The sequence below is a fragment of the Aethalodelphis obliquidens genome, unplaced genomic scaffold (genome assembly GCF_003676395.1).
Source record: "Aethalodelphis obliquidens isolate GAN/ISIS:26980383/991018 unplaced genomic scaffold, ASM367639v1 scaffold18, whole genome shotgun sequence".
Lineage (NCBI taxonomy): Eukaryota > Metazoa > Chordata > Mammalia > Artiodactyla > Delphinidae > Aethalodelphis > Aethalodelphis obliquidens.
Window position 1 is genome coordinate 27,611,829 of NW_020837962.1, and position 60,948 is coordinate 27,672,776.

The window sequence follows — 60,948 nt, forward strand, 5'->3', positions numbered from 1 at the left end:
ATTTACCATATAGGAGTATTTTAATTTTAATTTGAAAACCTCAAAACCAAAACCTCTTTAAGACCAAAGAAATGAGTACCTAATGCTAGAATTTCAGGCATTACAATAGGTTAAACACCTTGTTTAACATCCCTAAGTTGTATAATATAAGTCATTGCTCTTTTTGTGGAGGAACAAAAACAGTCCTACTGTCAGCACAGTATTGGGGTGATCATGAGTGAGGCTCATCTCCAGGAACCTCAGTCACCTTCCACGTCTTACCAACTCTACTCTGGCTCATGCCTACCTCCTGGGGCTGACAGTCACTTGCTGCCTGAATGCTGGAACCTTCCTCATGGCCACCCCAAAGCAGCCAGGCAGGCCATCCAGAGTTCTGACTCCTCCAGACACTTGAGGATTTCAATGAAACATTGCACCTCAGGGCTTGGGTTACAGCATCCCAAGAAGCAGCTGAAAGGGCCAAATGACGCCACTTGGCAGTGCAGGGCATTGAATCCCATTTTATGAGAACTTTGGCCAGTGGGAAAGAGGAGATGCATGAAGCCTAGCCAATAGATTCCCTCTTTTTCCTCCCTCTGATGGACTGGTCTGGTGCATGGATTCTCTTTTCTGTTATCCAGGATATCCCGTGACAGGTGGATATATCTGTTGATGACCATGGCTCTGTACCTCCTGGTGTCTCACTTTCCTTCTTTCCCTCACTATTACTGCTCCAGACTTTTACACACCCCACACATTAAGCATCATTGTTGTCAATCTGGCCTCAGGCTCTGTTTTCCAGAGGATCTGGGCTGAAACAGTTGTCACTGATATCCCCATTTTACAGATAGGGAGAATATGACTGAAACTCAGAGAAGATGAGTGATTTTGAAGTCACATAAATAACAAGTGGCAGGCCAAATCCAGCCCAAATTCTAGGTCTGTAACATATTACCTCTGCACCTAAGACAAAAAAGTTGTCTTGCTAAGGCAATAAACTGACAAGGACAGGGCTAGTATAATGTCCTGAAGCCTAGCCATTACTTCAGAAAGCACAATAAAATACAATGGTCAAACCTAGAAATGGAAATGCTATTTATTAATTCATTCAGAAATCCCATAAAATCCACTAATATATTTCAGGAAGAAAAAAATAGGCTGTTATTAGGCAAAGCTCCAAAACCAAACACAAGAATCTGTACTGTTCTTAGCCAAAGGACTTTAATCTTGTTACACTCTCTTCCTCACTCTCAATTTTCTCTGTGCCAAATATTCCATTACCAAAATTAAATTGGCGATATTTAACTACAGCATAGAAGCATATAACATTTTTCCATGAATGTGCACAAAATAAGGATTCAGAAATATCATGTTCTACTGGTTATAAACTGCATGTTTCTAATTTACTAATTTTGCTATTTGTATTTATATAATCATTTTAATAGGTAATACATTCACATGGGACAAAAAAGATATTCAGTTTAAAATCTCCATCTTACCCCATTCCCAGCTATCCAGCTTCCCTAAGACACTGTAGTGTATCCTTCTGGGAGGAAGGAGTTAAATCAGCTGGCTGAGATCTACTCGTTCCTTTACAGAGAATATGCCCCCAAGGGAGAGGCATCTGGACCTCTAGGTAAATAGACTTACTGATGTCTGTTAGGAGGCAGAGGCACTGTTTCTAAAAGGTCCCTGAGGTGCGGTCCTGGCTAAGGGTAACCTATAGTAAATAGAACCCAGTATCATTGACTTGGGCATCCTGGGAGAATGTCAGGTAGGCTATACCTGGGTATAAAATGAAGATGCTTCCTAATTAAATGCTCCCACTGTGGCAGGTGATCCTGTGGACCTCATATAGAGAGTGCAGCTCTAGCTGATGTGGGGTGGAAGGGGAGGGCCTCCATAACTTCACAGACCTCTCTGTGCTTCATCTGAGCATTTTGGTTGTGTAGGCCCTTGCCACATTTAATAAAGCTCAGGACTGGGAAATATCTCTCTGATTCATGGGAATCTATGTGTTATTTCAACTTCTAAAGAACTGTTCTGCACATACATACTTCTATTCTTTTTCTAACACTTTTTACACCCCTAGTGGTATATTATACATACTGTTCTGTAGCGTGATTTTTTTCTGTTAATTTGAAAATCTAAAAAAAAAAATCAAAGCTAGAAAAAGGGGCAGGGGAGAGGGGATCAGTTTTAATACCATCCAAAATATTTGTTTATTGTATAGTTTTTACATTTTCTGCATTAAGCAAGTTTGCGGGGGGGTGGAAATGGAGTAGATACAAATTGCATTGACACAGAAGTACTTTCATACATTGTGGGATGTGGAAACAGGTACTTTCATCCGTTGCTTATGGAAGCATAAAATTGAGATAATCTCTTTGAAGGACCATTGGGCCATGGCTGTCAAAGGTACAAATGCATGTTTCCTTAAGTCAGCTATTCTACTTCTAGGAAACTCTTCTATAGATAGACTTGCACATAAGCAATTCATTGTGTGTAAAAGATTATTCGTTGCAACACTGTTAAGGAGAGAAATAAACTAAATGTCATCAACAGAAAATGGATTAAATTATACATAAATACTGAAGCTGTAAAAAAATGAGGAAGCTCGGGCTTCCCTGGTGGCGCAGTGGTTGAGAGTCCGCCTGCCGATGCAGGGAACACAGGTTCGTGTCCGGTCCGGGAAGATCCCACATGCCACGGAGCGGCTAGGCCCTTGAGCCATGGCCGCTGAGCCTGCGCGTCCGGAGCAACGGGAGAGGCCACAACAGTGAGAGGCCCGCGTATCGCAAAAAAAAAAAAAAAAAAAAAATGAGGAAGCTCTTTATATACCTACATAGCGTTATCTATAACTAGACTAGTTATAGCTACACACTACAACACTTTTACATTCGCCCCTGGGAAATTGTTGGTGTATATATTTCAAGATTTTTGTATGTGCATGAACATACTTGTGAATTTTTCCAATATGATATTATACTACTTGTGCTATTTTATAACCTACCTAATTTATTGATTTTTCCAATATGATCAACATTATCTTATGTTAAACAAACTGCAAGAATATGAAATTTTCCAATACTTTAGGTAAAGTAACACATACATGTAGAAAAGCACACAAAACACAAATCTATAGCTCAATGAATTATCATAAAATGAAAAAACCCACTTCACAACACCGTGGCAATCTCTACATCCTCTCTCCTGACTTGTTTATGAATTCATAATCAGTCCTTTTTGGAATAAAATCCCATTTTAACAAATGGAAGGGTTTACATATACTACAAATTTTGTATTTTAAGTATTGCAAAATAGTTTCCATCTGCAATATAGGGCCAGTGATAACTTCACTTTCTGATAACAAGTTAACGGAAACTTATTTCACAGTGTCCTTCTTACTAAAACAGCAACTGCTCATTTACAAATCTGACCTTGTGAAGGGTCTATAATGTGATATGTGTGATGTGAAACTATTCATATAAACTCACTTGGCTAAACATGATGAAGATGTCTAATGAATTAAGGCCACAAATCATTTCTGAGTCTCTTTTCTATGGTTGGCACTGGGCTATATGCCACACTTACCAATTTTAGTATCTAGTACACTTTCGTCAAGGACTTATGTAAGTCACCTTAAAGATGGTGATTTGAAAAAAAATGATTAAGAAAGACATTTAAATACTAAATGATGCTTTAAAAAACTAGTAAATTTTGTGAAAATTGTGTTTCTTGGACACCTAGTATTCCATAGAAAACTGACAGATATACCATTGGAAGAAAAGAAACAAAACAGGAAAGTTTTTTCTTAGAAAATCTTACAAATATAAGTGAAAATTACCACATATGTACATATAATTGCTCTTGTTAGTGCGTGGCTTTCACAAATGGTGGGGTCTCTCAGTGTGTGTCAGGAAGCCCCCAGACCCCACAGTTTATCAGTGACTTTCCAGTTTTCTCCTTTTTTGCTGTTGTGAAGTTGGCCTTGTCTCCTCCAGTCTCACTTTCTCTCAACCTTGAGTGAATCTGTAAATTTAGGGGCCCCTGTTGAAGAGAGGAACAGGAGGTCAAGATATAAGAAAGCTCTCCCTCAGAATGAAAGTTTGCTTTAATATAAGAATATCAGTTAATATAATACAACACATGAATCTTTTGAAGGAAGAAAACTCTATGATATTTTTGAAAAGTGCACAAAATGTATTTGATAAAATTCAACCTCTGTTCTTAAAAAAATTTCTTAGCAAACTAGGGACCAACAGGAGTTATTTCATCTGATAGTGTCTACAAGTTTGTGTGACAAACTACCAAAACATAATGGCTTAAAAAACACATATTTATTATTTCATTGTTTCTGTGGGCCACGAGCCCAGGCAGACATACTAGAGCTCTCTGGTCACGGTCTCCCATATCTGAAATCAACATGTTGACCCCAGTGTTCTCATCAGGATAGCAGGGCCCCTTTCCAAGCTCATTCAGGTAATTGATAGAATTCAGTTTCTTATAGTTGTGGAACTGAGGCTCTCAGCTGCTCGAGGCCAGACCTCTCCACAGCCAGCTCACAATATGGGGGCCTCCTTCGCCAAGGCCAGAGGGAGAGTGTCGTTCCTTAGGAAGGGCTAAGAGTTTTAAGCCCTTAGCCCTTAGTAGCTTAAAGCCCTTAGTAAGGGCTTTAAGAGCTTTCAAATGATTGGAGAATTTAATGACATCTGCAGAATCCCTTCACCTATGCCATATAGCTTGACCTAATCATGGGGAGATATCTCATTATATTTACAGGTCCTGCCCACACACAAGAGGAGGGGCTTATACAGGGTATGTACACCAGAGGCCACCTTAAAATTTTTTCTGCCACAAAACTTCAGACAATTTTTTTCCAGAACTGAGTTTAACAATTAAGTGTATACTAAATCTATATTTAAAATCGTTTGCAGCCATATGTCCCAGAAACAAGTCTTAGAGAGGAAAATATAAGAGAGACCAATTAAAATAGCACTTTAAAATAGAGTAATTAAGGACTTTCCTGGTAGCCAAGTGGTTAGGACTCCTGGCTTCCACTGCAGGGGGCACGGATTCAATCCTTGGTGGGGGAAATAAGATCCTGCCTGCCACGTGGTGCAGCCAAAAAAAAAAAAAAAAAGTAATTAGTAGTATACATGACAAAAAAACTGTGTTATCTCTATGGAGAAAATCATAAAACTTTAGTCAAAATCATTAAATAAGATGTATTTAGTGCTATACATCACTGATAGATTAGAAAATTCCATATTGTTAAAATGTTAGTTCTTGTAAATTGATTTATATATCCAGTATAATCACAATTTAAAAAATCTCAGCAGTTTTAGTTCGTTTGTTTTTATGATTGGTCCAAATCAAATGATTCTAAAATATATATGGAAAAATAGAGAAATAAGACTATCCAAGTAAATTATGAAAAGCATAGACAAAGGCATACACTTTTCTCTACCAGATATCAAGATATGTTATAAGATACACTAATCAAAACAGTATGGGATTAATGCAGCAACATGGATGGACCTAGAGATTATCATAATAAGTGAAGTCCGACAGTGAAAGACAAATATCATATGATAGCACTTAGATATGGAATCTTAAAAAGATGATACAAATGAACTCATTTACAAAACAGAAACAGATTCACAGGCATAGAAAACAAACTTACAGTTACCAAACGGGAAAGGATGGGGGAGGGATAAATTGGGAATTTGGGTTTAACAGATACACAGTAGTATATACAAAATAGATAAACAAGGACCTACTGTATAGCTCAGGTAACTATATTCAATATCTTGTAATAACCAATAATGGAAAAAAATCTGAAAAAGAATACATATATCTATGTATGTATAACTGAATCACTTTGCTGTATACCTGAAACATTGTAAATCAACTATACTTCAAAAAAAACATTCAATGATGTGTGTGTGTGTGTGTGTCTGTGTGTGTGTGCATTCACAGCAACAGATGCAAACAGTAACTCAACACCAGGTACATCTTTATGTAAGGACTCACTTGAAAACATACGTGTTCTTTGGTTATGTTTAAATTTTTTTTTTTTTTAAGAAATTTAGTAAGTGCCCAAAAGCATGGAATTGAATCAAGGGTAGTATTTTAAGTTCATAAATTTGCAAAACACATACACACACTTATATCCATATATTTTAAAAGTATTTTAAAGTTTTTAAACCCCTATCTTTAGTATTTAAAACAATAAAGGGTAAGCAATTGTATTGAGTGGTAGTAGAGTATTATCAGTGTTTGCAGTGGGACGCTGGAGTCATCTTGCGCCAGCTTGTAAGAGCCAACTGGCAAATTTTCAGAAATGCTTCTAGCTGGTGGATATCAAGTTGGTAGTTTGAAATCAGTCATGTGGGAGTACTTAGCACACAAAAATTGACAAACTCAACAAGTCTGGGCTTCTCAGCCTCAGGGATGTGGGTTGTTGATCATTTACCAGCAAGTCACTGGCAGTTGGGCAAAATGGTGTTATGTAGAATCTATCCTACTATGTTTATAATTTTTAAGTGTTATGTTTATGCTTTAATAGTAAATTGTACTACTGATTTATGTGAAATATGGACTTTTAGTTACATTTTAGTCATATTTTCTCTTGTAAGACAAGCAAAATTGTTTTCTCAGCTTCTATCAGGAACATATAAGTTACTGCCTAGTGATTATCCCAAAGTATTTTATTAGGTAAAATGAGAAATGTTCAATTCTTGGCCTGTACTGTCTAATATTTTAATGCTTATCTGTGTCTAATTTTGGATTTCAAATATGATGACAAAGTGAGAGGGGCTTGAAATATGGACAAAAATTATACTTAGGAATATAAACTTAAGTTTATTAAATGGTGAACTGTTGTTCTTTACTTTCACTGAAATGTAAATAAGACAAAAGGAAAATTTTTTTTAATGCATGATTTAAGTACCTTGGGAAATATTTGGTTCAAATATCAAGAAATATTTACTAAAATGAGATTTGTAAAATGAATTCTTGTATAGATAACAAGAACTGATGATTTAGTTAATATGTTTTATTGCCTTGGAGCAGAGCAATAAACTCAATGGACATCTTTGTTCCTTCCCAGTTTCTTCTCTACGATAAAAGTAAATCTTGACTAACTGTGTTAAGTACACGAATACAGTTAGCCTGATTTCCCAACCTTCAAATGCCAAGACAACAGATATTTGTTCATAATAAACATGGTTTAGATTTTTTTTTAAGGCTGAGAGTTAAATTTGGGGGTTCTTATCAGGGCATCTTCTCCATCTGGAATTTTCTCTGCTTCTTTTCTTTGTCTGTTCTATTCCTATCAGAGGAGCTCTAAAGCTCAATATCTTCTGTGGCATATTCTCAACCTTCCTATTCTGAAATGCTCTAGACCATTGAATACTTAGTGTTTTCTGAACATTATTTAACTTTTATTATGCCTCCTCATTAAGAAAGGAGACTCATGCCTCTCTTGATCTCACAGAATCTAGCATAAGGCCTGCACATAATATATGCTCCATAAAATTTGCTGAATGAAATGAAGAAACTGCCTGGTATACTCCAATATCCAGGGCCTGGTGATTATTAGAGATTACCAATCATTACACATAATATTTATACTTGGATTCCTTGATGGTTTTGTTGTTCCCCTTCATGTACAATTTGCCAGATTTGTAGCACACAATTGCTTTGAATAAAATTTGTGCCTCTCTCTTTTCCAGTTCCCATTTAATCCTACTTTAAAATTGACACTAACTTGCCAGGTTCCCAAATATCATGTAATCAGACAATATAATCAGAAAATGAGGGGGCAAGTAGTTACAGAAAGGGAGCTATTGTAATTAGAGTCCAGTGAAGACTTTATAATATTGGGGTGGCTGGTCCTAATCGCAGTTGACTGGACTCCAAGGGGAATCACAGGGAATTATCAAATAAACTGTATTTGCAACTATAAAATGTCCTTTTTCTGATCTGCAGTACGCAGGCACAGGTTTTCATATTCGTCTGGCATTTGGATTTCTTCTTCTGTGGGTATTTATTTTCTTTTCTATTTTCCTTATTGGGCGGTATATCTTTCTCTTAATTATTTGTAGAACTTCTTGAATTTAAACCTTTGTGTGTTGTGTGTATTTCAGGTCATTTTGCTCAGTTTGGCTTTACTTAAAAATTGTTTTTATTGGGTGGCAAATTTACCAGAATCCTTTTATGGCCTCAGTGTTTCTTGTGTTACTTAGGAAGGCTTTGCCCATCAGATGATTATAAAAGTATTCCCCCAAAAGCTTTCCAAGAACACTTGTTATCGTATACTTTTTCACTAGTGGATCTGAAAAATATTTTGATATGTAGATTGAGGTAGAGATATTTTTTTCCTCAATGAGGAGGAAATTGTCCTAACACTACTATGCATCAGTCCAATTGCTCCCACCTATTTGAAATGCCGTTTTTGGACATTATTAGTATGCATCAATATTCATTTCCCATGGATGACCACCCTTCCTATAAGTGATGCAGTCTTATGATTAGTTCTGGCCAGTGGACCATGAGCTGAATTGGGATGTGCTACTTCTGGCCTAAGGAAGCCAAAAGCTCCTTGCGGTGTTTTACTTTTCCCTTTCCCTGCTATGATCATGGGGAAGGTCTCGTGTTGAGGTGGCAGAGCCATAAGACTGAAGCAGCATGTATTACGTAGACCCTGCCTAGTGTTCAGCTTCCCCAGAGTCTCTTAGGCCAAAGAGGATTTTGCATGACAGAGAAAGGAACTTTATGAGTCAAGCCTCTGAAATTTGGGGGGTTGTTTGTCACTGCAATCTAAGTCTACTTTATCCTGTCAACTACACCACCTTTAACATATATAAATATCCATATACATATAGTTTTGTTTATTGAGTCTTTACTCTGATCCATTTTTCTATTTGCTTCTTCTTATACCAATACCTCCCTGTTTTATTGTAACTTTATAGCAGATTTAATACCTGAGAGAGCAACACCTACATCATTGGTCTTTTTCAAAATACTATTGTCTAGACTTAAGCATTAACTTTTTAAGATAGATTTTTAGAATTCTAAATGAAAGAAGTTGGTTGGATTTTGAATCCTATTGCATTAGATTTACAGATTAATTTGGGGAAATTGACATCTCCACAAAGTCCTCTAGCTTTTTTCATATGTCTTGCATGTTTCTTTCTTTCTTTGGGTAGTTTTTGTTGCTCTTGAATGTGATGTTTGTCTATATTACATTTTAAAATTAATTCTTACTGGTATATAGGAAGAGAATTGACCTGTGTATATATCTCTTGTATGCAGCTTTTCCTGAGCTCACTTATTAGTTTTGAAAAAAAATTAGTTGATTCTCTTTCCCTAGCAGGTGGTCCTGGGGTTGCTGTTTGCTGTTTCTTAGAGGCTTATCACGGCTCCTTTTGGATTCATTTCTAGTCACTAGCCTGGAACAATTCAGTTTATTTCAATCATTTATGGTTTCTTCTACCATCTGTTCTAGGAAGTGTCCTATTTAATAATTCTCCCTCCACCTCTTGTTCCTGTAAGGCATTTAGCAAATCTGTTTGTGTAATTAAATTCCTGTACTATTATTACTTTATGGACTAATTTTACAGCATTGTGTAGCTTATTTAATGTTTCTCCATCCTCAATAGGAAAATCAGTGCATATTACTTCTATAACTTATTACTATGGAGTTTGTAATCTGAATACAATCTCCTTATCTCCTTTTCTTAGTAATATTAAGTCCCACATTGCCAATTTTATCAAGGTCTTTGCTTGTTACTATGTTTTTAAAGTTTCTACCATTGGAATATTTGTTGTTATCTTGCTTCCTTTTCCTACTAGAAGCCATGTGTTTTTGTGTAACCATAGCTGCCCACAGTGCCACCACTGGAAACTGCTCTAGGGACAAAAGTTCTTTCTCCCAGTGCCAAGTACCAATCTTCTATAAACTGTGATTCCATGCTTTAAATATGAAAAGGATTGAGCCCTGACCTAATTATCTAGGCATTATATTTATCTCATTTATATCTCAATATATATTTATATTTATCTCATTTAATCTTTATAGCCACCTTATGCAGTAGGTTCTATTATTACCTGCATTTAAAAAGAAAAGTTGGTGTTAACTGGTTTTAGCCCCAAGTCACATAGGTAGAAAGTGTCAGGCCAATGCCCTAGCCTAGTCTGTGCCACCCCACCACACACTTGCCCACACGTGCTTGCTATACTTCTTCCTAGTGACCCTAGTCTGAAGGCCAAGAAATGCAATCCTTGAACACTCATTTTGTGTTAGAAGTAAGGAAGAGCTTCAGCAATGATACTCTCCTTTCCTAACTTTTCATTTTGCGAATTTTCCAGCCTACACAAAAATAGAGAGAATAGCAAAAATGAACTTAGCTTCAGCACTGATTGATGTTGTGCTACTTTTGTTTCATTCATTTTCCTTCCACCGCCCCCAAATTTTATTTTTGGAGTAAAGAGAATTTTAGACATCATATTATTTCACCCATAAATATTTCACTATCTGTAACCAATAAAGGCTTCTAAAATATAATCATAACACCATTATCACACCCAACAAAATTAACACTAATTCCTTAATATCAGATCCTATTTTAAGAATTTGTTTTACCAATCATATATCATATACAAAAGCTACACTGAAAAGAATGATAGAATTTCTGTGTATGCCATTTCTTCCTAAAAACAAAATAAAATATTTCCAACTGAGTTTATAGGACTGATCTGTATAAAATAACTGACTTTTGGTAACATTTATTGCAAGGCCACTTTCCAAGTTTACAGTGGTTTGTAAATTTGGGTCTTACAGATAAGGGCTGGCTCCACACAGAATTGAGCAACAACTAATTAACACCTAATTCAGGTATGATCATCTCTGCTGGCAAAATTCATCTTTGTCACCTGTAAGTACTGATTGGAGATTGATCTCATGTGCCCTGCAATACTCTTAGTTGCATAGCTGTCTTTGTTGATTTGATTTCTGCCCAGGACAGAAATCACACTTTTTCATGATATATTGACCACACTACCCAGTTTTATGCTTTTCACATCTAATGAATTCTTGTAAAGCAACACTTTGAAACAGCATACCCGACCTCTGATTTTAATTCAGTCTTACATACTAAGGGTGTAGTGATCTCAAGGTACAGATGCATCGAATGGGTATCTGGAAAGAGATGTGGAAATCATTTAAGGCCATTCTCATTTTAGATCTAACAAAAGTGTAGCCAAGAGAAGCGAGAAGTCATTTAATCGCAACTGGCACTATTCTTATTGACTCATTTTATCTGTTAGTACCCATGTTTTAAACGTTTTTTTGTGAAATTAACATTATTTTTGTAAAAAATAGAATTGCATGGTCTAGTTTCATTATCTCCAATTAGGCAGTGCTACTTCATTATACACAGGCAAAGAGTACTTAAAATTTCCTCTCCCATTCAGTAAGAGATGCCCAACATGTCCTTTTGTTTTTCCATTCAGCAGTTTACTTGTAGTCCATTGCTGTTATTTTTGCTACCATTGAATCGGTGATGCATTTTTTTATTACTGGAGACGTTTCTCTTTAGAAAAAGCCACACGCACCAACCGCCATTCCCCCCCCCCCCCCCCCCCCCCGCACCCCTTACTGGAGCCCAGGCACACGCCGGGCAGGTTCTCAGTTAAGCAACAACGGCTCATCTGTTTATTTTCAACGCAGCGGTCAGGAGGGGGAGGGCGGCCGTTGCCAAGGCAACCGACGCCCCGGGCAACAGCGAGTCGAGGCGGGAGGGGGCGTGGCCTCCGCGGCCCGGGCCGATAAGAGGCGGTGACTGCCATCCCATTCTCGAGCTGGGCTGGTCGGCGCGGTAGGGCGGAGGTGGGGCGGCCCGGTTTTTGCTCGCACTACTTGGGAAGGCCCGGCCCGTAGGCCGGCCGTACCCTCTGCCCCAGACCCTGCCGAGGTGCCTCGCTCCGCGTCCAGACATGGAGGGCGGTCGCCGTGGCTCGCTGCTCACGGCGCTCCTGGTCGCCTGGGTCGCGGCGGCGGCAGCTGCGGAGGCGGAGGCCGGCCCGGAGCAGGCCGTGCTGCCGCAGGAGCGGAGCCTGGTGCGGCCCATGACAGCCTCCAACTGGACGCTGGTGTTGGAGGGCGAGTGGATGCTGAAATTGTGAGTGTTCCCGCCCGCCCCGCTCGCCACACGGCCTTCGCGGCTGCCGCCCTCTCCCACTACCGCAGTGCCTACTGGGCTAGACCTCGGGCCGGGACCCGCCCAGCCAGCGACCTGCAGAGCTGGGCCAGGCCCCCGACGCTGCGCATGCGCGCCCGGCCCTCCGCGTTGAGGGCTGCGGGTGTAGCGCATCCTCTCCTGCCTGACTAGTTACCTATTTTGAGAGGAAGTGTTTTAGGGATGGGGTGGATGAGCGGTTTACCAAGGGGAGGAAGGGGAACAGAGAAATCTGCAAGAAAGTCTCTAGCTTTTGATAAAAGTGTATGTAGAGGGGAAAGGGCTGTCATTCAGTGACGCTTCTGTACGGAACAAATAACGTAGCACTGACTAGGCAAGGTACTTGTTGAATGAATAATTGCAGCATGGTGAAGGGCAGACCAGTCTGTACAAAGTATCTCAGTCTTCATTTTGAAGACCCGATGTCCTTGTGAAAGATAAACGGAAAGGTGGGTGCCTTTGAAGCTTTAAAACAAGTTTGCAAATAAATGTTGATATTTGCTATAGTTTTTAGAGGTAGAGATTTCTGGGTAGGTATCATAACTTAATTGTGCTAGTGTCTTAAAGAAAAGGATATTAATAAATTGCCCCTTTTGAACAATAAAAGGTACATATTGGATAGTGCCTTGGCTTGAGGAGAGGTGGGAAAATGCAGTTTTGAGTTAGGAGCAGGGAAGATTTATTCATTATAGTTTAAAATTTAGGAAGGAAGTAACCATTCGAAAGACGGCTTGAAATAGGCAGTGGGCAGATGTCTCAATAGGCTAGAGAGACCATCGTGGGGGGCTTGTAAGGAAAATGGAGAATGGCTGAAGAAATAATCACCGAGACCACATCTCCTTAGCCTGTGGTTTTCAGATGATACACATACTTGATTGCTAACATCTCTTAACTAATTTTACGTTGAGGACACAGACTTTCACAGAATTGAAATTTTCCTTCATTTGTCTTAAGACTAAATTTTGATTCTTTGAATTTAGATTGCAAACAGATTATTCTATAGACTGAAAACCTCAGGCCCAAAAGTTGTAAGTCACTTAGTAGATGACATTGTTCAAAGAACATAATGCACAGTACTGTTTCAAACAAGTATTTACCTTTTGGTCACAAAGCAGGGGATATTTTAGACTTCAAAGTAAAATGCCTTTGGTATCATAATAAATCAATGAAATTATTAAAGAGATCTGTAGACATGAAGCACTGATTAAAATTAACCAATTAACTACTTTGAATAGAGTTGAGGTCATTTTCTATTTAAGAGAGAAAATTTTAAAGTAAGCATGACAGGACTGTCATGTTTGTAATAATTGCAAGAGTTTTAGAGAGATTGTTTTATCAGCTAGTAGTACAGAAAGTTGTTTTTTAAGTAGGTGCTTGTACAATGGAGGTTTTCTAGATGTCAGTTTTCTGATTAAAACTGAGTTTGTGTATGTGCATGATGAAGGTCAAAGCAGAAAAGACTTGTTATTTTTAATGGCCTCAACTCCTTTATAGTTCCTTTTGGAGTAGCTATGTTCTTATTTTTCTTTTTTTAAGTAAAAACTAAGAACACTAAAGCTCAGGTAAGTGTAAGCCAAGTTAAGATTATAAACAAGCAACAGCCAACAACTCTTATGGCTATGTTGATGGTTCAAATTTTACTTCATAAGTGTACAAGCTGAGGTGTAGTAATCAATTGTTGTAAGCTTGCTATGTGTCCATTGTATGGAGTTATGTTTGGGCTCTGGTTCAGGATGATACTTGTAACCGAAAGTAAGCTGTGTAGACACTTGAGATCTTCTTAGAAGTTCTCTTTTCATCGAGTACACTTCAGAATAGGTTGATATGAATGAAGTACAGCTAGAAAGGAAAGAACCATTACCTCCAAATTCCAGAAGCTAAGTGCTCGTCCTGAAGAAAATTGTGGCTGTTTATTTGTGATATTCCTCATCCCTTTGACAAAATCCAACACTTAAAAAAAATAAAATTTATATCTTCAGTACCACTATAAGCCTACTATAAATTTCTAGAAATTCTTTCAAACATCCAGTAAGTTATCAGATTTTTTTTTCTGGTGTCTATAAGAGAAAAACAAAATGTGTTAATACTTGCTCCCATGTTAGTACTTTGTTCAGATGAACTGGTCATAATAAATGGAGATTTTTAGGGATCCACAGGTGATGATATATTTAACTTCTCAAAAGAAGCAAGTTAGGAGGCTTTCTGATAATAAAATTGTAACATTACTTTGAATGACAGTTCTTTACTTGTTCATTTGTTTATATGCTCCCTCTCCTCTGGGGACTTTTTCTTTTTGATCCCACTTCGTACAAAGTTCCTATAATACAATTCCTGGTTAGATTGGTATCAATAATTTATTTTGAACCAACACTTGCTTGGTTCCCATCATATCAGTGCTTGAGAATACTACTTTTGTTCTTTTGAAACACAAAAATATACAATATAATGCTGTTCTGGTGGCTTTTTTACCCCAAGTCTATAAGTAGATATCTACAAAGCTTAATTTTGACCCACATACTTTAAACTGATATCTAGAGGAAAAATGTGTCTTTGGGTTAAAATATCTAAAATATTTATCTCTAAGGCATAGAAATCTTTATAAAGCAATACTTTTTCTGACTTTGTTCTTGGGATGATCATGTTTCAAAATTGAAACTAGTCATCTGGTGATGGAGAAAAGCCTCATGTATTTCCCTAGGATCTCTTGGTTTTAGTGTTGTTTTTCTAGTATCCTTCTTATACTTGGAGAGAACATCATTGCCTTAACTTGCCCATATCAAATAGTTATAATTTCTTGCAGTTTCATCGATAGTGGTGATTTATTGATTGAATGTATAAGAGATAGTCATTAAATGCTTGTTATGTGTCAGGTTCAGGGTTGGGGACTTGGGAGGATGAAGGTGAATAAATTACATTTCTTGATCTCAAGGGACTGGCATGTCTGCTGGGCTGTGAAGGAAATAAGTAGCATAGGTAGCGTTTGTTTATTTAGCAAATGTTTGTTGAATGCTTCCTCTCTCTTGAGCATTCCTCAGTGGTTCTCACCAGGGTACTATTACCATTTTGAGTTGGACAGTTCTTTGATATGTGGGGATGGCTCACACATTGCAGAACCTTTGGCATCCCTGGCCCCTGCCCATAACATTCTAGTAGTCATGTGACATCAAAAATATTTAAACCTCCATCCCCTATACACACTTCCAAATGCCTCTGACTGGAAACCACTGCCTTAGGTACTTTTATGGGTAATTTAAAAGCATGCAAAAGAGGAGCTTATAGGCTAACATAGAAGTATTTGATTTCACATTGTTTCCACAAAGGGTAATCATCCACATCTTCTCCATCGTCATCATCATCACAGTAAATAGTTACATTGCTAACATCAGTGTAAGCAATTCAGAATGCCCTCTTTCAGAATTTGAGCATCCCAGAAATCTGGTGCAGGATCATTATTCTCATTATCATTAACTAAAGGAGACGAAAACTTGGGAGGTTAAAGCTTTAACCCATATCCTTAGTAAGTGGTGGGCAAAGCCAGAACTAGAATGCTGGCCTGAGCTTTGCAATCCCCAGTGCAAGCTGAGGAGAGTAATTGTACAGTGGGGGAGCCTGGAGGAAGGCACAGAGCCTGGCTGACTCATGCTTATGCTTTCAGCTGGCCTGCACCCTGACCCATATAAGAGGAGGCCTTTTCCCTATGGGATTCAGAGGTCCACCCATGACTTAGCATCTCTGTAATTTCTGCAAACTAAGAATATCGCTTTGAGTTCATTCCTGACACTCCTTACCATTCATACAGGTGCCCCGCCTTCTCTGTACCCAAACCACCCAGGAAAATTCTTTCTTATTTGTATCTAGCATGACCTTATCACAACTTATAATCAATTTATATGTTTTTGTACTTGGTTTTTGTCTTACTCCTCCTCTAGATGATAAGCTTTTAAGTAGAGGAACAAAGTTTTTCCTCCTCCTGTTTACAGAACCTTAATAACTCAAGTTCTAGGTGTTCAATAAATACTTTTTGACTCAGTGAATGAATGAATAATAGACTTTAATTGTTCTTTAATAACGAGCTAGTATATCACTGAAGGAAACAGCTGTATATATTTTCTTAGGTACTAAGGATAATCACTATCACCTCCCCTTTGTTCATTGATGTAATAAATAGTTACTGTGACCTAGAATGTGCCAGGCTCTGTTCTAGGTACAAGCAATGCACCAGTCACTGCCTTCATGGAGTGTTCATTCTAGTGAAATTTCTCTAGCAGGTGTCATGGTAGATCCTAAATGACTATCTTTTAGATACAAAAGAATACTAATAGTTTAAAAAGTTGCAACAACAGTGGACCAGTTCCCACTTCTGAGACTCAGGGCTGCTTTATCTCCGTCACCAAAAGAACACACTAGGTTAATGGATGACCTTGGTACATTCCAGCACAATAAACTCTGATTAAATCTTAGCAATAATGGCATTAACAGTGCCACAGACCAGTGGGTAACAGCGACAAAGAAAATGGAGTATCTAAAATTACCTCAGTGGCATTTGTATATTTTGAGGGTCAGTTTCACCAAAATCTCTATTTATATAATAGTCTGTCTAGAGATTAGGGACTAGGATTTTTTAAAATGATGAAATTTGCATGATTTAATCATTACTGATATAGCAAATATGTTGTATGCAGAAACAGTTGTATGCAGAAACTGTTCTAGGGAAACAAAGCAAAGAGGATCAGAAGTTAATTAAACTGTACCTCAAACTTTCTTCCTTTCTTTTGGTAATGTCTTTCTTATTCCTACTGTCTGTCTCTCTGTCTTTCTCTGTTGGATCTTATTTTCCTTGGACATTTTTATCACACAAATACCTCCATCTGTGTTCCTGCTCTGTGTGGTCTGAGGTGACTGTCAGCAAGTCTCTCTGAATCTGCCTTGTTGCCTTACAACAGTGAGGCCATAAGGTTCAGATGAGCTAACGCATCATAAAAATGTCTCTGAAACCAGGCGTATATTACAAATGTCATTTACATTAATGATTTTCTTAATATGTGCCTGCTTTACATGTGTCATCTAATCTTTCAATAACCTTCTAAGGTAGCTGCTGTTATTATCCCATTTTATAGTTGAGAAAGCTGAGGCATGGAGGGATTATTAACTTGCTCAAAGACACATGGTTAATTTGTAATTGGTCTCTCTGATGCCTCTGGCAGAACTCTTATCCAATATATTGAAATGCCTGTTGAAATGTACTTAATAATAAAATGTTCCTTTTTTCCCTAGAGTTTACCAACTGCTTGCCCCAGTCTCATCTGCCATTTGGATATTTAGAAAATAGGTAGAAAACAACTATTTTCTCAGATGAAGAATATAATTTTCTTTAAAGTTTGTTCACTTATGTATTCTGCAAACAGTTATTGAGCACTTACTGTATACCAGGATGTACTCTGCCTTGGAAGTGTAGGTATACAGTGTTTATAGAAAAATCCACATTCAAAGATGTCATGTCAGCAGATTGTTCTTGGACCATGTTCTCTGGTCCATGTCTCCTGGACCTCAGGGGATTGGACAGTGAGCTATAATGGGAAGATTAATGACCTTTTAGAATGATCTTGGAATTGGCTATACTAGTCTTTTTTTTTTTTTTTTTTTTTTTTGCGGCACGCGGGCCTCTCCCTGTTGTGGCCTCTCCCATTGCGGAGCACAGGCTCCGGACGTGCAGGCTCAGCGGCCATGGCTCACGGGCCCAGCCGCTCCATGGCATGTGGGATCTTCCCGGACCGGGGCATGAACCTGTGTCCCCTGCATCGGCAGGCAGACTCTCAACCACTGCACCACCAGGGAACCCCTATACTAGTCTTTTTTAAAGATAGAGCTAGAGAGGGCCAGCCTTCTACCTCTTCTCTTTGCTTCCATCATATTCTTCCCTGATCCATTATCCACAGAACTGCTGGGTGCATTTTACAAAATGTGAATCTGATCAGAATTCTCTTACCTCTTTAGGGCTAACCATGGAGCTTCAAATAGAGTGCTAACTCTTTATACAACTTTAGTTAAATGCTCAGTACTCTGCACCTTCACACACATTGTTCTCTCTGCTTAGATTAGAACATTCCTTGATCCCTCTCTGACTGTTACTCCTCCTTTAGATCTTAGCACAGTTGCTTCTTTCTCTTTGGGCCCTTCTGAGATCACCCAGCGCCTGAGTGTCTCTATACCATCTTTTCTATACTCACATTTGCCACCTGGTTTGTAATTACCTCTTTGGACTGTATACTCCCTAAGGAGAGGAGGCACATCTGTCTTGTTCACAGCTATAGCCTCAGCTTCTTGGTTGGTGCTCAGTTCATGTTTATTGAATGAAAAAAATTAATGTAAAAAGCAGAGTTCTGATTGAAGACACAGGTTCTTCTAATTCTTAAGTGTCAGGTAGAGTTGGTTTAGCCTATAGCTTCTGCTTTCTTTCTCGAAATGGTTCAGAACTGCCACAGATCTTTGGAAATGACACACATTCTTGAGGACCCACTAGCAGATCTTGTGGTCTTTGCTCATCAGATTTGTAGCTTTGATGGATTTGAAACTGGTTTGGCTAGTTTAGGAGCACCCTTATGAAAATTGTTCTCCTTTAGTAGCACTTTCAAAACAATGTTCACCCTCAAATATCAAAAACTATCTGGAAAGTGATAAAATTTGGGTTGATTGTAGCAATAACATTGAAATAAAATACTTTAAGTATTATAGTAATTTGTGAAAAATCTTAAAACTTTGGCTAATTTTTTCCCAGGGGATTGATATTCCTCCTGGAATATATATATAAATATTATATACTTATAATATATAAATAATATAATAATATTATTATATAATATGTATTTATAATATATAAATAATATAATATATAAATAATATATAAATATAAATATTATATATTCATAATATTTATATTAAATTCTAGGAGGGAAATGTGCTTCTGTTTTTCTTTGTCTAATGACTTTGGGAAAACTTGCTTTTGTGTCTCCCTTTAGTTAAGAATTTATTTTGTCAATTTAAATACTCTATTTCTCTATTTTATTTTACAGATATTTTTCATGTATGTATATTGATTAGCTATTATTCTTTTATAGTTATGCCCCTTGGTGTCCATCCTGTCAGCAGACTGATTCAGAATGGGAGACTTTTGCAAAGAATGGTGAAATACTTCAGATCAGTGTGGGGAAGGTAGATGTCATTCAAGAACCAGGTACTGTAAATGTTGAACATTAAATGCAAAAGTTAGTTGCTTTTAATTTTAATTTTTTCAAGCATTCAGAAAAGTTGGAAGACCAGAATATTGATTACCCATGAACTGACCACCTAAAATCAAGATAATATTTTAGCATATCTGCCATCTGTCTGTGTTTGTATTTACACATACATATGTATATATATTTATATTTTTATTATTTTTTTGCTAAGTCATTTGAAAATAAGTTGCAGACATCATGAGACTTCACTCTTCAATACTTCAGCGTATTAAAATCTCCCTAATTATTTCCCACATGACTTTTTATAGTTTTTTAAACCAGGATCCAATCATGGTTCACCAATTACATTTGGTTGTTATGTGTTCTTAGTCTCTGTCAATCTAGAATAGTCCTCCATTCTTTCTATGCCATTGATATTCTGAAGAGAACAGGCCAAGGATTTGCCTAGATGTTTCCTTATGGTGACATTTAACTTGTTCTTATATTTTCTGTGAACTTGAACTTCAGTGTAAATGCATAATTTGGATTAGACATTTATGGAAAGGTGATGCTGTGACTTTATATTGTATCCCGTCGTAAGACATGTACTGTCACTATTAGTGATGTTGAATTTGAGCATTTGGTTAAGGTGATGACACTAAACATCTCAGTTGTAAAGAAAAGACCCCACTTTGTAGCTGGAAAGTAATCTGTGGGGTGATACTTTAGGCTTTTAAGATCTGTAATGATCTTACCTGAATCAAATATTTTATTAAGAGCTACAGAATGGTAAATTTCTAATTCTGTCACCATCTACATTTATTAGTTGTTAATGATATAATTTTTCAAAAGAGGGAGATAAAGGAGACTTTAATTCTGAAAAGATACACACAGTAAATTTGTATTTATAGTTTAAAAATAACTTTATGTAACTTTGTGTATTATATATAAATTGAGAAAAGTTGGGTTTTTATGATTTAAATCTCAAATTTGACTATTTTAAAACTTTATAAGTAATTGTTTTCCTATCTATACTTAATTTCTACCTATTGCATCCTTTCACAAGGGGGAAAAAGATGGTAGGTGTGGAAATGTAGCTATTCCTTCTCTGTAATAACTGAGTTCAATAAACACAAAATAATGAATTACCACTTACTGGGACAACAAAATGAATGGTGTCCGTTAAGATCTATGTGTTGACAAACCCATGGAGAGAGATTTCTGCTACAAGCCATGAGTCCTCAAGCCTCAATCTTTTTAAGCGTTTAAAACAAAACCACTTCTGCTTCTCTGCTATTTAGAGATGGACAGTTACAGTTATTAGTTCATGATTTGGGCTATTAGTTTTCCTGCTTGGAGGTCAAATCATTGCAATGACATATCTGTGGTAAACTTGTTTTTGTGTTTTTAATAGTTTGAGTCCTTGTTAATTTGTGGGCACCAGACACATTTTATGATGAGTTTCTTAGACATGCAGCCGGCCTATTCCCATTTCAGCCTTTTGGCATACCTGCTGTGAATTCACAGCATGATTTGAATTAAACGAATTAAACAGTTAGCTTTGTGATGGATTCACAGATCTAAAGTCTAACTGAATACTGTCTTTCCTCCTAAAATGTAGACTTATAAACTGTTTTTCCATTGTGAATGGATGAAATGCTTTTTCGATAATGAAGTAAGAGAAATTGATTATGACAAAATATATTAAAAGCAAATTTATCATTGACTCATAGTATTTATATAAGTGTAAAACCTCTTCAAAGAAGAAGAAAAAAAGTCTTTGGTCTGATGTCCTATGAAACTAGTGAAGAAACAAAGTTCAAAAAACAAAATGTGGTTGTTTTGTGTCTTAGTATTTTTAAAGTAGAGGCTCTAGAATTCTTTTAAATGGTAACAACTGAAAACCTGTAACTGATAAGTAAAAATTAGGAGCCAGAATTCTACACACGTGACTGAGTGGCCTAGAGAATATTTCACTTTAGATTATTTTATGTTTATAAAACTATTTTATGTTTATAATTTTACTTTAAATTACAAACCTAATGCTTTCAAATAATATTTTAATAGCATTTAGAAATAATATGTTCATGCAACCAATTTTTGAGTTGATACCATGCACCAGACCCTGTTCTGGATAGCAGTGATACAGACGAATGATGCAGGTAAATAATGGTGCAGGTGAATAAGGAAGAAAAGACCTGGCTCCTCATTGAACTTACATTCTAGTGAAGGGGATAAACAATCACAAAAGAAAACTGGGAAATAATGTCTGGTGGTAGTAAGGGCTATGATGAAAAAGAAAGCAGGGTAAAAATGTAGAAAATGGTGGGAGCCACTATTTTAATAGGATGTCCAGGGAAGGGCTGTTTGACTGTAGGTCTTGACAAATTAAGGAAATGAATTTCAACAAGGTTTAGGGGAGGAGCATTCCAGGCAGAGCAAACAGCATGTGCAGGTAGGAGTAATTGGCTTATTTGAGAAACAATATGGTAGCCAGTGGGGTCCTTGAGACAAATGGGACTGGAGAAGGAGCTAGGGACCAGACCATTTAGGCTGTTGTTGGCCATGGCAAGGAGTTTAGGTTTTATACCAAGTATGATAGAAAGGAAGCTACTGGAAGGTTTTGAGCACGGGAGTGACATGATTTGATTCATGTTTTATAAGTATTCATTTGGCTATGTGAAAAATTGTCTGTAGGAGGTCGGAAGTGTAAGCAAGAAGAGAAGTTCAGAGGTTAATGCAATAGCCCAGAGTGGAGAGGATGGTGGCTTGCACTAGTAGCAGCAGTGGTAAGTGACTGGATTGGAGATACGGCATTTGGGTGGAATATCCTAAAGGATTTCCCAGTAGATTGGTTGTAGCACTTGGTGAGAGGAAAGAAGGAGGATCAGGTTTGGGACAGGGTTTAATTTGGAGATGTTTCATAGAAATCCAAATAGAGGTGAGCTAGAGATAGACATTTAAGGATCATCAGTGTAGATGGTATTTGAAGCAAAGGGACGAATTGAGATTACCTAGGGAGTGTGTGCAGAGAAGTGTTCTGTGGATTGAGAACCTGGGGCATTACAACATTTAGAAGAAAAGAAGTTCCAGCAGCAGAAAAGGAGAAGCCAGTGAAGCAGGAAGGAGATGGAGAAGTATGGGGTCCTGAAAGCTGAATGAAGAGAACATGCCTTATGTGGCAAACCTCTGGGGCAGCTTGTCCCTATTCTTGGAAGCTATTTAAGTATTTACTTCATTTTTACAAAATCTTACCTCCTGAATGAGTGGGAAGCCGTCAAAATGATATTATTTTCCCCAGGGCTGAGCTCTTTACTAGATATTTCTGTATACAGATTGATATTTGGGTACAGATCTGCATTACTGTATCTTTCATCAGGGCTGCTGTGCACAGGAGTGCTAGTTAGGGATAATTTCATTTCTTTTTTAAAAAGAAGGGAAAGCAAGAATTTTTGAGGTGTTAATGCATACTCTTCAGTTATGCCTGTAACTCTTCCATTGGTATATCTAATAAGAGATTTTTTAGGTATTTGAAATAGAAAATAAGATTTCAGGATTATAAAGACACTGCATTTTTACAGCTGAGATGTAGAAGTCAAGGAGAGCACAGGCCTTAGATTAGATTGCATTATATTGCCTGTTTAATACTGCATAGGCCAGATGATGTTTCAGTTGAGTTGACTTTAGAAAATTAAATTTAATGAGTATATACTTGAACCTTCTGTTCCATGCGGATGAGCTTAGTTGTCCAGGACAGGAAAAGAGCAGCTGCTCAGAACACCCATGGCTGTTGCACTAGATGAGAGGTAAACCAGACCCTTACCATGGTCAAGAATAAGTGCTGTCTTTAAAGCCACTAATTTATTATAGAAGACAATTTAGTTTACTGTACTTTAGTTAGTGTTGATATTTTAATTTTATAATTGTAAAACTTAGTCTTTTGTATTCTATTTTTACTGACAACTTTATTTCAATTTCAAAGGTAAGATTAGTTTTACTTTTTTTTAAAATTGTTTTCCTTCTACTTCTCTCTTTGGTGATAATAACTAACTGTGGAATATTACGCCGCCATAAAAAGGAATGAAATTGGGTCATTTGTAGAGACGTGGATGTACCTAGAGAGTGTTATACAGAGTGAAGTAAGTCAGAAAGAGAAAAGCGAGTATCGTATAGTAACTCATACATGTGGAATCTAGAAAAATGGTATAGATGATCTTATTTGCAAGGCAGAAATAGAGACACAGACGTAGAGAACAAATGTATGGATACCAAGGGGGAAAGGGGTGGGGAGGGAGGAATTGGGAGACTGGGATTGACACATATGTGTTATTGATACTATGTATAAAATAGACAACTGCTGGGAACGTACTGTAAAGCACAGGGAACTCTGCCTAATGCCTGGTGGTAACCTAAATGGGAGGGAAGTATGAAAGGGAGGGGATATCTGTATGTGTATGGCTGATTCATTTTGTTCTGCAATGTAGGCTAACACAACATTGTAAAGCAACCATACTCTAATAAAAATTAATAAAAAAAACTAACATTTAGTAGCATTTACTTCAGCCTGTAATTGTGTTAAGCACTTACATACATTTTAGCTTCATTACAATCCTAGGAAGAACAAACTATTTATATATTATTACTCATAAAACTGAGGCTCAGAGAGGTTAAGTAACATGCCTAAAATAACACAGCTAATAAATGATAGAACAAAAGCTAGTAGCTGTCCCCATTTTCTTAATATTAAATTTAAATAATTTCTGTTGTGCTTTTGCATATGAAATTAGTTCCCTGCCATAAATTTTATTTCTCTAATCTTTAATTCTTCTTTTTCTTTTGCTATATGTGTTTAAGATAAGCTTGCTAATAAGAAATTAAAATTTTTTCTGCATTTTGGATTAATGTCATTTTATGCTGCAGTGCAATCTTCATTTTAAAGTGGAAGTTACCCTTAAAGTATAAAAGGTACCGTAGAAATTTTGGGATGTCTCCTTAAGTATTTGAGGTGTGCTTGTTTCTTCCATACTTTCTGAAGTTTGTGTCAGTGAACCATTATGCAAACCTTGAAATGAGCTGCTGCCCTGTTATAATTCTTTAAGATCTATACTTGTTTTTAAATCATAAAGCCACAACCTCACATGGTGCTTCTGTGTTCCAAGGTGGTCATGGTTTAACTTTTCAGGTGATGAAGGTCTCCCTTAACATTTCATAGTATCAGTATTAAAAATTAGAAGACATTCATATCAAAAACTATAAATTTCTTATACCCTTTAATGTAGCCATTTGGGGAACAAGTGTGCTGTTGTACCGTCTAGCCTGAATGAGAAAGATGCAGAAATCTCAGAGACCATCCATTACTGTGTTTCTTTTTTATTTTCGCATTGATTTTCATGGGTGCATTTATTTATAAAATTTTAAGTTATGTTATCCAAAATAAGGCACAATTTCCAAAGCACTTAAGACTAAACTAGTGTTTGTTACATCCTCTTATTTTATTCTAACTTTGAATCAGAGATTTAAATAAAGAAATTAATAACATTTATTAAGTACTTATATGTCAGACCCTGTTTTCTATGTGCTATATAAATATAAAATCACTTAATACTACAATACTGCAAGGTAGAAATTGTGATGCCCATTTATAATAAGAAAACTGAAGCCCAGAGAGTTTAAATTAACTGTCTCATATTAAAAACTATTAAGAGGCAGAAGTGGAGTTTAACCCCAGGTAAGCTGGCTCATGAATCTGGAAATTCATATTGTATAATTTAATGTGTTTTATGAACTATTTTTTTTATACAGCAGGTTTTTATTAGTTATCTATTTTATACATATTAGTGTATATATGTCAATCCTGATCTCCCAATTCATCCCACCACCACCCCCGCCCCGCAGTTTCCCTCTTTGGTGTCCATACATTTGTTCTCTACATCTGTGTCTCTATTTCTGCCTTGCAAATGGTTCATCTGTACCATTTTTCTAGATTCCACATATATGCGTTAATATATGATATTTTTCTCTTTCTGACTTACTTCTCTCTGTATGACAGTCTCTAGGTCCATCCATGTCTCTACAAATGACCCATTTCGTTCCTTTTTATAGCTGAGTAATATTCCATTGTATATATGTACCACATCTTCTTTGTCCATTCGTCTGTCAATGGGCATTTAGGTTGCTTCCATGACCTGGCTATTGTAAATAGTGCTGCAGTGAACACTGGGGTACATGTGTCTTTTTGAATTATGGTTTTCTCTGTGTATATGCCCAGTAGTGAGATTGCTGGGTCATATGGTAATTCTATTTTTCGTTTTTTAAGGAACCTCCATACTGTTCTCCATAGTGGCTGTATCAATTTACATTCCCACCAACAGTGCAAGAGGGTTCCCTTCTCTCCACATCCTCTCCAGCATTTGTTGTTTGTAGATTTTCTGATGATTCCCATTCTAACTGGTGTGAGGTGTTACCTCATTGTAGTTTTGATTTGCATTTCTCTAATAATTAATGATGTTGAGCAGCTTTTCATGTGCCTCTTGGCCATCTGTATGTCTTCTTTGGAGAAATGCCTATTTAGGTCTCCTGCCCATTTTTGGATTGGGTTGTTTGTTTTTTTAATATTGAGCTGCATGAGCTGCTTGTATGTTTTGGAGATTAATCCTTTGTCCGTTGACTCGTTTGCAAATATTTTCTCCCATTCTGAGGGTTGTCTTTTCGTTTTATGAACTACTTTTAAGATTTTGTATAAGTTAATGTTTTATAAACTACTTTTAAGATTTATTTTTGGGCTTCCCTGGTGGCACAGTGGTTGAGAGTCCACCTGCCGATGCAGGGGACATGGGTTCATGCCCCGGTCTGGGAGGGTTCGTGCCCCGGGTTCGTGCCCCGGTCTGGGAGGATCCCACATGCTGCGGAGCGGTTAGGCCCGTGAGCCATGGCCGCTGAGCCTGCGCGTCCAGAGCGTGTGCTCCTCAACGGGAGAGGCCACAACAGTGAGAGGCCCGCGTACCACAAAAAAAAAAAAAAAAAAAAAAAGATGTATTTATTTTTTATTTATTGCCATGGCCAATGATGACCAAGATCACATGAAGGATTTTAAGGAACAAGTTAAAAATACTGCTTTCAGTGATACCTAACATATATTAGAAATCCTATTTATTCTGATAAAAATAAAATCTAAATAGAAACTTGAGGTAGCGATGGGATGCTGTTTGTTCATTCTCCTTTAAAAGGCCATATAAACAAAGCATAATTCCTTAATACTGTAACTCCTTAGATAAAATTTTTGAATGGTCATAAGAATCTCTAGCTAGGAGAGAAATGAGGTGAAACTGTTTGCAGTAATTATTTTAAGCTTAAAGCATATAATAGTTTAGGATTACCAATGCTTTTTCCCCTAGTAATTTAGCATTGGAAATTTATTAAAAAATACCCTTGTTCCCCTGCTGGGCTGTATTTCCAAACAATGTTAGAGGTGAACATGCTTGTTAAATCCTCAGTGGACTTCTCAGGTCACATGTGTTTTTGCAACTGCCAGTACAACCTTTTTTTCCCCCCCCAGATGTACAAAGATAAGTGTATGTAGTAAATGTTTCTTTTTGTAAATTGATTTTTATTACCTTCAGAATACTATCTTTTCTTTTAAGTGCCATAGGGATGTTTTAGAGTCTACTTGGTTTGATATCAGAAAAAAAAAAGTAATTGTTTTTTGGGAAGACTCATCATTAATTAATAATTATTATACTGAATATAGGTTTAACTTATAGAATGGGTATAAGCAAATTTCCCGTGTTATTAAAAGTAAAGCTTCAGTGTTTCAAATTGCAGGTGAGACAGGAGAGATGTAAAATTTGAGCCACTTTATTTGAATAGCTATTTGATTTTGTCCAGATTGTTCTTCAATGGGAAAAGCAGAAGTTTTGAGAAAGGTGAAAATAATGTCTCATTTTTCCATGCTGGCCAGAGATAGCCTTCAGCTTTGCTTCTCTTTGCCAGAACCAGGCTTACTCACTTTTGGTGCCCACATAAACATTATTTATTTGTAAACATTTAAAGAGCATTATGCTCATTACTCCTATATCATTCAGGTTTTTGTTGCATGCCCCTTAATATCATCAATCTCTGTTTGTAGTCATGGTTGTGATTATTTTGATTAAGTTTTTCCCTCTGCCACTAGACTGTACGCATTTTTTGTTTATCTATATCTTGAATAGTTATCACAGTGCCCAGAACAAAGAAGGTGCTTAGTAAATATTTGCTGAGTGACTAAGGGTTTTCTTTATCTTTGTCTTCACGGTGTACCTGGCATAACAATTGATATGTAGTTAGTGTTTAGTAAAGGTTTGCCAAGACAAATTGAAAAAAATCTATTTAATGTATATAGAATCCCTTGACAGTACTTGCAAATATTATAAATGTGCAAAGATTATACATAACTTATTTTGTATTCCTTATTATTTTTTAAATGTATGACTGATGTAATAATACCTATTATTATTTATTGAGTCCTTTACTATGTGCTACACACTTGATATAATGATCCAATATAACTTCAGAACAATTCAGTTAGGCTTTTATATCCCCATTTTATAGATGAGGTAGCCAAGACTCAGAAAGGTTAAGTAATTTATCTAAGGACACAAAGCTAGTAAATGGAGAATTTAGTTGTTTAACCCAGATTGCATGTCTCTAAAACCTATCCTTTCAGCCACCATATAATTCTAAGTATTACACAAGCCAGAAAACTCTAGTTTAACACATCAAAGATAAGCAAGTTGTATGTCATGACTAGAAAGTATTAGGTAAATAAAAATGGGTAAAAATTTATTTTTAAAAAATAGTAAATGTGATTCAGTAATGGGAAAGATTTTGCTAATGTGGTTGTAAGAACAAGCTCAAGGCTGTTTGTTCTTGCACCTTAAGTTAGATGCTTGGTTTAGTCTGAGTTTGACTTGTAACTTTTTTTGTCTATGCTTCTTGTAGGTTTGAGTGGCCGCTTCTTTGTCACTACCCTCCCAGCATTTTTTCAGTAAGTTCAAATAATTTTCTGGTTTTACAAAGATTAGAAATCAGTAGATGTGTACCAGTATTCTAAGTTGTTTTCCATAACCGTCACTCATGCAGCTTAGCATTTGAAGGGAGAAAGACTGGTCTGCACTGAATGATAGTGATTAGAAGAGAGGAATGCTCAGGGTGCTACAGAGAAAGGAACCTAATTTCAGGTAGCAAATAGGTGAGGAGGTCAAAGAAGATTTTTCTGATGATGTAAAAGATGGGATGATTCTTAATAGATAGGAAGGAATAGGTTAAGCAGGCAAGGTAGAGAAGGCCTTTCCAGATAGAGGATGTATCATGGAAAAGCCCAGGAGAAAAGGAGATAACCTTCAGAGAACTGTAACTAGTTCTCTGTGGCTGGCCCATAGGGTACAGCTGGATCATCCTGGGTGATGGGGCCAGAGAGGCTTAGGTAGTGAGAGGGGGGAAGGAGAAAGGGATGGATTCCGGAGATACTTAGGAGATGGGATCATTGGAAGTGGTGATTGATTAGCCATAAGGAGGAAGGAGCCTGTGATGACTTACCAATGGGCCATTCTTAACTAGTGAAAGCCTTTGAGGAGCCGTTAAAATAAGGTGAAGTTTGGAAGATAGAGGCCAGAATAGAGAAGATAATGTGAAGGGTTTATGCTAATTCCAAATGGGGAAGTTTAGGTGATAGCTTGATTTCAGGATCTAAAGCTGTTAAGAAAGATCTAGGCTAGAGATACATACTGGGGTTTAGATAACAGTAGAAATATAGACAATGAGAAATAGATACATTGGGAAGAGAAGCAGGTCAAGGATAGAACCTGAGTTGACCACCATTAGGACATCTGCAAAGGGAAACAGGGAGTGTGGAAATGAGAAGGGATGGACAGAGTAGTAGGAAGAAGTCCAGAGAGCTCATGTCATAAAAGCCAAGGGAAGGGAGGCTCAGCAGTGGACAGTGCCAATGACCCACCCAGGAAAAATGGTAGAAAAGTGCTCCATGGATATGGCACTTAAGAGTCATTGGAGACCTCTAATATGAGCAGTTTCCATGGAGTCATGGATGCAGGACCCCCGACTGCAGGAGTGTTGAATGAGTAATGTAAGAGGAGAAAATGGCAAGTGTAGACTCCTCCTCTAGGAAGCTTGACTGGCAAGAAAGCGAGAGGGAGGGAAGACGAAAGGCGTATGTGAGACTAAGAGACATTTTGTTAATTTTCAGGGGAGGGACTTGGATGACATAGATTTGGAAATTTGGATACAATTTTTTAAAACTTGATAACAATTGCTGTTTTGCTGCTATAAGAGAAAAATCGGAATAATTGGTTGCAAAAATAATAAAAAGTAACTTGGCAGATTAGACAGTGCCAAGGACTTTGCTTATAGTCACAAATTGTGCAGTAATAAAATAGAATATTTAATACTTTCTGTTTTGGAATTCCTCATTTGTACTAGATAAGTATTTATGCGTGCTTTCTGACTTATACCTAACTATAACATTTCTTTTTCTTCATTTGAGCCAAGTTAAAATTCAGAGTGGAGTTCACATGTAAAACCAATAGTTATTTTGATTTTCATTGTCTGTAATACTTGATATTTTAATGGATTTATTTTCTATTTGTTTTTATAATTTACAGTGCAAAGGATGGGATATTCCGCCGTTACCGTGGCCCAGGAATCTATGAAGACCTGCAGAACTATATCTTAGAGAAGAAGTGGCAATCAGTTGAGCCTCTGACTGGCTGGAAATCCCCGGCTTCTCTAACGTAACTTGTTTTTTAATGACAAGGTGTTATTAATAGAACAGAAGGTCTCAAGTTAACAACCCATAGAACTTGACAGTCTACATTTTTCTTCATATTCACTTCTGGTTACCCAGACTACACATGCCTATGCTTGGCCCATGTTGTGTTTCTGGTTTTGTGACCCACATATGTTTCAGCTGGTTGTTAGGATACTGGGAATTAAGTACCCAGATTCAGGTGGGTTACAGAAATCCTCTCCTCTAACTTCTGCACCATGTCACCTGTTTTCTCTTTACAAAATATGGTGAACACCATTTACCATCCTTCCTTCCGTATAAATTATTCATAAGATAGAGGAGCAACTGTTTCTTGAATTATAGTTCATGAAGGAATTGCTCATGTATCCGTGTGGAAAATAAGACTGATGGTGTCTTTGGCTGCCTAGCAGAATACTGCTGGGGTAACTTTTGGCCATAATGGCAAACTGTATAATGCTTGGTGAGACAGATAAGGCCAAGCCATAATAACTTTTTCACAGTTTTAATTTTGAGTGAATTGTCATATTTGTAATTAATTTTATATTAGTATATATAAGTGTAAGGAATGTCCCTGCTGAAATAGGGTCAAATCATGCCATATTTCAGGAATAAGTAATCTGGTAGCATTTATAGGAAATACATGGCTTATTCTAAAAGCAGCTCATCTCTGGCATTTCATTCTGCAAATATGTGAGCACTGATTTTATGCAGGTACTGTTCCAAGTGCTAGATGTGCAGCAGTGAACAAGACAGATGTGACCCCTCTGCTCTCCTCGGGTGACTTAAAGTAAGACAGATTAAGAAAAAAACTAGGGATGTAAAGAATCATAGTCTAGATAAGGACTGTTCAGAAAAAAACAAAAAATAAACCTTTACTAAGTCAGGGACTAATTGTGGGAGTGTGGCCCTGCATTAGACATTAGATGGGGGCTAGGAGAGGTTGCTCTGAGGGGAGGACTGCAAGTGAGATCTAAAGACAGCATGGCCCAGCCAGGTGATGAGCAGGGGAGGAACGTTCCCAGGAACGGGCATAGCATCCGCACAGGCCCCAAATCGGAAAGAGCTCCGTGTGTTGAGGAGCAGAAAGGTGGCCAGTGAAAGGGTGGGAGAGGAGTGTAAACTGAGAAAGCGAGGAGGGCAGGAAGCAGATCATGCAGGCCTGTGGCCAGTGAGGAGCTGGGATGTTAGCAGCGCACGCGGTGAGCAGAGAGTGGAAAAGGCCATGTGGAGAGGCGAGACAGGTAGAGTCTAGCCCAGGGATGGTGTCAGTGCAGATCAGGGTGGTGGCAGTGGGGATGGAGAGAATGGGTGGATCTAAAATATGTTTTAAACATCTGCCCCACATGCTGGAAGCCATCTCGCGCCGGTGGCAGCGTGCCTGCCACTCCACGTCCCACCACGCCGAGCCCCTGCAGGGGTCATCATGAGACAAGCTTGCCAAAATGGCCACAGCCAGTTAAGGAGACTGAGGGAAATTTTGATTCACTGGACCTTGCAGACCTTGCTAAAAAGTAGCCATGGTGGCGCAAGGTGTTTGGGTAGGAATCTGGGCCTTCAGCCGAGAAGTATAGCGTGGCAACCCAGCTGTTAATTGGAGGTGTCACTGGATGGTGTATGGGTTTCATATTCCAGAAGGTTAGAAAGTGGGCTGGAAAAGGGACTGATCCACAGGATTTTTGAGACTTTATGAGTTCTGAGAATGTAGAAAACTTGGAATTAATTCTTAAACTTGCAGGTGATCCTTTGAAAAATGTATGTTTTTCAGACCTTCCTTTTAAAATGTTTGCCTTGGACCGGGGCACGAACCCGTGTCCCCTGCATCGGCAGGTGGACTCTCAACCACTGTGCCACCAGTGAAGCCCAAAATGTTTGCCTTTTAACTTATCTTGGGAATGATGTATTGAATTTGGAAATTGTAGCTACCAGTAGATGTGTGGCATTTTTAGGAATTCATCCATTTCCATTTTTTTCCTTATTATATTCTGGTAGTATTTTAAGGCAACATGTTATTTTGCTTGTAACAAGTATGAATCATACACAAATCATAATGGTATGAGCCACTTTGGTCTATATTTTTGTACAAGAACTCAATTTTTTTTTTCACTTTTTATTATGGAAACTTTCAAACATACATAAAAGTACAGAAAATAGTACAATAACCCCCATGTACCCTTTACCCACCTATAATGATCATCAAATTATAGCTTTTTTTAATCAATTGTTTTGAAAGAGATACCAAATGTGTCATTCTGTTAAAGGTAAGAACTCGTTTTGAAAATCATAAATACAATACCCTATTATTATACCCATCTGACCCCACCCAGACCAATGGAATGGGGGCTGCAAAACCTAACTGAAGTGCCTTGTGCCCCTTTGGGCTGCAGGTAGTGGGAGTGGTCTCTCTAGTGGGATGGGGGTGGCCTTTATCCCCCTGTGATTATTGGTGGTGACAAAAATTAGCAGGTTGCTCTAAGCTGCTTTGGGCAGGTTACAATAGATAATAGACTGAAATAAGATTCTAACTTCTTCCTGAGGGACATGGTTGAGGTCCGTATTGCAGGTTGGCCTCATCCTATTGCAGTGAGAATGGCCTTGAGTTTTGCCTGCTGAGCGGGGCCACCACTGGTGGCCGTGCAGAGTGGGTGCTGAGGTTGAACAGTGGCGGTGCTGTGGTGCACATCACTGGTGGCATTTAGGAGAGCTCCCTCAGGCACTCAGGGGAGCCTCTAAATGGAGACACTGTTGCCAGCAGCTTTGCCTCAGGTGAAGTGAGAGAGATTTCCCCCAAAGAGCAGCTGCCACCCCTCCATGCCAAACTGAGATGCCAGGACCAGGCAGCTGCCCATGGATGCTCTGCTTCCTTGTGATTGGCAAGACCTCTTTAATAAGGCATGCATTTTTCTCCAGTACCCAGAATCCAATAATGTGCTGGGCCTCCTTAGTGATGGGGACTGAAGACACAGCAGCTTTTCTTTGACTGACAGAGGGATTAGGCGTTTTCAGTCATCACTTTGACCGTGTTCGGGTTTCAGCTTCCCTTGCTCGGGGCTTCCCTTCCTGTAGTTTGGCCTGGCCTGGAGAACCTCTGACAGCTGGTGGCTGGAGTGCCTGTGAGACTTTTCTCTCTTTTCACTCCTCACCCCAGAGCTCCTTCTGTCCCCTCCTGGCATCCCTGCCACTCTGGGCCACCCTTTGACCCAGGCTCCCTCCTTGTGATGGACCAGGTAAGATGGGAGCTGTAATGCAGAAGAGAGGGAGAGGGATCCAGTGGCACTTTCACTTTCCGGCTGCTGCCCACTCAGGGCCAACAAATAGATGCTCATGTCTTCAGTCTTCCTGAGGCTCTGTATCCGCATTGTTGACACGGTTTGAGCTTGAGCAGTCCCATTGTCATGAGCATCACTGTCATTGTTATAACATACAAACAAGGCTTTCCTCCCGCTGCCCACCTGGGCCACTTGTCTGCTCCCACCTCTCACCACTCAGCTTCAGGGACATTCATCAGTAGGCAGGGGGCCAGGGGTGGGGATGGGGGAAGGAGGCGCCTGACTGTCACACCTGGCCTGCCAGCTGGGTGAGAGCCCTCCTTACCGGACCTGGCAGGACACAGGACACAATTAAAAGGTGAATCTTACATAATTCTAGCTAACATACCCTTGGGTTGGGTGCTTGTGGTTTTGAAGTGTGTAACTGTTATAAAGATGTTCTCTCCATCATCCTTTTGTGTGACTTTTGCAGAAAGATGGATATGACTGATGGTTGGGCTCTTACTTGAAACTTTTACTTTTGTGTAGTTTGGGAAATGCAGTAAATTTCTGGTTGAAAAAAATGGCTTAGGGATAGATCTGAAATATCTGAGTATCATTAGTATTTCATGATGATGTCAATTTCTTCTCTGAGGGAAGCTTACTTAAGGCCACTTTTGGACCCCGTAGGCAAAATTAGGCTGCTGCCGTCTCTGCTCCCTCCACCAAATTATCAGCTTCATTTCTTTGTCGTGGATTCCAGGTCTGGGCCCTTCTTAATCACTTATACAATATTAGTGTGATCTCTTTGAGAATTGGGCAGAAAACATGCCTTATTCTGGACTCGATTTCCCAAAAATCATGCAGTGTGGCTTAACGTCTGTGATGTTGGATTCTTCTTAAGGAATTATGAGTTTCAAGAGCACTAGTTTTCTAGCGAAAACTGACAGTGTTGCACTTTCTTCACATTTTCAGAGAACTGTAAAGTCAGCTTATTGATTCGCCAAAACTGTACCTTTCTGAATTTGAAGTGGTAAGAAGTGCCATTACTATGATTGAGAGCAGTGGTTTGCATCCTTACTTGTCCAGGGGAATCACCTGTGGACTTTTGAAAACTACTGACCCCTGGCTGCCATCCTAGAGACTCTGATTACACTGGTACTGGTGGGGCAGCCTCGTGTTCCTGTGGAGCAGCCAAAGTTGGGAACCACTACAGACTTAGAAGCTGGTGCTAATAAAATTATAGTTCTGCTGTTAACAAGTGACTGCTGAACAGGCCTTTAAAGCCTTTTAAATTAAGTGCCATACAACTTCAGATGCCTTCCGAATACCGAACATAAGTATAATATTACAGTTTATTAAATGTTATAGGAATCGTGTGGAGTGGATGCATGAAAGTAGCATGATGGCCAACCAGGGCCATTGTCATCAATACTTGTAAAACTCTTGGGCAGAAGATTGTGGGGTAATGGGTATTTGTATGGTGCCAACATATCACCCCACAAATGACCTACCCATTACCAAGGGAAAACTGCATTTCCACTGGAGAGGTCTGTCTCAATCACTGGTTAACCAAGTGATTAAACTTAGCATCACTCAGAGCCCACTTACAGCAGGCTTTTTAGTCTCTAAATGGAAGATGAGATCATAGTTTTCACTTTCCCAGCTCTTCCCTGAAGACTGAGATTCAGTGCTAATCATGGCCCCTAATAAATAAAAAACACTTGGCAAATGTTAAGCTTTGATGCTTCTTTTGTTTCCCTGTATGTCATAATAATAGCTAAGAAGAATAAGATTGAAATCAATGTCTGCTAATAGATGTTGAATTAAACTGAGACAGGACTGAGTTTAAAGATAGGAAGGAACAATTGTTTGAAGCTTTAGGAGCCCTAAAGAAAGGAGTATACCTGGAGAAAAAAAATAAAGCAGTCTGAAACTTGAGTAGTTAACTCAATAGAAATAACTGTGTAATAAAGCAAAGGAAAGCACTCTCTTTGATCATGTAGTGATTGCTAATGTGAATCCAACACCACTATAATTGATACTTTTAAATGAAATTTAAATTTTTATATGATGTAAATGTAGTTGTAAAATGTTTTAATAATTGTTTTACTATTAAAAATAAAATATGTTTTAAAGGTAGACTTTGCTCAGGTGAAGGAGAGGGAAGATTCATACACACACACACACACACACACACACACACACAACTCCTTGGTTTCTGGTTTGAGAATTTGATGGTCTTGGTACCAGTTACTGATTTGAGCAAGAGAAAATCAAGGGTTCAGGGTTGGACATGGAAAGTTTGAGATGCAGACTTCTTTGTAGAGCTGCCAAGTTGGATGCATGGAGCTGGGTCTCCATGGAGAATTCAGGAACACAAATACAAGGCATATAGATGGTATTTAAAGTTTTAAAAGGAAGGTGATCACCTAGAGAGAGAGAAAAAGAAAAGTGCTTGGGCCTGAGCCACAGGACACTCCAAAGTTAAGAAGTTGGGTAGAGAAGGAGTCAGCAAAAGGAAATTGAAAATGAGTACCGGTGAGGCAGGAGGACAGGTGAGGGTACACAGTTTCCTAGAAGCCAAGTAAAAGGTGCTCAAGAAGGAGGGAATAGTCACTCGTGTCCCATGTTACCAAGGGGTTAAGAGAGATCAAGTCTGAGATAGAGACATTGAGTGAAGCAATGCGATGTCATTGTGGCCTTGACAAGGAGTGATAGTGCAGTAGTGATGGAAGCCAGATTTGAATGGGTTAAAGATACGGTGAGGAAGAAGCAGCAGCAAGTATAGGCTTCTCTTTGGAGAAGTTTGTGAAGCTGAGCTGGAGGGCCGTCTGAGGTCCAGTGATGCTCTTTTCAAAAGATGAGAGAGGGTAGAACATGTTTTCGTGCAGATGAAAATGATCCAGCAGAGAGGGAGAAATTGCTGATGCAAGAAATGGGATGACAGGAAAAACCAAGTCATTAGCAAGACAGAAGGGATGGGGTGCAAGGCACGAGTGGAGGGTTTGGACTGTGCTCAGGCAGGTAGACTTTCTCTGTTGCAATAGGAGAAGGTGGATGCAGTTGTACACCAGGCTCAGATTTGCTGCTGGGAAGATAAGAGAGATCACATAATGGCTCTGGTTTCACAGTGACAGACAAGCAGTGTTTGTTAGCTGAGAGTGCATGGGGAGGGGAGGGTGTGTAAAGTTTGAAGGGAGAGAAAAGGATATGATAGGCTCTCAGGTAAGAGCCTAAAAGATAACAGTGGGACTGGGCCGTATTGAGTGCTCGCTGAGGTTTGTGACTGTGAGGGGAGATCGTGATTTTTTCCCCAGAGACATTCAGCTGCTCAGGGTTAGGGATTTCGCCAGGCATGCACCATGCAGGGAGAAAGGATCAGGGACTTGACCGTATTTAGAGCAGAGTAATTCAGATGGTGACCATGGGGTCTAAGCTCTATAAGGATGGAAATGAATCCAGGAGAGAGGACAATGTATTGCAAGAAGTGGAGGAGTAGTCCTTGTGACTTGAATCTTGTGTTTGTTTGTTTGTTTTTTAATACCATACATCACCAGTGGTTCTCCTTCTCTTTATTTTTTTAGGATGTCTGGAATGGCTGGTCTTTTTAGCATCTCTGGCAAGATATGGGTGAGTAAATATGCCCTTTATTATTATATTGGCAGAGGGTTTTTTTTTAAGAGTGAAACGGTAGCGTCTAAATAATTGGAAAATAAACACTTATAAATGGTTTTATAATTTCCGTTTTCTTTTTAAGTCACAGAACTACTCTTACATGGGGTCACAGTGGAAGTGTGTCTTTGTGTCCTTCTAGGGACATAAATTGGACAGAGACCTGTAACTACTGTGTCAAAGTCATATTTTCTTAGATCGGTAATGAATCCTTTTAACAAAGCTGAAAGGGCTTATGTGGTTTCTCTTCATCTTATTTTCCCATTGTTGTAATCTCCCTACAGATCAAATATTTGTCAGGGATCAGCCAACTTGTGTGTGGGCCGGGCCACCCTTTTTGGTAAATAAAGTTTTGTTGGAACACAGTCACATGCACTTATTACTTGTATTCTGTGACTGCTTTCACACTACAGTGGTAGAGATGAGTAGTTGTGATGGAGATCATATGGCCCACAAGCCTAAAATATTTATGATGTGGCCCTTTAAGGAAGAGAGCCCCTGATATGTGTGATTGTATCATTTCACTGAGTCCTTTCAGTGGCTTAGAACTTATTTAGGTTAAAGTGTTGAACTGTTACATAATCTTGAATGTATCACATAAGCTTTTGCTCCTCTTTACATGTAGGGTGAACTAATAAATCCTACCAGATTTGACAAAATTGCTGTGAAATTAAATATATATCCTTAAAGTATTTCAAAAGATCTTTAGAAGTGAGTCCCTCCCTATATTTGTCTTTTCTAAGCTATGATTATAGGTCATGCATCATATTTGGAACTTAATATTCAGGGAGCTCATGAAGACTCTCTGTTTTTCATGCATTTACTGTATGTTTAGGGAAATTTAAGAACAAATTTTTGTGTCCTAGTTTCTCAGTTGTGTTATATTTCCTGCCTTGTGAGATACCTACTTTAGGGTTTTTTTTGTTTAATTTTTAAAACAGAAAGCAAATTGGTAACTTAGATTCAGTCTTTTTTTGGTTAAGATTTGTTAACTGTTTTTTTTGACATTTGTTTATCATATTAAACAATAACTAGCGTTTTTCCCTTTTCAGATAGTTTGAGTTTCATATGGTTTTCTTCTGATATTTTCGTAATATTGGCAAGAAGTTTATTCAAAGGTTGAGAATTATGAATTACAAACCAGGAACTGAGAGTAAGGGATTCAGCCTATTGCAGTATTTTGACAATAAAGGTTGATGGAGTCATATATTCTGATAGCTATCTGAAAACCTTATAGCTATATAATGTCTAATCCAAGAGGATTAATTAATAAGTGTGAGGAATCATCATCAAGATCTTAGCACAGAATCTATTATAACTGCAGGTCAAGAGATGAATTTGTTCTGAGGATTAAGAAGAGCTTAGATGGAAGCTGATTGTGACCTTCACACATTGTTAAAGAGTAGTTTTATGTTCAAAGATAGTACCAGGGAAAATAAATGATTGCTCAGACCTCTTATAGCTTGACTGATAAACAAGGAGTTGCAGTTTTTCATCATGTCATGCAAATGATTACGATGTGTGGCATTTGGAGCACATCAAGGCCAGGAGTTGATGTTTTATCTTTGTAGGCACAGTGCACAGCCTTGGGCAGCATGGATGGATTCTGTGTGGATGCATTGGACTTAAGAGAAAAGGCCATTTGGAGAATAGAATATGATCCATCTCTGAATAACCAATTAAGATGTTCTTATTAGGACTGAGAAGTAAAGTATATATGATATTTATATATTTTATATATACATATGTTCAGACTTTCCAGATATTTTTTAAAAGAACAAAAAATACAATTTTATAAGATAAACTGTAGAATTTGACAAACAGCAATTGCATTTTACATTCTATTAGGTCATTTTGTCTAATATTAATACCATATTTTTTCTCTCTGGTTAGTGTATACCTGGGATATTTTTTTCTACTTTCAACCTTTTTGTTGTTATGTTTTAAGTAAATCTTTTTAAAAGCATATAGCAAGAAGTAATTCTTTTCACTGATAAAGTTAGTCCATTTATATTTATTGGGGTCACTAATACATTTGCCCTGATTGTAGGTTGTGTGTGTATGTGTGGTGGGGGGCGGGGTGGGGATGTACATGACTAAAAGAATATAGATGGTAGGTTTGTAGGTTATTTTAGTCTCCTCATATGTGTACACATTACCTTAAATATCTATAATAGAAATCTGGTATTACTCTCTGTATCAGCATCTGGTTTCCTCAAGCCTCTTGACAAACTTTTGTAATTTCTTTTATTCTTAGAAACAAGTCCCCAGCCTTTCATCAAATCTCTGGGAAGGGCTCTCACCACTTGTGTTTTCAGAATTCAGCCCTTGTCCTCTTATTCAGAGGGTATGATCTCTGGCCTAGTGTGACCCAGTCCTTGGCTATGCATCAGTCTCTGATTCCCACTGCAACCTCTAGCTATAGTTTACCTTGTCCTTACAGAACTGCTGATACTTAAGCCCGTTCTCCTAGCTGACCACCTGGCTGCTCAGTTAGCTTATTTAGCTGGTTCTTCTCCTGTGCCCAAGATCCTCACATCAATGTTGAGTATGTAATTGTGGGGAACATAATCTGTTTTTAACTCAAGTCTAGATAATATAAAACTGCAGTGCAACTGTATTAACAGTGAACAGAAGAAACACAGCACTGGAACTAAAAGAGTGTAAAGACTCTGAGGAAGAAGGTAAAAACAGGGAAGAAAGAAAGACGCAGAGGGGCTAATGCCAGTGAGGCAAGATTGTTGATGCCAATCCACAGTCTCTTACCATACTGAGATTTTTGTGGATGCATAGACAGATAGGAGTCAGTCTTTTCTCAGCAGCAGTGTCCCATGGATGGGTTGCTAGTCCACCCGCTGTATGTTTCCCAACCCATTTGTTTTCCCTGCCATAGACAGTTGTTCTGTGCTTAGCATAGAACCTGGTGCCTATCATGTACTTGAGAACTGTTTTTTGTTACTTTTATTCATTATTCATTGTTGTCATCATTATTTTACTTTTTCCACTGATTAGTCAACAAGGAATACTTTATCTTTTTTCACTTATTTTTTAACCACGGTTGATAGGATTGAAATAGGGTTTTATGACAGTTGTACAATGTGTACTTTTGTTAACTAGGTTTAGCATTTGAATGTATTTAAGCATTACTTTATTTGTTGAATTTGTGCTGCTTACTGAGCTAATACAGGATGTAAGTTAATACCTCTCCTCAGTGTTACTGTTGTTATGAAAATATGCAGGCATATGGCAAATTTTAGTTACAATAAGGTAACTTATTGGACACGCTGTGTGATGGAGAAGATTTAATGATTTATCAGTTATCTCATGATGAGAATTAAAGGCCATGAATGTTTAGACTGGAGAATAACCAGAGTGAATTTTAAAACTCTAAAACATCCCCCTCTGTTTTAGATGGTGGTGTCTCTTCTCTTACTGTTTTTGGATTTTTTGTTGTTTGTAAAAATATCTGGAACCATATTACAGTGAGATGGTGCCCATCCACAAGTCACCTCCCCTCGAGCCTACAAGAGGCTGCAGATTTGTGTCTTGTTGGAGGTGTTGAGAGGGTAGAACATAGAAGGGGAAGTGAGCCCTTGGTGATCACTGGAGAAGGCTTTCTGAGCTACTCCCACACAGGGAGGATATTTTGAGGATTCTAATCTGTGTCTGAAAGGGGTTTAAGGATCATTCCCAAACTCCTCAGGGTATATCCTGGGATGCAGATGGGATTTAAATTCAAAAGGCTCTCTGTCCCTTGGGGCCAGCCCAGCTCTGAATGAGACTCTGCGACGCTGGGCTGGATGAGTGGTGCCCTTGGGCGGGATTTAACCTGACCTGCAGTAGTTCAGATCCCAGAGGGCTTGCTGGCCTCCCTGGGGAGGGGAGGCTCCACCTCTGACCCCTGGACACCTTGGCCTGGCTCCATTCCTTAAATCCATCTGACCACTGGTTGGAATATTCTTCTCATTTATTCTGCATTTAGTTCTCTCGTTCAAATGTATGTAGCCAAAATGTATGTAGCCAAAACTTAACTCTAATTCAGTCACCTATTGCAAAAGTATAAGGTATTGGGCCCAGCAGGCGACATTTTCGTGCATAAGTAAACAACAGGATGCTTCCTTGTAATGAGCATATATAATATTGAACTAGGTCAGTATTTTCCACAAGTGAAAACTGTTACTTTACCTGGCAACGAAAGGAAACACAGAAATCTAAAATTGAACCAGATCAGTTTTAATCAGTTATTATTTGGAAACATATATACAGCAAAACTTCAAGTGCCTAGTACCAGGAACCCTAATACTCTTAAAGGTACTCTGAAACCATCGTGGACTCAGACAAAGTAAACAGGTAAAGATTTGTGGCTACAGTTGTGAGAGCACAACTTGATTAATGAGGCTTTAGTAATAATCACCTAAAAAGACCACAAGATGGCAGAGTTTCTCTAAGAAGCTCAAATAAATCCTTTAAAGAGTGAGTTGATACAAGAAAATTGAAGTGGAACCTATTATAATATGAGGATGTTTTTGAAAGCACTAAGACTGTCTCAGAATGCAGTGATTCAAAGGCACACAATTTATTGAATCCTAGAAAATAACTTAGAAAATTTCTTGAGGGTCTCTTAAATCATTTATTTTGCAAAAGGGCACAAGACACTGTCCAGAAGGACTTATAACTGGATGCTGTTATTCATTCCAACTATATGGGCAGATATTACTTATAAAGCAAGTTCCAGAATTCATACATCCATGGGTCAGCACAAAGGAATACTGGCTTTCCATGTCTTCTAATTCTTTGGCACATTTCACAGTTTAATCTTGATGATGACATTGAATAATCAAGAAAAGCATAAATAAACTATGTTCAATATACAAAATTTCCTAAAGTAGAGAACTGTGCAATGCATCTTAAAACTTCCATTGAACGGAATTTGAATGAAACAACCTTTTGTATCCCAAATACCTCTTTTGCCTACTTGGGCTGCAGAATACTAGATTATTCTTTTTTTTTTTTTTTTTTTTTCAGTACGCAGGCCTCTCACTGTTGTGGCCTCTCCCGTTGCGGAGCACAGGCTCCGGACGTGCAGGCTCAGTGGCCATGGCTCACGGGCCTAGCCGCTCTGCGGCATGTAGGATCTTCCCGGACCGGGGCACGAACCCGTGTCCCCTCTGTCGTCAGGTGGACTCTCAACCACTGCGCCACCAGGGAAGCCCTAGATTATTCTTAATAAATAATTGCCCTGGCTGAAGACAGAGTGACGACCAGTGCCATCAGCAGAGGACAGATGACAGTTTTTCAAATCAAGAGTTGTTTGCATTTCTTATGAATAGTTTAAGGATTTGCTAGTATCTTTTTCTTATTCAATAAATATTTATTGAACACTGATTATGTGTATTTAAAAACTTGATGAGTCTTTAGATATATCTCTACTGCTGAGTAAAAAATTGGAGAGAAGAGATCTCAGATTATTCTAGATCAGTTAACAAGCTTTTTTGTTTATTATTCTGAATTAAGCCAGAATAAAATATATTATTTAATTGTATTGACAGTTATAAACTGAGAAACCAATGGGAGATAGTCGAGTAACTTAGGTTTTGAGAAATATTAAAATAGAATCTTGGCCTCATTTTCATCAACCTTACCAGTTCTAGGCAAGTCATTCAGTCATTATCTCTGCTTGCTGGTGGCATTTAGCTTGGAGCCATTTCATCCTGTGCCCAGTAATTTTATAGATAAAACTATCTATAGACATAACAAAATCATAAAACTATTGGTTTTTTAGTGAATGTTTTTAAAGCTGTAAGAGCCTAAAATAGATTATCACAAAGCCATCATGAGGCAGCATGGCTCTTGCAAGTCCATATATAAATGTGCTTTGACTCCAGACTGGCAGGCTCATATCTGTAATTCCTGTATGATTTAGCATGTAAATAATTTCTAGCTAAGATTGTATCTCCTCACTTATTTTTTAGTGTTTGGCATCAAATAGAGTCCCAGGGGACAGTAAACAAGAAGGGATGTGCACTCTATTTGAAGACCGATGAAATCTTATTTGTTCATAATGAATTAACTGGAAAATGTCTTCTATTATTACATTCAGGTTTTATGGTGATTAGGAAAGTTGTTAAGGATGAGTGAGGGTAGAGCAATAATAAGAGTCTGATTAGAAAAGGAAGCACAGAGACATTTTAAATGGTTGATGTTCCGTAAGTAGTAATTTAGTTCTACTTAAAAATTGGTAAAGGCCCAAGAAGTTTAATTTTTTATGGATGCCATATTATGAGTAAAAATTAAGGTTATAAATTATTAGGGCAGAGTGACAAAAAAAATCTCAGGATGGAAGAAGGGACTAGATAACCAATTCTACCAGAGTTCTATTTGATCATGAACTTTAAGGAAGTATAACTTTTACTACATATGACCTTGATTATTACTCTCAGATTCTCAATGTTGTAAAATTTGACTTGTTCTTGAAGAATCATGTAGATGCATGAACTGCTGGACGACCTTTGTGGGGGCTCATATAAGTAGAAACAATTTGCAGACTTGAGTTATAGATAAAGAGGGAGATTCAGACATTCTTAGTCCTCATTATAAATATATTTTTTTTACTTTTTTCTTCTGATTACAGCATCTTCACAACTATTTCACAGTGACCCTTGGAGTTCCTGCTTGGTGTTCTTACGTCTTTTTCATCATAGCCACCTTGATTTTTGGCCTTTTCATGGGTCTGGTAAGAGATAATGCCAATCTTTTTTCTTGTCTTTAAAGCCAGTTGGTTTCATGCAAAACTGGAAAGCAGCCAAGAAAGAAAAAGCTCATAAACAAACATCATTTTGCGTGTAATCTAAGCAGTTAAATAATATTTGCTTGTTTGATACTGCTTTCAATGGAAATTTGAGAAATACTGGAAAATTCATTAAATTATTATTGCCTAATCCTGTCTCTTAAATATTCTGAAGTCGTGTGCTACCCAAAATATAGGCAGTAATGAAGAAAGAAATAGAGACTTACTCGAATTCATAGTCAGTTTCCAAGACAACTGAGTCAGCTGTGAATTCACAAATTGCCTACTTGATTAGAACATTGTGATGATAAGACCAAAGCTGTGAATTTGTTCCTTGGGTGAACAAGATGATCTTTCCTGTTCGTATACTCAAATTGAACCTCTAAACTCACCAGCTGCTTATACATACACTGCAGTTTTCCCCAGGTGGAGTGTGTAAGATAATGTGGATAAAAAACACAATCATTATTATGTGAAAAAATAAGATGCAAACCACATCACTATGTCTTCTTTGGATATGAAAATTACTATCCATTAGGTATGTGTGTATTTTCTCCCTAGAGTTAGGTAAGTGTTGGAATAATACATTTATTTACTTAACTATATAGGCAACTATAAATGTTTGGGCGTGTTTTACTCTTGGTTGTATATATTTTTGAAATCTTTCTCTTTACCTACACTTGATCAGTTTGGGCTTTAAAGTCTAAGAAGTTCGTAAAAGTTACTATACTATATACTAATCACATAGCCCTTAAACACTGTATGATAGGAATAATTGATGATCACTAAAAATTTGTATGAAAAGGACAGCCCTTTAGGTAAGATTGTCTTAAAGTCTATCCTTACACTTTGTAATGTATTTCAGCTCTTTTGCAAGGTCTTTTAAAAAATAAGCTTAAAATGTTAGCAGTCGCCTTTATAGCAAGTCACAACTTGGTACTACAAAGTCATATTCCAAGAAGCCAAGGAAGCTCGATTTTATTTTGCCATGAACATGCTTACTTCGTATTATGGTTTATATTTGTCATTTGATTGCTGATGTTAACTTCATGGGTGGGGATAGAACTTAGATACGTCATTCATTAGGTCCTAGGTATGTTCCATTCTGCTGCATTAGTCTTACTGCTAACTAACATTTCCCTGATGCTCTGGCCTAAAATGATTTGACTTTGGATATAACTTTGACTTTGGATATAAATGTGCTTCTCCCATCTACCGTCTACTCTGGAGCTGCATGAGTGTGAGGCTTCTGTAGGGGGAACAGTATGAGATCCTGGGTGATTCTGAGATGGAATTATGGGGTATGTAGTTTGAGTGTGGGCCTATTGGAAGATCACTGAAAACTCTTCTCACATAAAAAGTTTTAGAATTTTACTTTTGAGGTTGACCATAAGTCCAAGAAGTCAAGCCTGCCTAAGCCCTAAGTTATTTGGAAACTTAGAGTCAAATAATCAGTGTAGGAAGGTTATTAGAGGCTTGACGTGAAGAAAGAAGAGAGTTGATTCTAGACTATTCAAGTGACTAAGTGATAGAGATTACTGTTCCTTCATAAGAAGTTGGGAAGAGAATGTTATTTAAGGAAATAATAATTTCAAAGCAGTAATAGACTCATACATTTTCTGTTAATACATTTCCATAAAATAGCAAACACATGTCTCTGCTCAAAATGCCTCTTCTACAACTGTAACATGTTAAAAGAAACACAACAGCTAGAATTTTTGCCTTCAATGAGGTCTGCAGGTGATCAGTTCATTGCTCTGTGTCACCTTTGCCATTAACTGGGGGCTGAAAGCAAGGCCCAGTGTGCAGTTATGTGAAACTTGGTCTTGGTGACCTTGGAGGGTCTCCTTCCCTCTATGAGTCTTTATGGAGTTTAACTTATGCAGTGGCCAGAAAGGGCAGGATGTTTTCCATAAGAAGTGATTTCCGGATCAAGTCATTGTTTCCCATAAGCCTGACTATTACATTTCCTATTTTTCCTTAATTTTAAAAGATGGGAAGTCAAAACAAGGCTGCTAGTTTGATTTTTGCTTGCTGTCTTGATTGAGCCTAGTGGTTGAAATATTTTACTAAATGTTATTTTTCACATGTAAACAAAGAGCTCAGTTTTAGAAATCAAGTATATATTTTGCATTTTAAACCAATATGGGAAAGATCCTTAAGTGCATAGTCTGTGTATCAAATCACTCAGGCCGCATCATTTTCTGACATCAGCAACTCTGCTTTGAAGGGTGGAAGATAGCAAATCTGTAGACAGGCAGAAAAGCAATGGAAAACACAGGTAGCAATCTTTTGCCTCTGTTATCTGGTCTCCATTTCGGTTGGTAGGTATGGACACTGTCTGGATTTTGCAGCTTGGGTGGACTATTTTTCTACATGCTGCTGACCAGTTCCTAGTGGAAGAAAGTTTCATCTTTCCTGTGAAAGATGGCAAATCCGTCTACTCTCCTCTTTTAGATGCCTGGCTGTCTGCTAAGCTGAAACCTGAAAATCTAACCATGGAAGGGAAGATGAAGATGAGGACACCAATCCTATATAGACCCTGTTTTTAAACAGTACCATTCTTAGTGGCTCAGAAAGTGACTCATCCCAAGGGAGTGGTTCTTGAGACTGGAAAATAGATCCTGAACTGATAGAATGAGAGGGTTTTCCTCCCAATTTCTGGGAAGGAAGACAGTATAATGGAATTATATACTCTTAGAGATATAAAACAGCCCTTAGTGATAGACTAGTCCCAAGCCTGTCCTTTCAAGAGAAAGTGCAAGTGAGAGAACAGTTAAGTGACTTGCCCAGGGTCACACAGCTGACAAGGTTGAGGCTGGTGTCCCATAAGTCTGTGCTAGGCCCCCTTACCTAGCGCTCTAGATGGCCCAGGTATCTCACAGGTGGGACTTACTCCCTCCCAGGCTTTGTTGTAAATGCCAGTTATTTGTCACTGGCAGGTGTTTCTTCTTTCCCTTGCAATGTGTCAGGACCAAAAATTTCCCCTCCAGTTGGTATTAAGAAAGCCAAAAGGAAAAAAAAAAAAAAAAGTCACAAAGAACATTATGTCCAGTGAATAGCTACTATAAGCAAGTGACTGTCATATTAGAAATAGGTTTTCAACCTCAGTCTTTTCAGATGGAGATGTTTTCCTCTTTGCTGTTCAAATCAATTTGATGGCTTGGAGCTTGTTCCTTCCCAAGGAGGAACACTGCCCAGCACATGGGTCTCCTCAGCCTGGCATTTAGGCCTTTCTCTGGATCCAAGAGCCCCTGTGGTCCAGTTTGGTGTCGCTTACAAGAGCCAGATAGCTGCTGCTGCCCTTCCGCTCCTGACCATGCCCAGGACCCTAAATGCCACCTTTCAAGTGGTCATTCTAGAGTCTTCCCCACCCCCATAACTGGTTGTAATCTCTGTATCTCTTAAGTATCTATCAAAGAGCTTTCTTCATTTTTTATGAGACCCCTGTTCCATATTGCTTCTTAATTAGACTGCCATTTTTTTCTCTTTTTGAACCCTTCCCCTCAGAAGTTAACATGATATCTTGAACCTAATGAGGCAAATATTAAGTAAGTAATAAATGAATATACAGATGGTAATAAAGTGAGGTTCTCATTTGATGTTTATAAAATGGAATCAAAAGGGCAATGACTTTGGGTTTTTTAAATTTTAGAGCCCCTTAAAAACATATTTATGAAGTACTATTCCTATTTTAAAGACTGGGCAGTTGTTCAAAGTGTAGGTGAACTCCAGGAGTTAGCTAGGTAAAAGAGGAACTGTGAAGCCCTTCTCAGTGGGCAGCTTCCTCCTGTGCTGACTTCTCTGTGTTGTGCACTGTGTAGGGGAGGACATGGGGAGGGCGTAGAGAGCGAGGGGCTCCCGCTGACTTGGCCCCGATTCACACGTCGTCCTGTCAGTTTCATCACCACGGCCCACACCATCCAGGCCTGGAACATGGACTAGAATGAACCTGCCTCTTAGGAGCTTGTGGTTTATCAAGGGAAACAGCATGTTTATAGTAAGTAGCAAGTGACTCAATGCTGCATTCAAGGTCAGAGGTGTGAAGCCAGTCAATCACTGTTTAAAATAGGATTTAGTTCACATCACTGAAGTGTTTTCTCACAGTTGGTCCCTGTAGTAATTTCTTATAGGACTCTTAAGAATTCTACACCCTGAAGTATTCTTCCACACAATCAGGGTTACCCACTGGTGAGAGACAACCCATGTACAGACTACTTTTATTTGTCAGAATATGTTTTCTTTTTTAAAGATCACTTTAGACTTGGCTGATAGTGTCTGTTTTCTTACACTTGCTTGATTCATCTATTTTTAGCGGTCTGTGTGTATACATTTGACTTTGTGACCCCTGTTCTACAGTTAATAGTGTTTTCCTATGTTATATCACATTTGAAAAATAGAAAATTCTTAATTATACCCTTGTCTTTTTTTGAGGACTTTTGACCAATTGCTGTGTATTGATATTTGTCTATGAATGTCTGGTTATAGAAGCAGGACCTAACTTTGAGGTTGTTTGGTAACAAATGTCCTATCCACTCACTGTGAAATCACTTTTTTCCCTCCAGGTCTTGGTGGTCATATCAGAATGTTTCTATCTGCCACTTCCAAGGCATTTATCTGAAGGTTCTGGTAAGTATGACAGATTCATGAAATAGAGTATTTTTGGAATTCTGTGGTGTGCCCTTTCATGCTCATATAGATAGTGGATTTTTCCCCTGATTTGCTAGGTGACCAAACCATCACCATTACCAAATTCCTTTGAAATATGTTCTCTAGATAGATTTGAGCAAAAATTCTTTTTTTCTCCTCTCTTAAATTAAGGAACATTTCATTTTGGCAATTGCTTTTTCCCTTGAATTGTTTGCCCTTCATTAATCGGTTGACATCTTTTCCTTCATTGAAACTGGAATGAGCAGGGAGGGAGGGGAACTGACACTTACTGAGTGTCTACTGTGTGCCAGTAACTGTCCTGAGTCCTTTAAAAGCCATCTCCCCAAATCCTTTCACTATTTCACACTGTTCCTGGGACCAAATACCCCTGAATTTCCATGCTTTTATTCCTATTGTTTGCATGAAGACTCTTTTTTATTTTTTGGCTGGCTGTGCAGTGAGGCATGTGGGTTCTTAGTTCCACGACCAGAGATTGAACCCATGTCCCCTGGAGCGGAAGCGCAGAGTCTTAACTACTGGACTGCCAGGGAAGTCCCCATGAAGACTCTTATGAGATTTCATAATTGTTGAATTTTATGTGGGAGTTCAACTAAATAAGCTTATATTTCTTTTTAGTTCTTGACGTTTTTAAGGCTTTGAAACTTCCATATATAATTATAAAATATGTTCCTTTGAATTCTTAAAAGTAACAGAATCCCATTTTAAAACAACTTAGGGGAAAAAAGAAAAATTTATTAGTTCACAAAACTGAAAAATCCAGGGATGTTCTGGCTTCATGCACAGCCCAAGGGATGATAGTTTCTACTTCATGAAGCTGATTCAGTAGCTTTCAACAGCCCCAACTCACATTTTATCAGCTTAGCAGTCCCTGTAGAAAGAGAGAAAGCTTTTGCTCCTGACTCTGGCCAAAAACTTACTCTGATTGACTTGGCTTAAGTCACAGTTCTGAACCAATCACCATGACCAGTGAGTGGGTCACTGAACATTCTACACGGTATAAAATACAGAGCACAAAGAAACCTTTGCCCTCCATGCCCCTGGGCTGTGCCAAATTCAACATGGTTAGTGAAGTCTCCAGAGAGAGGTCGAGAGGCCATGGGTGGGGCCAGGATGCCATCCAGAGATCTGTCCTGTGTGATAACATAGTTCCAAGATGGAGAAGACTGTCATAATGCCCCATTGTTTCATTTCACAGCTAAATGTACTCAATTGCTGAATGACCTTTCTTTAATTGAAGTATAGTTGATGTGCAATGTTATATTAGTTTCAGGTGTACAACAGAGAGATTTGATATTTTTATAGATTATACTCCATTTTAAGTTATTATAAAATATTGCTGGGGCTTCCCTGGTGGTGCAGTGGTTGAGAGTCTGCCTGCCGATGCAGGAGACACGGGTTCGTGCCCCGGTCCGGGAAGATCCCACATGCCGCGGAGCGGCTGGGCCCGCGAGCCATGGCCGCTGAGCCTGCGCGTCCGGAGCCTGTGCTCCGCAACGGGAGAGGCCACAACCGTGAGAGGCCCGCATACTGGAAAAGAAAAAAAAAAAATTGCTTATATCCCTATGCTGTACATTACATCCTGTGTCTTATTGATTTTGTACCTAGTAGCTTGTACCTCTTACCCCCTTCCCCTATCTTGCCCCTCCCTGTTGGTAACCACTGGTTTGTTCTCTGTATGAGTCTGTTTCTGTTTAGTTATATTCATTTGTTTTATTTTTTTAGATTCCACATACTAGTGAAAACATACAGTATTTGTGAATGCCCATTGTTTATTCAGAGAATGTTCCCCTCTCTTCCCTCCACAGAGCAGAATCTTAGGTCAGGGGAGGCTCATACAACTGAACAGTTGCAGGATGCAGAGGAAGGAAAGGATGATTCAAATGAGGAAGAAAACAAGGACAGCCTTGTAGATGATGAAGAAGAGAAAGAAGACCTTGGTTATGAGGAAGAAGCAGAGGAGGACGAGGAGGACAGCCCGGCTGCTGGCATGGACGAGAAGAGGAGTGATGCCCGGGACCAGGGGCCCCTGAGGGAGGCCCAGGAGGATGAAGGACCTGCTGGGACTGAAGAGAATGCCCCAGAGCAGCCCTGTCCAGCTGGCACAGAGGCAGCGGAAGACACAGTGAGACAGCGCAGAAGTCAGCATGCCGACAAGGGACCGTCAGCCTGATGACAGTGTTTCCAAGGATACAGACCAAAAGAATATGTCTGCTTCCTTCTGGTCTGCAGTTTAAACCAAATCCTTATTTTTTCTTGAATGAGCAAGCTTCTCTTAAAAAATGATCTCTAGCCCATGTAGTCTCATGGCATTATTCTCATATATGTTAAGGAGAATCTTTCAGGCATGACAGGGTACAGAAAAACAAACATGCTGTTAGGGTCTGTTTGGGACCTGTGATGAGAACAAATTCATTTCCTTGGGGCCCCAGAGTTTTGACCAGAGGAAGCAATCCCCAGCCATTGTGAGCACTGTTCATGGGCAGTAGACAGGGCTGCAGGCCCCTAACATGAAAGTAGGGCGAATGAACGTCCTCAGGGTGTAGCTGATAACTTGCTTCCTCTTCTTGTATTGAATATTTATTTTTGTCAAACTGTAAGAAACGTCGGGTACCATAGTACAAGTGTACTTTTTAGAGACAGAACTTGAGAGGGCCTTGGATATTATTGTAGAAAAGAGCTTGGAAATCTTCCTAACTCTCTAAATCTCCTTTCTTATGTTTTATTTCTTACCTTTAGCATTTCCAACTTTCCCACCATGGGCCTGCAGGCCCCTCACACTCTTCACAATCTGTCCTCAGTGAGAGGACTCAGACAGCAGTCTACTTGACATCTGCTGCGTTTATTCCACCTTAAGGGTTTAGATAATCAAGAAGCACAGCCCATGAAGCCATGACTGCCAAGCATCTCAAATGTTGTAACCTTTGGAGATTCAAAAGGAAGTAGGGGTTTTACAAGAGAGATTTTTCTTGTTGTTTTTAGCCAAAATGTCATTTTTTTTTTTCAAAAAGTTCCTTTAGCAATATTCTTTTTGAAGCCAGAAGTCTCCTAAGTCTTGCCAGTACAAGGTAGTCATATGAAGAAAACTTGAATACTGTGTTGTTTTGTTTCTATCTCAAGGGGTTCCCTGGCTCTTGAACCACTTTAATAATAACTGAAAAACCATTTCTGGTTTTCCTTCAGTGATGTGCTTTTGGTGAAAGAATTAATGAAAGTGTATATCTGGAAATGAAAGATTTGGTTTCGTTTCCTTCTTCCTTAATCTTGTAAAGAATTTTATCCCTGTAAATCTCTCAATACTCAATCTGCTAAAAGTACCCAGGGGGCCCAATGTCTTTTAAAAAATCCATCCATCTACCTGATTTGCGTCTTAGAATAAATTCATAATATTAGATTCCAAGCTTATGAAAGATGTCTAAAGTTGATCCTACACCCCTTTGGGTCCAGACGGAATAATAAGTAGTACAGGTTTATGAAATTCAAAAAGCTTCTGTCATCTTTAAAAAGAAAAACGCAGCATATGCCTATCTGGCTGTTTCAATAACCCTTACGTTGTACTAACTTTGAACTCGGGCTCACTGGAGGAAGGGGAGGTTCTGAAACTCTACCCTGGTGTGGCTGAAGGAATCTGTTGCAAGCCTCATACAAAGGGAGTTTTTATTCTGACGGAATCCAGTTTTTAGAGTTGGTTGTTTTTCATCTTCCCAACTCAGTGACCTGACAGTCTCATCCCCCAGTGCGGTGACATTCATTAAGAGTTGCCAATAATTTTTTTCTTCAGACAGCAACACGACCTCAAGTTTGAGGCTATCACAGAACTGACAGACTGGGAAAACCTTGACTTGTGCTCATTTCTTGCCCCTCCCACCATCTGGGGCTCTGATACCTCCTCACCCAAAGCACCATGGTTCTGAGGGAGGCAGCTGCATCTCCCTGATACCAGGAAGCCTTTCTGGATCAGAGCTGAGCTGGATCTGCCCTCCTGTCACTGGATTTTCTTTCTTTTCTAATCAGCTGAAACAAAGTTTTCAAAGATCATTGAGTTCAAGTTCAAGGGTATGGAAAAAGAAGGGTTTCATAGTTTGGCTTTTCTGTACAATACCTCCTCCCCCGCAACGTTGAAATCTTTTTTTTTTTAAGTGGAGTATTTCACTAAAGGAGAAGGAATGAAGAAGTAAAGTCTACTTTGGCTTTTTATAAATGTAAGGCCAGTTCCCAGTTGGGCTCCAAATAGTATCTGATTATATAATGAGACATGTATTTTCTTTCTCAGCGATACTTAAAAAAATTGGAGGAAGAGGAATAAAACAGTTTGGAGAACCAGATCCATTAAAAGTTGAAGTATCTGGCTACAGGGACCATTTTTCCTGTTTTGTTTTTGTTTTAATATTCTGATGAAAGATGTATACATCTAATTTAATTTCTTTCCACTTCTAGCCTTTAGGTTCATTTTCAATACTTACTGAATATAAAATTAAACGAAAAAAGTCAACCCAAAATAATTTAAAATTAAATTAACATTTCAATAGGATTGATAGACTTTTCCTTTAGATAATATATTTAATACAGAAGTCAAGTGCATGGAAACATGATTTTGATTGAAAAAATAAAAGTCATGCCTCCCTATATTACAATATCAGTTATTTAGTTACAGAATAGTATTTTATGTATATCAAAATTAGGCAAATAAAACTTCATTTGGGAATGGGGGTGCAGTGCTTTATGTGTGAGTAGTGGGAATGGGGTGCCTGTTCACTGATTAGAGGGAAAATCTGAAACTTCTAGGTACATTTTCCTTAGTTTCTTTCTTTTATTATTCATCTCTTGCCAGACCACCCCAGCTTGCTTAGAGATCTCATGCTGAAGCAACATATAGGCAATCCCACTTCCTTCTTTCCCTTTGAAATGTAAGCATGAATGGGGCAAGGCCTGCTCATTCAGCTCACAGGGCCTGGCACCACATGGGCACGCACCCCCAGCCTGATCTTGGGAACACAATCCCTGTTAGCCACAGGCCTCTCTGACTACAAAAAGAAATGCAGAATTACTAATGTGACAAAAAGCAAACAAGCTTTGGTCAGGTTGATGTTGATGGTGGAGAAAGCCAAATTTTGACTCTCTTATGGCCCATATCCTTGTTGATAGCTATGGTGTTTCTCCAGGACTTGGGTATGTGTAATTTGGGTAGATGATAAAAGTGTCTTTTAAGGCAAGTACTTGGCATGTGACTTTTTATTACCAAGTCCTTTAAGAGTGGAGCCTGTTTTACAGAATAGGAAACATTAAAGAGTCCAAAAAAGGGTAGAAATGATAGGATGTACCTGAGCTTTTAGCATAAAACCTTAAATTGGCATGAAGTGAGAGAAAGAAGGGGAAGATTGGTGCTTTTGCTAATGTGTCTCAGTAGTCTCGATATGTCCTTCATCTCAGTGTTAAAGTGTTATTTCTGCCAGTATTCTAAATGTGTGGTTGACCCATTCTTTCAATATAATATCTTGGGAAGTATTCATGTAAATCTTTTGCGCTAATAGAAAAGTTCCTTCTTGTTTAGTATCTGTTTACCTCAGTCCTACATTCTGATCCCTTATAGCTTGTTTTGAAAACCAAACATGGAGTCATCAAGTCTGATGAACCCAGATGGGGCAGTTTTTTGAGCATCTTTCCTGAACCAGGAGGTTTGGTTGAAAGGCCTTTGATAGTTTCAGACCAGGACATGTGGCCTTCAGATGGCTTATTTTCAGTGAAGTTTCTTGTGAACTGTGACATATGTGACTCATACAACTTTAACATGTTTCTGATGTATTTTAATCATATTTGTTACTAAATAGCTTCTTCGTGCAAATGCAGCTTTTATACTAAAAATACTGTTTATTTGTATTGTAATACATTATAAATTCATTATTTATATTCTTGGAATGGTCTTAATCTTTAAGCCTAGTGATAATTATTTTTTTCTTCATGTCTGTATTTTTTGCTTCTGTAGCAACTGGAGTGGGAAATCAGGATATGAGTCTCAAGCAGGGCATTGCCTGAATTACAAATCACATTATCACAGAATTGTATATCATCCTTGATGCTATTTGTTTTCATTTTATTGTAAATTTCCACTTGCATCGAAACCTAATGATAGTGATAACTAAGTAAAAACAAAACAGTGTATTACTTTTCATATAAGAATTTCACAGAAGTCATTTGCCTAGGCAGTGAAAAATATTACTTCCTTAAAAACTAATTTTCGTGTGTCCATTCTCCATCCTGTCTGTTCATTTTCCCTCTTTCTTTCTCCCTCTTTTCCTTGACTTCATGAAACCTGAACCCTTGCCTTTAGCTGCTCTGGAAGGTTCACGAAACCAAGAATGAGTGCAGAGAAACAAGGCTTCCTCCTTGTCACAGTTGTTGTGTTGCCTATAGAAACTCACTGCCCTCAGATCTCTTCTGTCCTGAGGTCTGGAGGTGACCAGGGCTGGAGTGGATGGCAAGGGATGTTGCTAACCCTTCAAGACGCTGTGAGTCGACATGGTCTCCTAGGGCATTCAGAAGATTCTGACCTATACCTGACCCTTCCTATCAGTATAGCAGTGGAAAAGCACAAAGGACATGAGGCGATGCTTTTATTAAACACCCTCAGGGACTGAAATAATGGATATTGGATTTTCACTTTGGAAAGATGGTGGGGGGGGGGTGTAGTAAAAAATGTGGTTAAACTTCCATACCACCAAATCCTTCCCCTCTGAGAAACTGGCTCAGAATGCGAATGGAAAAATATCCATTATGTGGTATCTCAGCCTACTTGAACGTGGTCATACATCTTGGGAGCAAAACAAAATATCCATTATGTGGTATCTCAGCCTACTTGAACGTGGTCATACATCTTGGGAGCAAAACCTGCATCTTTTGAAGCCAACAGCACTTCAGGTGCAAAATGCAATCCCCTGCTTTGCTTCAATCTCGGAGGCTATTTGGAACCTGTTCCACAATAATAGGACACGTCTTTCTTAGGACATGTGATCCTCTTGAGGCTGAGAACTGGATTAGGCTAGTCTAGGCTGTGTGAACAGACTCCAAAATCTCAGGAACTTTCATAACGAGAAATTTATTAGTGTTTCACTGAGTTCAGGCATCCCAGAGAGCAGAGGCCCTGCTTCATGCAAGTTTTTCTGGGACCCAGGTCAAGAGAGGCTCTGCTGTCTAACTTGTGGCTTCTGAGGTGACTGTGTTCATTTCACCCCCGGTCACTGGGAAGTGGAGAGAGCACGAGGAGTGTTCCTGGGAGGTGTTATAGCTGGGCCGTGTCACTTATGTTCGCTGGGAGAGAGGTCACGCCTAACCTAAAGGGGGACTGGGCTGTGTAATCTTGCCGTGTCCTTAAAAAGGGGGATTGAGAGCTAGCGTCTCTGCCACAGTGACTTTTTCTTACCTGCCTTTGTAACCTGAGTGCCTCATGAAGATTAGTCGTATGAATGCACGTGTCGCAGGAGAGGGAAGAATACATACGGGCCCAGTGCTGGTTGTCTGCCTTCTGCACTTGCCTGTAACTGGTCTTCAAGATACCAGAGTTTTCAAACTGTGAGTCGTGCGTTCTCATAGAGTTCGTGTTTTGTTTGGAAAGATGGACATTAATAAGTGCAATAAGAATGACGGGGGATATACATATACATACAACTGATTCACTTTGCTGTACAGTCGAAAATAACATTGTAAAGCAACTATACTCCAATAAAAATTTTAAAGAAAGAGTAAGCTTAAAAAAAAAAGAATGACAAATAGAAGAGTTAAGAGATGCTATGTGAGTTTATAAGAGAGGAAGCTGATCTAGGCTGAGGGTTTGGATGGTACATGTGACCAGGAGGGCAGGATTAGTGGTTTCTGAGGCAGAGATGGATTTGGAACCCCTCTGATGCACACAAGCAACCTTTAAGATGCACATATGGAAAAATAGGACTAATATTTATTTCAGTGGGAGGTTCTTTGCTGAGCATTCAGAGTGAGTTCTAGACCTCATTTTCCTTTTAGGGAATGAGAGAGGAACAGTTACTAATCTTAGTATGAGCTTTTTCTACTATTTCAATGTCTTTGATATCTAATCAGTAATTTATAAACTCCATAAATCTCCCTAAATGGTTTCTAGTTAATAGACATCTGCTTAATCATGTTAACCTTAAAAATTATACTTTGGAAAGGTTTATACCATCAACATTCTTTGTGTTCTGTTGGGGCATATAATTCCTAAAATTATAACTAGTTACTCTGTAGAATCCATAGGATAGACCCAGACTCAAAGGGACAACCTGCCAGGTTTACAGAATTACAGAGCTGTCACTCTATAGGATTGTCCCTCAGTCGTTAGTTCTCTGTGCAATAAGTTCTGAGCATGAGTCTCGATCTAATAAATAGCATTAGAAACCAGCAGGTTTTGGGTTAACCATTGACTTTTAACTATTCCAACTAATAACAATATTGTACGGAGTATTCTAAGGCCTTTGACTCCTCCATAGATGAGAGCCAGCTGTGGGCAAAGCCACATGGTTATACTGTGGTATCAAATCCTTTGACCCTCCTTCAGAGCCTTTATTCTACTGACTCTGGAAAAGTGTTACCTCCTAACAGAGCAAACTGCCCTATTAATTGGCATAAAATAGGGTGATTTTTTTTCTTCTATGCTTTTAAACACACATAAATAGCATTGGCATTTGTTTTAAAAGTGGATGCCTGCTCTCATGCTATAGCAGAAGGACAACCCCCTCACCCCCTCCATCCTGTGAGTACAACATAATCCTAGTGACAGGTTAAAGTAGTGGCCTCGAGAAACAGTTAAGCCCATGATTATTCCTGAGTTCTCCCATGAGGGAAACTGCCTCATTCATAATATGCAAACAAAATAGTGATTTAAGGGCAAGCCCAAGTTAAGAGAGATTTTAGTGTACATTGTTCCTAAAAGGTTAAATTTAAATTGTCCTTTAGCAGGCTAATGATGTGAATATCCAAGGAAGAGTTGAGTTTAGCATTTCTGAAACTTATTTGATAAGTGATATTGAGGGAACAGAAAATTTGAAAACTCTCCCACTACAAAAACCAGAAATGTTGGCTAAAATACAACTGACATCTTTTAAAGGCAAAGCTAACTACAAAAGAAAGAAAAATTCACAGGGGCCAAAAATCATGAAGTAAATAAACATGACCTGGTACTGAGACTGCCCCAGTGGGAGTGATGGTGGTGGGGGTGATGGTGGTGGTGGAAGCTGCTGTCCTAGGTAACAAGAGGGTGTGGGTTTTTTTGACCACATAGTTACAGGGTACAATGTCTTGACATTGGGTGGGAAGTTGGGATCAAAACTGCATAAAATTCCCAGCCACATCCTCAGTGAAATGAAAAATCTGCTCACTAGCACGTGGGGAAAGCTTATCTGTCTTGGCCTGGTCTGTGTGTTGAAAACAGTAGTCTTCCCTGGGAAATCATAACCACAGGCCTGACCTTTACAAACTGAAGTTTGAATTTACACAAGCTTCATAGTCTCAAAAGGCCCCAAATCAAGAAATTCTCATAAAAAGTGGATCAGGAGGGTATACTAGCAAAAGTGAGCACAAAACTAAGTACTATTGAAAACACCTTCAACCTGGCATAAAGATTCCCATAGATGAAGCCCACTTAAGATGCACTCACAATTCAAAATTACAAAATACACAAGAAAACTATTCATCAGACAGCAGGATTAGATTTGCCCTAATCCTTGAGATAATAATATCAGATAAAAACTTCAAACTTTTAAAAATTATTAAAAGGATAGAAGGAATATAAAACACAAAAGGAGAGCATTTTTTTCCCCTTAGAATAATGTTTTAGATTCATCCATGCTGCATGTATCAGCAATTCAATCCTTTTTATTGGTGTGTAGACTTCATTGTGTGAATATACAACACATTGTTTATTTTTCTGTTAATAGACATGCAGAGTATTTCTAGTTCTTGGCTGGTCCATGTTATCTTCTGAGTATGACACATTCCTGAACTACTTTACTAATAATCTGTGGTAGAAATATTGGAATGAATGTTAGAAATATATCCTAAGGATTTTCCAAGATGTGTTCTTATGTCACCAAAAAGCAATGCATTTCACCCTTGCAGGGAGCAGATGCTTGAGAAAACAGATACTGGAGCAAGTCTTCCTGGGGGTGAACCATTTGCCAGTGGTGTGAACTTGAGCAAGTTATCTAACTTCTCTGTGCCTCATCTTTACAGTGGGCATAGAAAGGGACTTCCACATCCATTAATGACATTCTAGACAATTCTAACCAACCCACCTAATGAGGACAGCTAGAAAAGCTACTTTATATATATATATACATGTATATGTATGTATATACATATTGATATTTATGTATATAAATGTTAAAATGGTAATATATTATAAATTTTACGTACACACACATCTTGCTCAAGGGCATCAGAGTTTATAAGATAATGAAGGATTACCAGGTCAGGGGAAATGGAAAGGTCAGGAATGTAATCCTGGTGTTAGGGTCAGCTTTTCTACTGAGGACACTTGCTATTTCTAGATGTGGAGGTGGTGAGTGTAGTGAAAGGCTGAGTGATGTTTTTGAGAACTTTGTCTCATTGAGGAGACAAGGATTGGCTAAGGGTGGGATGGCCTGTGAAACCCCCCGGTTTGGATTAGATCTCTGAAAGGGCTCATGCTAGGAATGAGGATGAACCAGAAGTAGGCACAACCTTGGTCTATCCAGTTCCTGAAAGCAGGATGAGGTGATCCTGGAAGTAAATGCAGATGCTGGGAGGAAGAAGTTGGTAATAACTGGGTTCTTAAGTTGAGTGGTGGATTCTCTTAACATTTTTCACTTTGCTATGAGGTAGGATTTCATGGTTTAAATAAATCCTGGGGCTAATATAGCTCTGTCTTTGTGGATTATTGAATTCAAAGGACCATAATCTAGCAATCAAAAGTAAATATTGATTTTCTTATATTCCTTTCCTTTTCTGCCTCCTTTAGTCCCCAAAGCGATCAACCCCCTTCCCCGAGCCAGCACTATTCCCTCCTTTTATTCTCTAATCTGTTCCTGAAAAATTCTCTCTGGTGTCCCCAGTGTGAACATTCACTGGTCTCTCTTCACCTCCATTTTCCTCTCACCTACTACCTCTCTATTTTTACCCTTTCTGGAGAAAGACCCTTTCTCCACAGATCCTTTCTGATATAGATACCCTAGCTTAGTTCCTAAGTTTCCTTCACTGTACAATAAGCCACAGAGCTCCAGAAAAATAGTAAATACAAAAATGACATTGCCAGAATTCTCTTTGATTGGGAGGGGAGATGGGGGAGAGGCCATGAATGCCCATATGTCAAAAGTAACTGCGCCTATTACACTTTCCATCTGCTACCCCCCAAATTCTCTAGTTTATTCCAGGCAGATAAAAATCCCTGTCAGGGGTCTCTGTCAGGAGAAACTATCAGGCTCAGCAGCTTCTGCCAAAATTCACTATTGTCCTTTCCAGAAACTTTGGAAGCAGAGAATGGGAAAATTTGCTAATGGAGTTTCTAGAAATATATCAGATCTAGTAAATAATACCCCTGCCTCCCCAGAGAATCTCAAGCCCTCTGCTCCAGTCTCTGCTCCTCAAATAAGGAAAGATGATTGATCTGAAAAGCCCCCTCGAGGCAGAGGCCACCACTAGACTCCCCTCTTCTCCAAGGCAGACGGGGACAGTGGCCATGCCCAGCCTTCTAGGTCCAACCACACAGGCCGAGGGTGAGCCCTGCATGGACTCACCCCTGCAGGTTTTTTTCAAATCTCCACTCATCATAGGAAAACCACCTGCACTGGAAGCAAATTAGTGCCCAACCTGCAAGAAGAGCTGTCTTTTGGGGTCCCTGACTGGGATTTGGGTCCTATTTATGACCCCCTGAGGAGACTTCAATAAGAGGGAATATCCCTGCTGTAATTTCCAGTTCCCTAGATGTGCTCAAGGTCTCTGACATGAACCCCATTAGGTGACGATCCTGAAGGCCATTAATATCCATTCTTTATCCTCCTCAGCCTAGGTCTGCTTCACCAATAGTGAGAATTCATGAGGCTCTTGCTTCAAGATTAACATCCAGCAAATCGTGACCCCCCCTCACCTAATTGCACCAACAAGTAGGTTTGCCAAGCCTCATTCCATCACCCCTGGCAGATGGTCCACCTTGGGAATTCTTTCTGCCACTTACTTCTCATGGGCACATCCTCTCAAAACCATCCATAACATTAATGGCAGCTTTTCTAGCTTTGACTTCATAAATCACCCCTGGTGGAGGATGTTAGATGCTAGCATCTCGTTATTTCTGTGT

General features: G+C 38.7%; 1 protein-coding gene across 1 annotated transcript; it reads left to right on the forward strand.

Annotated features, from left to right (window-relative positions):
• Positions 1-11,854: 11,854 nt before the first annotated feature.
• On the forward strand, positions 11,855-54,521 carry TMX4 (thioredoxin related transmembrane protein 4). The gene is made up of 8 exons (XM_027118193.1): positions 11,855-12,167; positions 19,340-19,455; positions 28,415-28,460; positions 30,094-30,222; positions 37,072-37,117; positions 43,791-43,892; positions 48,512-48,575; positions 50,423-54,521. Exons 1-8 carry the CDS (start codon positions 11,983-11,985, stop codon positions 50,785-50,787), a joined length of 1,053 nt encoding a protein of 350 aa, XP_026973994.1. The 5' UTR covers positions 11,855-11,982; the 3' UTR covers positions 50,788-54,521.
• Positions 54,522-60,948: the final 6,427 nt, after the last annotated feature.

Coding starts and splice junctions, on each gene's coding strand:
- TMX4 (XM_027118193.1), top strand. CDS start 11,983: ATGGAGGGCGGTCGCCGTGGCTCGCTGCTCACGGCGCTCCTGGTCGCC. Junction 19,456..28,414: donor AGATGTCATTCAAGAACCAG/GTACTGTAAATG, acceptor TGCTTCTTGTAG/GTTTGAGTGGCCGCTTCTTT. Junction 28,461..30,093: donor ACCCTCCCAGCATTTTTTCA/GTAAGTTCAAAT, acceptor TATAATTTACAG/TGCAAAGGATGGGATATTCC.